The sequence below is a fragment of the Benincasa hispida genome, chromosome 6, assembly GCF_027475165.1.
Source record: "Benincasa hispida cultivar pf3 chromosome 6, pf3_genome.v1.1, whole genome shotgun sequence".
NCBI lineage: Eukaryota > Viridiplantae > Streptophyta > Magnoliopsida > Cucurbitales > Cucurbitaceae > Benincasa > Benincasa hispida.
In genome coordinates this window covers 55,674,680-55,736,914 of record NC_143483.1, presented here as the reverse complement: position 1 = coordinate 55,736,914, position 62,235 = coordinate 55,674,680, and the positions used below count along the sequence as shown (strand labels likewise).

Below are 62,235 nucleotides of genomic sequence, written 5' to 3'. Positions count from 1 at the left end.
CTAGTAGTTGCTATTTTTCTTAGTTGAGGAGCCGCGTCTAATTGGTGGGGTGAAATCATAATTTCTCCTCTAATTCCAGCGGAATACATACTCCTCCCTCAGGCCCCTAACTAACAATATTCCCCTGGGCCCCACACAATCTCTCAATTCTCTCATACGTGTTATATACCTTGCTCTCTCTTATCTCTCACACGCTTACATACATACACCTTAGTGACCTGAGGCCTATCAGAACCAAAGGACCACTCTCGACAGTGACCTGAGGCCTATCAGAACTAAAGGACCACTCTCGACTAGGAAAGAGGCCGGAGAAATGAAAACAATGTATTTCAACCTTGTAAAAATTAGATGAGGAGCGAGATCGAGAACCGAAGAGTGAGTAAGAATCGAGGAGTGAAGTCCATCACATGTACATTTTTGTTCGATTTAGTAATTTCATCAAACAATGATAAGTAAAAGATTAAAAAAAAAAGATGTTTAAAAGTTTGGTCAAATATAATTTGGGCCACTAAAAATAGGTCATCAGCCGTAATTTATCTTAAAAGATGTTTAAGTATCTTCTTCTTCTTCTTCTTCTTCCTTTTTTCTTCTTCTTCTTCTTCTTCTTCTTCTTTTTTTTATTTTTTTTTATTTTTTTTTATTTTTTTTTTTTGCGGTGCTGTTAAAGAAGTATGCTGGGGAAAATGGACAAAAGTTGGACCTTCAGATGTTCCTTGGCTTTGTTGGATTGTTTGTTTTCTCTGGCTCATGATGGTTAGGTGAGCAAACTTCAAATGGTTTTCGAGTACTTTCTTAGTGGCTTTTTCATTGATTAGTGGAATCGTTTTTAGAGATTATATGTTTTAAAATACATATTACTGATCATGGTCGAGTTTGAATCCTCAATCTACATATTACCGGACTCATAAAAAAGTATATATTTGTTTTCAAATTTATGAGATAAATCCTTAAATTTGTATTTGATAAATTGGTTTATGAAAAATATTATAAATTGTATTTGAATTCTCAGTATTACTCACATGTTACACAATCACAAATACACGATGAAATCCATGAGTTTTTTGTTTTTTGTTTTGGGCCACCAACTATTCGCACCTGTGTATTTCTACCGTTCAATCAACACGATCCGAATGGCATCGATTTTGTCTTATGCATTTTATGACGCCTATCTTTTGTGCATTAGCAGTATGGCCCTTGGCAGCAATAGGCATTGAACCCAAGTTTGCATTTCCTAAATCAGCCAAAGTGTGGAAATCATTGTAGCCAATTGCTTCCTTGGAAATTTCATTGCTGATTACTTCTGGTATGTTATAGAGAGAGACAGAGAGATTAGCAATCTTTAAGAAGTGAAGCTTTAAATTGAATAATATTTGGTTGCAGTTTTATAGGCCATTGGGAACCATTTGGACAAGCCCTTTGGTGGCTGCACTAGGTTCCTCATTAACCATTCCACTAGCCATGTTGACTGATATTGTCACACCATTATTATCCACTTTACATTCTAGGATCAATTCAGTTAAAGACATCAACTTACTTTTAAGAACAAATTGAAGTTGCTTCCCTATTGAATAGATTTGCAAACAAAAACAGTATCACTTCCTAATCCGGTCTACCAAAAAAACGAAACATGGGCACCGTCATTTTCAGATCACATAAAAAAGGGTTCAGATTTTTTCCAACTTGATCGCACCATTTGATTTCAAATGTAGTAATATTCTCTCTGTTTTCTCTCAGGTTTTTGTAGGGTTCATAGCTGCCAACCTCTCAGATTGGCTGACACAAAAGTTGAGATCGATATTCAGCATAGCAAAGCTCAGAAGTAATTTTAAAGGGTGGTCCAACAAGAATTTTGAATGTTACACAAAAGTTTATAGAGAAGCTGCTGCTCAGAAAGTCTTTCTTCAGCCAACAGCAAATTTTGATTTTTAACAACTTTTTTAGAACATTTTTGCAACCCATGTCAACAGAGTCGGACTAAAATTGCCATAAACTTTCATATATTCATGTCAGAAAATGGATTAATCAGGAGAAAGTGGGTCAAAGGAGACTTAAATTCAGTATTAATCACGTGTAATAAAAAGGGCTGAAGCAGCCTGTCATTCTACTGTTACTGCACCAGATCCAAAAGGAGCAGCAGCCCATATGTTGCAGTCTCAAGTTTGAATCAATAGGTGGTTCTCCACCAAAAAAAAATTGATGGATAAATTTCATAATCAGAAACCTTCCCGAAGAACCAGGAATACTTAGTTATCTAGAGAGAGAGAGAGAGAGAGCTCTATAATTAGATTTTTCATACCTCTTTTTCATGGTATGTGAAGAGAAATCAGTAATCTGCTGAGCCACAACTTAGTACTGAAACTCCAGGGCAAGCCCCCAATATTATTTGAATTGTGAATAGGAGTTCAAAAAAAGTACCAAAGAAGTTCCCTTCAAACAGGGATCTGAGTCTCCTCTCTGAAAAGTTACGTGACGCCTGTATCTCCTACTAGAATGTGTAGGCATCCACTCAGAGCTCAGCTTGTCACTGAGAAATATATCGATTACTGGCTTTCATGGAAAACAAACATATTGATGAAATCGATTGAACTTCAACCGATCTCACCTCATGATCAAGTTTTCCTTCTAACCGAAATGTTATGAAGCACTCTGCTTCTCACTTGCCTTGTAATAGAGCATCTTCTGCACATAAAACATCATGTATCCTTGTGCAGCCCTGACAATGTTTTCATTGACTTGGGTAATCCAAGCATCATCGCACTTATACCATTGATTACTTAACCGCAAGTAAGTGACATAATGACCAGCGTCCAATTTTCCTTTGTGAGTAATAACAGCAAACAACTCAAACTCTGACGACGTCTCGTTACAACCATCTTGTTCATCTCCATCAAAAGGAAAAATCCTATTCCCAAATCGACTTCTCAAGATTGAAGATGAGAGGTAGGGTGCCATGTCTAAAGAAAATGGAAACTGCAAATAACGATCCACCTTCCTTGACATTTTCCGAACCGAAGAATGCTCAAATCTTTTAATGTGGAAACAAGAAACTAATGGAAGCTTTCTTATGGACATTTGTTTGAGAGATTCCTGCCGCACCTGACACTGTTGGCAGAAGAATTTCTGGTCAGACCCAAGTTTTTCGGGTCTAGTGAATTGGTCCAAACAACCCACCAGGGAAGATAATCTCTGGTTTTGGCTTGAGTTCATGCAATCTGCCTCCCCATTGCAAGAAAGATTTGACCTTGCGGCTGCCATCTTTGAAGATCCCCCTAGATTTGGTTCCAGATCCAAAGAGATATCTACACATGGATCATAGGTTGTTGATGTGAAACCGCAAGCCATACACATGACATCAGATCGCAATATGCCAGAAAATACTCTATGAGCAATACAACAATCTCCATTGCCTGCACTGGAAAAGAGACGGGGATAAGTTATTCAATACTAAAATGAAGTTATCTTATAAAATAAGAATTATTCTCACACACAAAAATGAGAACTTATTAGTTAAATGCTGAGGCAAAACAAAATCTAAAAAACAGTCCCATAAAAATTCAATTCAAGTAACTTTAACAACATATACAACATTCATCTTTTATATTTTCCCTAAGCAAGGAATGAAATGTTGGGGCCTTAATTTTATCTTTCTTTATTTGTATTGGAAAATCATTGAGAATTAGAAATTTTGACAATGGTGGGGAGATTTGTTATGGAAATTTTCTAGGACTCAGTGATTATGCATTATCAAGAAAGATGAGAAATGGTAGAAGGCGACTGTCATCACCCTATGACTAAAAGGTTAGCAAGATTTTTCACCAACTGATAATGGAATGGCCACTCCTTGTTCTGACCTTTCCTCATGAATGGGTTCATAATTGTCAATGTGTTCAACAATGCATCTTGGACTCAAACAAAGGGATTGCATGATAAACATGTGAGGTGGATGATCCTACTCATAACTAATAACCAAGATGGTTGAAAAAAGTTCGACTTACAAGTGAGAGGTAGAAAATACCATCAAGCCAGCAGGTTGAGTTTGGAAATTAGCCCTAAATCTTTGAGCACTTGTCAACTCCTAGAGCAATAGCAAGATTCCTAGACTCAAGTCCTGCAGTTAAATTTTATGGTTACTTCCCAACTTTATTAACACATCACTAAGAATTATCTTGGCTAGGGAAAAAACACACGCTAATACAAATAAAAAAAGGTGCTTGTTAAAAATCAGTCTAAGCTGATCATCTTTCGTATATGCAATGCAGCAGATTTCATTCACATAATATGCCTTGGGGTTATCCATCGACTGTTGACTGGGCTTTTTAAGTGAAAATTTAAATGCCCACTTAAGCAGCAGCTAAAGATTTAACCCCCCACTCAAATGAGACATCTTATCCAAGTAGTCAATTGGGGATGTACCAAGCTATTTAATGATGCAGAGTGACTGACCAGCCTTATCATGGAGAGCCTATACAATTAGTAACTTTTCCAGCCTCCATTCATCTATCTAAATGCCTGGAAACCAAGATTCTAAAATTGGACCAATTACAGAAAGATGGTCAAATGGGAGAACTGGCTAACCCAGGAAGGTTCAACTGCTGGAGTTTATTTCTTTGGTCAGATGTAGGTTTCAAAACAAGTGTTGCAGCACCAAAATCAGTTGAATTTCATTAAACTCGAAATTATGGGGCTCACAACTCAGTAACAGAGAATCAAACTTCTAGATAGTATTAGAAAAGACAAATACATTGCACTTAAACTCCATGAGGAGCACTTCCTGCAATAAAAATGTGTTCGAGAAGTGCCTAAATCACTAAAGGAAATGTGACATTGAAAAATACATAAATTCCACACACAGAAGACCAGTAGTGGACCATGATATAACCTGTCATGTTTAGAAGATTCCGCATACAATTTGGTATTGACAAGAATAGGCTATCATAAGAAATGCTACCATCTACAGAAAAAATAGCATATTTTGCAACAAAACTAAACCTGAATATGATTGATTCTGCTGTTTGACTTCCAAGAAACCAGTGCAAAAAAGGAAAACAGGAAAGAACAAAAGAGGAGAGAGAGGGCAGATTTGAAAAAGTAAATACCACATGTACATTATTTGAAAAAGGATCTGAAACCAAACAGGAATATTGGAAAGCAAGAATTTACCTTGACTGTAAGGTTTGCGCCGATCTTTGTCCACTTTTTCGTGGATGCCTTCAAGAATAGAGATGAAAAATTCGTGTGCATCTTGTTGTTCATAACTTGCGAGGTTTGCAGCATGTTGCCACCAACTGCAATAAGACATAGATTGGGTGGGTCGGGAAAAAAAAACCCATCTTTACAACGATAATAAAGAAAACTAATCAAACATTCTACAAAAGAGAGAATCAAGAGCTCGAAATGCATCAAAATGAAACCTGAATAAAAATTTTGCTGGACTGTAAGGGGTCCGATCGCCGGAGAAGACAGCAGAAAACATAGCATCCAGATCACAAGCTAAACAGATGCGCGAATTTTTACTGCCATTCCCATCATTAGCATTCGAATTTATATTGCCCCCATTGACATTTCTCTGACAAAAATAGCGATTATGGCGATCGCTCAAGAAAAAATTCCTCAACGGCGGAGTATGCAGTAATGCTTGCAACACCGAGTTCATAAAACACGTATTCCCCAAATTATTCAATCCCCGCAACCCCCAAGGCAACTCGGATTCAGAACCCAGATTGGAATTCGCACAATCAAGTGGACTCGAGTTAGCACCTACTAAAACCCTCTCCCTCAGATCCGGTATCCAGGGCTGATAATCAACCCTCCGCCGCTTCCTCAGATTCTCCGGTGGAAGCAGAGGCTGCGACGGCGACACTCCACTGGAAGACACAGCATTCCCACCAAGAGTAGACGCCGTCGTTTGCGCCAACACCACCGCAGCGTCAAAGTCACGGTCGTAAACCTGGTCACGGCAAGCACAGCAGAAAAGCTCTGCACGATCGACATCGACAGCGATCTCGTGACCAGGCGGCATTGATTCGGCGTGGGCAGCAGCGTGGGAATGGGAAGGCGGAGCGTGACAGGACACGGCAGCGCAGGTTACACAAGCGTAAAGCCTAGGACGAGCGGAATCGCCGCAGGAACCGCATCGGGGGACCTCGTTAGGGTCTCGGCGTATGGCGGCGCGGCCACCGGGGGGCTTGACGCGAAGACAGTCCTGGAGAAGACGGAAGGATTTGGAGCCATTGCGAGAACGGAAGTCGGCGAGATGGGGACAAGAAGGAGGGGAGATCTGAGAGTTGAAAGGAAGATTTGGGTGGTGGCGATGGTGGTGGTGGAAATTGGAAGACATGGAAGGGAAGGTGAAAGCGATGGGGAAAGATGGGGTAAGAAATTGAGAAGAAGAAGAAGAAGAAGAAGATGATGATGATGATGGTGTCAGCCCTAGATTTCATAGACATAAGCTTCATGAATTCCGCCTATCAACGGCTGAGATTGCAGAATGGGGAGTGACACAGCATGGTGGGCAATGAGGATGAGCCATTCTTTATGTTTTTATGTTTTTATGTTTTTATGTTTTTTTTCCATTTCATTTCACCATCTTAATTCTTCCACTCTTGTTTCTTGTTGTGTGTGTGTGTGTTTTTCCCTCCCATTGCAAATTTTTGTATGGAACACTTCACCCCAATATTCATAACACAATTGAGCGTAAGAAAAATTAATCATTGCATTAGAATTATGATAATGGTCATCCTTAACGTGATAGTGTATAAAATGTAGTAGTACACTTTGATATAAGCAGATGATTAGATTTTTTTTATTTGTACAAAAAAAAAACCTAAAGCGTGATATAAATTATAATTATACCTCAAACTTTGAAGGGTAAAAAGTGAACCTCAAAATTAATTAAAATTTAATTCTCAAACTTACTTAATTGTAAAAATTATAATAATTATACAAATTATGAGTTCAATTTTTATTATTTGGGAGTTTAATTTTTACTAAGTTTGAGAGTTCAATTTGTTTAATGACCCAATTGGGTGTAATTACAACTGTCACCATAATTTAAGATTAATTTTTATAATTTATCTTTTTCTTTTTCAACAATATATATATTAACTAGTTAAACTAAAATGTCAGCATGTAGGAATTATATCTTAAATATTTTTAAATCATATTGTAACAAAATGTCAGCTTTATTTAAATGTTGGAATTGTATATGATTCATCCATTCACGGACGTAACTTTAAGTATGAGTTTCTTTATTTCGTTAAAATTATAAGTAAGTTTCCATTTAAAGGAAATTTTAACTGTGAGGACTTCTTATTGTTACCTTTTTTCCAAATAGAAATATTATGTATTTAAATAGCCAAAATGTTACATAAACATAATTTAGAATATAAGACACTTGATACAAATCTCAAAGATCAATGATCAATCTTTCATCTCCATAAGATAAAAGCTAATGTTTCAAATATTGATAGTTTAGCTTCACAAACATATAATCTTAAAGTCATTTAAGTTAAAAATATATATATATATATATATATCATTTTTGTTTCTAACATTAAATTTAAATTTTGTTTTCAATTCATTTATTTATTTTTGTATTTTCAAGTCAATGTAATTTAAATAAATATTAAAACTAGTCCCTCACAACTATTTCTAATAAGATTGTTTAACTACACTTTCAAAAAAAATTTAAAAGACCAAAAATAAAGAAAATGACAGTAGTGGAGGAGAAAAAGGACAGTCTTCCCAAATAGATTATTTTGATTAAATCATGTAATCAATGCATTAAATTAGTATAATGTAAACCTTATATTAAAGTCGAAAACGAAAAGATGTACCTATGAAATATTTACATGTCAAAATCAACATAGCTCAAACTAAATTGTTACTTCAATTAAACTTACTTAATTGAAGTGTTTTTTTTTTAATTACTGGCCCTATAGATATCTACATATAAATACAGAAAGAAAAAGATCAATCATAGAGAGGTTGGAAGCATCGACCATGATTCTGGCCCAATGGTTCATGATTTTGTACTTGCTGTCTGCTTCTGTGGACGACAATAAATCAAATGTTTAATGACTTTATCAGTCAATACAGAAACATACTCATAATAGAAGCAAACCTGAATGAACTTTGAATATGCCTTTCTTCCTTCCTTCCCTCCCTAAGCTATAGCTACTTGAAACTAGAAACTTAAAGGTCCCTGCACCATGTGAACCTTCAAATACAAGAAACCAAAAGAAAAGAAAAACAAAGGACAAGAGAAAAGGCAGGATCAACATGTGTTAACTGTAAGATAAATCTGTTTAATACATCAATCACAGATCCATAATATAGGCGTTGCAGAAGGATTGGCCTGAGAAGAACTTAGAGAGTCAATCTCATTTTCCTTCCTGTGTATGCACGTAGAGATGAACAATAATTGTAACAAATTAGAAAGTATTAGAAACAAAAAGTAGATTTTGGATCTAGAATGAGTTTCTAAATGCTTAAAAACATCTTTTTAAAGGTAAAAAATAAGTTCAGGTCGATACGATACGTAAAGATAGTTGGACCGTGTGCATGTGATACAACAACTATGGACATGTATGAGATTAGATGAAGTCAATTTGAAGAGTACAAATCACCTTAATTTTTTTTGGATATCCGTGAGTGTTCGGACCAGTTTATAAACACCTCAACTAACTTGATCTTACAATATTTGGATGTGAAGAAAACTTGTAAGATATTAAATCTTAAGTAGATGGTCATCATGAATTAAATCTATGACCTTTTAACCCTTAACCACTTGATAAAAGGCCAAGTGAGAAACATGTATTTAAATCAACAAGAAACATGGAGTGATGGACATTAACTATTCCTTCTGATTAAGATTAATCCAATGTACAAAAGTTGTGAAGTGACGGCACATTACATTTAAGATCATTATTAAAAAGAAAAAGAATATGACCAAGCTTCTGATGAATTTGATATGCATTAGCATAAACTGGTATAACATTCAGATTCTGTTAATACAAACTAACTCCTCAAGTGCTAGTAGAAACCACAAAAAGCCCATGTGATTAAGGAATGATGATGTTCCTAACTTTCGCATTAACAGTCTTGGAAGCAACTTGATCAAGGAATGATGATGTTCATGAACTTCCTCTTTGCAAATGCTAGCCACCATTTATTTGGAGTCCCATTGGATCTATAGGCAACACTCAAGAGTCTCCCACTTGTTTCTTCTCTTATCTGCTTCAAATAATTCCTGAATAGCTCTGCATATAAAATTGGACATATTTGAAGCCTGTGACAATTGTCAATCTTAAGACAAGAAACAGGAGGCTATTGGCACACAAGATTAACTCATAATATCTGCATTAACTGAATTGGAAAAAAACATCTTCATCTGGGAAAAGAAAGTAGTACTGACATAAATTGTGTGTATTGCTGAAAAAGGAACAAAGTGTCTAATCTGTATGCAGTAAATAAAGCCAATAGCAAATGAAAAAGTTGATCATTGGGCAGTGGAGCATCTATATATGTATGTAAGCATTTCTAGTTAACAAATGCTAGCAGTACAGATACAGAGAAGACTAAGATCAAGCTTGACCTGCTTCCTCATTAGATTGGGGAATAGGGAACAGTCCAGGAAAGGGAAAGCCCGATTCTCCGGGCACGGGAACATTCTCCAAACCCAAGTTAATTATTGCCTTGGTTCCTACAGCCAAAGTTCTGCAACCTTCAAGCCTCTTCAAAGCCACATTGATGTAGAATGTCAAATAGATAAGAAGCTTATCAGCAGGACTCTTAATGTCAAAATTTCTAAAGAAGACATTGGCACGAAAGAATGTAATCGCTTCATCTACAATATCAGTCTTATCTGTGAATTTCCAAACAACATAAATTTCAGCAGGAAACATATAGAGAGATGGGATGTTCTACAAACAAAATAATCAAATTGAAGTTGAGCTAAACCTTGATCTGAAACTGGAGCAGGACCCTTTATATGACTTTTCAAAGGAAGTAAAGGACAACCACAAGCCTTGCTTATTCCTTCCTCATCCACAAAGCTAGAATGGTGAACCTAGAAGAAAACCACCCGCTCAATTCTAATTCAACCCATGAAGAGAAAAATACCCATTTGAAATACGATAAAATTAATCCATTAAAATTGATCAAAGCGATAAAAAATATAAACAAGTTTCCTCTAACCATTTCAATGCTATATATACATCGAGAAAAAACGTTAAAGCTTACGGAAACTTTAAACTCACCATTATTTTTCTCAATAATCAACGTCTTAAACTTCTGTACAAGCTTCGAATTCTTTCCAACTGCAAAGATTGAAGGAGAAAACCTGAGAGCAAGCGAACCGATCTCTTTAAGCAATAATCCAATCTCCAATTGGTACTTTAGAAATGAATCCTTTAATTATCAACCCAATCTAACGAACACCGATTCTTTCGAATCCTGAGGATCGACTTTTCCAATAAACTTCGAAATCCGGAGTTCGATCGACTCTCGCTTTGCAGTAAGCAGAATGAGTAATTATGATTCGATGATACTTACCGGAGAGCTTTATGTTCCGATGAGCGGATCGGAGTCGGAATAGCTACCGGAAATTGCAAGGGGAAACACCGAAGCTAATGGTGGGGAATCGGAGAAAAGGGTTTCTTCGTTTCTGGTATATCCGTCTCACCGTCTTCTTCTTGCCATTTTTACTCTGTCAATATCAGCGAGTCGGGGGTGAAAAGGGAATAATGTTAAAGTTTGGGGAACGTTTAGTAGAAAATACGAAAATTAAGGGCTTTTTTGGAAAATTATGAATATAGAGCCACTATTGAAGCAAGTATAAATGGGAAAATGACTGATTTGCAAATATCAATTTGCAATAAATTGCTTTGCTTGGAAGGAATTATCTTTTTTTTTTCTCAATTAATGATTTTGTTTGTCATTCGTTTTTGAAATATTTGTCCACAAAATAATAGTTTCCAATTATTAGTCATGTTTTAATTTAGTTTCATGATTTTGAAAATACTAACTGCAGTTCTTAAACTTCTAGTTCTTTTATATTTAAGTTTTAAAATTTTGAAATAAAAAATACACTTTCCGTCCGTAAGTTTTGAATCTAGTTTATATTGGTTCTTAAACTCCAAAATGTTAAACTTTTAATTCTTAAACTTTAAATTTAGCTTCAATTTAATTCATATGTTTCAAAACGTTGCAGTTTGTTCTTGAGATTTGAGTTTTGTTTCATTTTGGTCCCAAAGTTCTAAGATTTACATTTCTAACCTTAATTTTTCATTGTCCCTAAACCACGAGATCACGAAATTGTTAGTATGAATCCTTCTACCCTTAGTTGTACTACAAGAATTTAAAAGAATTATAATTAATTAAATTTAATTACTGTTCATAATTATTAAAATTAAATTTTAAATTTTACTTCATAGCTATTTTAAATTAATTAACACGCATTGACGTCAATGACTAAAAGTGGGTATTTAATTAAAAAAATAATGTTAAAAGTATAAATCTTTAAACTTAAGGATCATATTGAAACAAAATTCAAATATAAAATTTTGAAATTCAAAGATTAAATTAAAACTAAACTCAAAATTTAAGAAAACGTTTTAAAATCTATGGACCAAAAATATTTTTTTCTTGAACAACGTGTCCAATTATTTTACCATATTTTTTCTTAAAAATTAAATTTACCATATTACTATAAATTTAGAGATTTTTTTCTAATTTTTTTTTCATTAAATGCTACATTTTCTAAAACAACGAGTGATGTAAGAGAATTTAAATTTTCAACCTTAGAAAGAATATACGTGAATTAATCCAAAGTTAATATTTACTTTGACCTTAAATTTTACATTTATTCTCTATTGTACAATCGTACAAGTCTAGTACAAGTGAAGATTTAGAGATGTAAAATATAAAAGTTTCACAAAAATTTTCTTATGTCACTGAAAATATTCCATAGATTCAATATAAATTTACATCAGATAGCCAAAATTTTCCACAAGATTTATTTCTTCCACATTACATCTCTTTCAGATTTGACAAGTTGAGTATTAAAACATCCAACTAACATCTCCTAGTCCTAATAAGTATAAAAGTTATATAATAACTTATATATAAATATCCCACAAATTTATTTTATTATTTTTTTATGAGGTCACATTCATTGAGTATTGAGGTTAGTAATATGACTTAGAAGCAACTCATGACTTTGGTCATCAAAATTTCTCATTAGCAGTCCAACAAAAAATGTTGGACAATCAAAATAAATAGAAAGAGATAGAGAAGGAAAGAAAAAAAAAAATTACAACATGAACATCATTCACATTACCTACACAACCTTTCTTTCACTCTTTACAAGATGGAAATCATGGTAGCATCCCTTGAACAAATTGGTAAAATATATTAGGAGGCTAACTGTACATGGCAGTTCTAGGAGAATAAGTTTTGGCAATGGTGAGTATGTCGTCGACGAAACCATTTAAATTAAGGCTGTAAATGACGAGGTCAACATGTATGGGATGTGCGCCATGGGACCGCGTTGGCAGGCGAGGTCGTGGATGTCCCGGACAATGTCAAAGACAGCTTCGGGCTGTGCTAGTTTGAGAGCATTTTGAGACATTGTGTGGAGTTGTTCTGTTTTTGTGCTGAACCATTCTGCAACAATTTTGGCTGTTTCTTTGGGACTTCTTGTGAACACTCCAGCTCCATTGTCTACCACATATGGAACATTTCCTTTTTCCTAAGGAAAAATGGTTTAGCATGGTTAAAAGTGTTGATATAATTAAATTTACTGTAACTTATTAGCTTAAATTTTTGGGTTGAGCAGTGATTTAACATAGTATCAAAGTAAGTTGTTCGATGTTTCAACATCTATAATGTCATGTCTTTTCCAAATATTGATTATCACTTGTAGGGTCTTGTACAATTTTTTTAAGCTCACGAGGGAGAGCATTGAAAGTGTTGATATAATTAAATTTATCGACCATCAACTTAGCTTTTGGGTTGAGTGGTGATTTGACATGCAATGTGTTTGCCACTGAAACTCTGACTTAAAGCTTGATGCAAATGTCGAGTTTAGTCACTTACTTGTCCCGGAATGTAATCGTTTAGAATAATCGGAAGCCCTCGAATCAAAGCTTCTGCAATTGTACCAGGACCGGCCTATGAACAAAAATCCAACATGATTCATTAAACCATAAGTATTTATCAATCAAATTCATTTCTTATACAGTATGATATATAATTCTATAAGAAAACTTGGATAATGTATAAACCTTAACTAGGGCAGTAAAATGACAAGGTACATTATCTTCTCGAGTTGGTTTTAGCTCAAGGGTCAATACATTTGATCATAAAGAATAGGTTTTTAGAAGCATATCAAGAAATGAAGCAAAGACATACTTTTGTTATTATACAGTCACAAGCACCCATCCATTTCTCCATCTGTTTTTCAAAACCTCTCACCTGCAAATGAGGAAGAAAAGAAGATGTAATGGATGTCCAAAGCCAATGAAAATTTTGTCAATCACCAAGTTCTTGAAGGAAAAGAGCTCCCTAAGAATAACTTTAAACTGACCTTAACTGGGATCTTCCATTCAAAGGCTTCAAGAGAAGAGGCTAATCCTTTGTTTCTTCCACAAATAATAACAAGTTGCCCAATAGGCTTCTCATTTTCCTTATCAAAAAGGGACTCTGCAAGAGCTTTTGCTGTTTTCTTTACAGGACCCATCCCTTCACCTCCTCCCATGAGAAGCACTGCTGGTAAGTCTGGATCCATCTCAAGTTCTTCTCTAAGTTGATCCTATGACGGCAAATAATCAAACCAAGCAACCACGGACAGCATAATATCAGACCTCCATCAAACAAAATTACATGTTTTTGCTGTATTGAAATGTAAAGATCTACCTTCTGGAGTACTGCCCGAGCGAAGGACGGTCTGATGGGTAGGCCATAGACACGAACTTGGGACTCTTCAATGCCGTCAAGCAAGGCTCTCTTGGCTACTGCCTCTGATGGGCAGTAGCATCTGTTTACACCAGGATGAAACCTGGATTTTTAGTGTTCAGATGTTAGGTAAGAAGAAGTTAAAAGATCAGCAAGCATTAGTTGAAAATGGGGAATCAAATTGTAAATTGGAAACTAACCATGTCGGATGGCAGGTGTTTAAGTCTGTTATGACTGTAACAAACACCACTTTTTTCTGAAGGCCTTGCCATTTGAGAACCCATAAAGGAATATGTTGCATCAGTGGATGAACACTGATGATAATATCTGGCTTGTACTCCATCAAACCAGCTTCCACTTCCCTTCAAACAAGAAAAACAGCAAGAAGTTAGAAACCCCATTTAATGAACAACATAAGTAGCCTCATAAGATCAAATTTTCATAGTCAAGATTTCCAGCAAGATTTCTTCTAATTTTTAGTGATTTCAGTATCGTATACCCTCACTCTTTGCATTACGCTCATGGCTCACCCCACTAATTTTTCACACAGAAAGTTGGTAAGACTAAATGTTAATTTTCTACATCCTCTACTCGGTTACTTGATTATTATCAAGTGTGTACAAAATAATTAGAAATGAGTTTGAGATAAACGAATCAATCTGAAATGAAGATAAAAAATCGAAACTAATGCAATCAATTTTGGTCAATCGAAAATGAAGATTAAAAATAAAAACTAATGCAATCATGAGCTGAACCGTGGCTCACTTGCGCATTCAAATATGTTAATAACTAGAGTACTATCAAATGAGAGAGAAAATCACCACAGCATGTATGAAAATATATTGAAAAGATTACACAATCGTTTGAGTTTTTGGTTTTAAGGATGGTTGTCTTCCTTTCAACGTTTCACAATGTTATTTCTTTCTCATTTTGTACTAACAATTCACAAGTTAAGGATGAGAGGTATCGAGTTCGAGAATATATTGGAAAGATTAACCGAACGAGAAAGTGCGTAAGAGAATGTTATATGTACTTTGCATAGTAGGCGGCGATCGCAGCAAGATAGACTGAGTGAATCCACCGAGGAGAGGTACTATGAAATGCAACCTTCCATAGCTGAACATGCTTTACCATGAACTTGTAAGATCTCTCCATGTCATTCAAAGGCCAACCCGTGTACTCTTTCCAAACATCCTTCACAAATATCTGAAGAAGAAGAAGAAGAATGAGCCAAAACTCATCTCTTCACATGGATTTTTTGTACAAAATGAAAAGCATTCTCTCACAATGAGATTCACAAAACAAAATTTGGCAGATGGAAGAAAATTCCCACGAGAAAAAAACAGAACACGCGTATCTTTTTGATTGATCAACACCAACCGTATAAGCAATTGTCAAAACTTGGCTAAAACAGAGTAACCAAGAATCCAGATAGAGTAAATTGCAAGATCTTCACGTATACACAAAGATCTATTGAGAACAAACATATATGGCACGTTTGCAAGACTTCCACGTAAAACATAGGCCAAAAAATAACAGAGGTAAATTACAAGCCAAAACTGACCATGCTCAGCAACATTTTCAGCAAATAATCAACCAATCTCACGATTAAACAAAGTTGAAGAGAACAAACGAACATGAAGCAAAATGTAAGTAAGACAAAACTCAAAACCCAGAAGAGAAAAATTCCAAAAGAGGAAAAAAAAATCCCAAAGCTAAAGAAAACAAACGAAGATGAATTAAATGTAAGTAAGAAAAAATTCAAAACCCAGAATATGATTATTCAAGTTACCTGATACACGAAAAAAAAAATTCCAAAAACTCAAAGCTAAAGAGAACCAAAGAAAAAATAACTCAAAACCCAGAAGAGGAAAATCTTTGAATTCACCTGGTACTCGTCTCCAAATTCAATATGAAACGCATCACGAATGGCTTCCGCAGAGGCTCTATGGCCACCCCCTGTATCACTCATCAAAATAAGTACATTCTTCGTCCTCTCAGCTCCAATCTGAACCATTTCCAAAGTCCCATCATCATCATCATAATCCTCTTCTCTAAAATCATTCCCACAAATTTTATTACTACTACTCCATTGATAATGCCCTCCCACCCTCTGAAACACTTTCTCTGTAATAGACCTCGGCGTAGCGACAGACATAACCAATAAACCAACAAAACGACAATTTCAGGAAATCAAACCGAGACCCACTTAGCTCCGGCCGCCGTCAATGGCGGAGGAGGCTGGGGAAAGGGAAGAGAAAGAATGGAGAAGAGGGTATTGAGGGGAAGACCCTGAAATTGAACGCTGAAAATTGTGGGGTGAAAGGGAGAGAAAAAAAGGGATTGGTGGAAAGTGAGTTGTGATGAGGAAATGAAGATGTGTGAGTTGGCAGAGAGTGGCGCCATTGAAATATGCAAAACGGGAATTCATGGAAGGTGTGTTAATGGCCGTCAGATTCGCATTTTGCTTTGAGAGAATAAGAATGTTCGTTGAGGAAGATTCGAATCTTCTTCAGCTTCACGAACAAATAATTTAAATCTAACGACCCTTTTAATTCTTCGTATTTGGTATCATACCCTTTGAGTTTTGGATATTCTCTTCTCTTCCTCTCTTTTCTTCATTATTATATTTTTTGTTGGGGTTAATGAAGAATTGCTGTTTGCTTTTGAAACACATTTATGGGAGTTTCTTTAATCATTTTCAAAAAATTATTATTTTAAAACTTTTTAGTTTAAAAAAAAAAACCCAAAAACAAAACTTGCCTCATGATCTCAAGCTCACTATATGACTAAGCAATTTCTCAATTAATACAAACAAAAACCATTTCTTTTTATTTTTCTGATGCGTGAATCTCGTCAGAAAAATCTTCGCTTGATTATGACTTAATTGAGCTAACCTATACAAGATATTGCATTGAACGATGTCGATACACACTTTGATGCTTCGATAAAATTAAGTGTTACATAAGGCTAAAGCACCAACTATTAGCTTATTGATACAAGTGTTGGGAGTTTATTATTTATATGGCTTTCTGGTTGTCATTTGCTTGAGATTTGTGACCGTATCAAAGGTGGGCATGTCGAGGTAGTTAGACAACGAGGGCAATTAGCTCGATACGATGATTAAGGAGTTCCAAGCTCGATATATTCAACTCACTGTTGAAGGACTTCTTTTCACTTTATGTCAACATGGACTTCAAAGGTCTTCTTGGGTCCAACTGTTTTTATGAGATTGAACTTTTATCGAAGTCTCACCTACAACATATTCTATACTACATACTTTATCTCTTTAAATGACAAAAATGCTTCAATATATATATTTTGTTTTCATCTCTTGAAGATGCAAAATTTGAGAGATTAAAATATATATATATATATATATATATGTTCAAGCTCAAAACAAATAGTATTTTTATAAAGTACAATTGATGTACTAATTTTTTAATAACCTAATCATTTTTATTATTAAAAAAAGGATGAATAAGAAGGACGTGGGGGATAAGTTATATTTACATTTCATGTATTTTAAGCACACCAACTAGAAGCATGTGCGTCTTCTATTAAAAGGTAATTAAATAATATATATATATATATATAGGAAAAAAAAACTACAATCATGTGGTAAAGAGAGAAAGATTATACATAACATTAAACTATAATTTTTTTGTGAACTCAAACTGTATTTTAACCTAGTTAAAAGAAGAGTAACAATTGTTTTTAAAACCTTTTTTCGATATTTATATATTTTTAATTATATAAAACATTTATATTATAACATATTTTTTTTCATCTACAAAAACATCAACCTCTTTGTTTAGATACATTATAAAGAAGGGTGCTTAAGTTGAGAAGGGTCAAGAAGAAATATGACAATAATACGAGGGCTCAAGAGCAAAAATTACAAATGATTGATATGGTTTGGGCCCCAGTGACCTTACATAAGGCTGATAAAGAAGGTTGTTTAAGTTGGCAAATTGGACATGTTAGTAACTATGAAAGTCACATTATTGTGGACCAACATGATAGCTCATTCCATTAATTTATGTCTCTTAAATTACTTTATGATTAAGTGGTTTGCATATAACATAATTTTATATGTATATAGTTTTCGATTTTGATTGAATTGAAATTTTAGATAAGAGTTTATTTAGATGGAAGTTGTGTAATAATTTTGAATCTATGATATTCATCGATGTGAAATGCTTATCATCTATAATTAAAGTGTGAAACATCGATGTCAATAGAAATATCGAAGTCTTAATTTTATAGAAATATTGATGGAAATTTAAAAAAACTTTATGAAAATTGATGGAAATTATTATTATTAGCTAATGAGACTTTGATTGGGGCTTAATTATACTATAATTAACCATTTTTAATCACTATTTCTATAAAGTAAGATAACCTTTAGATGTATATTATAAATATATGTGTAAATGTTGATGCGAGATCATAGATTTAAAAAAGAAATAGAAAAATAGTTAAAAATAATATAAAATATTGGTAATTCATTACAAAATTAAAATATATGAAATATTTAGGTATAGAATAACTGTAAATTGTTTATTATAAAATGAAGTGGATAGAAAATTATATCATTTTTTTAATTAAACAAAAATTATATCATTAAACTTACCAACATAACATAATTGTAAGGACATAAAAAAATCATAACATTAAACATAAGAGACATATAAAAAGCATAACATTAAACATAATACAACACAAATAAAAAAAAAAAAAAGAAAAAGAAAAAGAAAACTCTACAAGTTAGATAGAGCTTTAGAGAAATATTAAGAAACTTGAGACTTGAAAGTGGTGTAGAAGAAGTGATTTGATGGAGGTATTTATTGGATAAATTATGGATTCTTTCAACTCAATTTTGATTTCTTAAAAATGAAAAAATCGAATAAATAGATAAATAGGATCTAGAACAAAGTATATAAAATATTATTAAAATTAAAGAGAATAAAAGATTGTTTTTCAAGAGGTTAGTGCAAACCATTTCCTATAAATTTCAAGTTCTCCCCACCTTCTTCATTCAATAACGGGCCTGCAAACATCGATCTGGGCCTTGTTTTTCATGGGCTTGTACGTGAACGATTTTGATTTTATCGATATTTGTCGAAATATTCTTGATATTTTGAAATGTCGAGATTTTGACTATATATCGTCGATAAGGGGAGAACATCAAATTTCTCTCTAGGATGTATCGAAATTCTCTCCAGTATGTCTACAATAAGGAACTGATTATTTAGGCTCCGTTTAGTAATCATTTTGTTTTTTGTTTATGTTTTTGAAAAATTAAGTCTATATCATATACATTTCTTACCATGATTTGCATTTTTCTTTAGTACAATGGTTCAATTCTGAGCCAAATTCAAAAAACAAAAACAATTTTTTAAAAGCTACTTTTTCTAGTTCTCAAAATTTGGCATGGTTTTTTAAACCATTAATGAAAAGTAGATAACAAATAAAGAAATTTGGAGGTGAAAGTAGTGTCCATAGGCTTAATTTTAAAAAACAAAAACAAAAAACAAAATAGTTATAAAAAAGGCCCTTAGTAATTGATTATTTATTAATAAATTTGACAAATCACTATTAACGATGAATCTTAAATCTGCATCACTAAAAGAATTTGCAACGTAGATTGAATATTGATAGCTCTCAAAAAGAGTTATTATTCCTAGCTTAATTCGGACTCGTTGTTGGATTTTATGTGATTATTGTTTTATTTTGTAGGTACCGAGCAATCAAGAGGTAGAATTAATAATTTAGTGAAGAATGAGGTTAACTTGAAGCAATTTGGAGGTGATTTGAGTATCTAGGCTTCAAATGAGAGAAAATTAAGAAAATATTACTGCCACAGAGTTGCAACGCTCGCCTGATGCTTGCCTAACGCTATGCAGCGTTGCAACGCTCGCCTGACGCTTGCGCAACGCTATAAGGCAGAATGTGCAGCATTTCGACACTATGGATTTTAATGTAAAAATGTTGAATTCACGCGTGAGCCTCAAATTTGCACCAGCGTTGCAATGCTCTTCCTAGTGTTGCAACGCTACGATGAATTTTATAAATATCCCTCTTCGTCTTTAGGTCAAAATATGTTGAATTTGGATGCTGAATGGATGGAAACCGAGGTTAATCTTCATTCTTCTTCTTTTCCCTTCAGATTTCAGTATCTTTAGGTTAATTTTTCTTTTTATTTTGGGTTGTAATCGATGGATCAAATGTTTATCTCTGGTTTGTCTATGAATTAAGAGGTGGCTTCTATCTAATTTCTTTGAGCAAGGTCCCTATGTTTAATTTCTTGAGATTTCTGTGATTAAATGTGATGCTTTTCAATTATATGCTTTCTTTGAATCTTGATGTAATTTAGATTTGCATTTGTGTGTTGGACTGACGATCCTATCATAATTGCATGTCTCCAATAGTTAATTTCGAGCTCGTATGTTTCTTTGTGTTCGTCTATGCTTGAACTTACCTCGGTAGCAAAAGATTGGATGTGAATGCTTAGATTTATAGACTGATTTTGAATCTTGACAATGAATCTTGAATCTTGAAAAATACGTTGGTTAATTGAGTATGGCTTTTCCTAACATTTAATCGATGCGATTGAATCCTCATTCTTAATGCATATGATTTTTAATTCTACATGATCGCCAAGAACCCAATAGAATTAAGAGCATATAGTTTAATTAGGGTATGGTCTTTCCCACCTTAATTAATAATTAAGATGTTTGATTGATTTCGATTTAATTGATTGTCGGCTTTTGTAGAGATTAGTTAAATCGAATCGATTTGGTAGTCGTGCATGCATATAATGGAATATTTGTTTAATTATTAATTTCCATGATAGAAATTACATAAGATACTCTCTCTTGCTCTAGAAATTAGATAGACCCTCTATCCTAGATTCCATTTACCCTTTTATTTCAATTTTACGCATTCATCTCATTCACACCAAAACCCCTCATTTAGCGCTCTAGTTAGGAAATTAGCTTAACGAACAAATCGCACTCCCTGCGGATCAACTCGTACTTACCACTAAAGCTCTTGAAGTTAAGAATACATTAGGTAAAACAATCAAGACACTTCAAACTGATCGAGGTAGAAAGTGTTGGGTTTTATGTCCTAAAACTCGTACGTAGTGAATGTAATTAAATGACCGTCATTAATAAATAATTATTAATGTTTTTATCAATAAGTGTTATTGATGTTTTATTTAATTTTGTCTTATTAACCCTAAAATCCAATAAACTAACATCCTAGGCTATCTTATGAGTCTTGTACTGTATGTAGAGACATATAGAGATAAATGTTCAAATTACAACCTAAAGGATCTATAGTATAAGGATAAGGTTGGGTACCTAGGGATACAACCCACTTTAAATTTAATACAAACCCAGTGATCCAACGCGTTCGTATAGGAAACAAGTGGGGGTATCCTGTGCAATGAGTTTGCACAAGACCGGATCATGAAATAGTAACCACTAGATGTAACTCCGTTGACTAGTTAGGTTTCTATTTCAATAGGATGACCTAGGCAAATTAGTCTAACTCCTGAGTATATTATGAACTTCTATTCACGAGGGATTGTCCTTTTATTTGTATGGGTGAGAGTGGCCAGTTCGCTGACTCAATATGCTTACCATTTTGGGGATAAGACCGAGGGGTAGCTGGAAACATAATTATACAAGATGGATTTCACTCCTTCTTGACTTCAAGGTAAATAGATGAGTATTCACTTAAGTGGTATCTTGGAGACTTGAACAAAAGGCCCTACCCTCTCATCAACCTGAGAGAAGTTTCTATTTAATGGTTTGACCATAAACAGGTTGTTCATTAGAGGAGCACTAGTACCTAAGGATGTAGAGGTAACCTAGGGGTAAAACGGTAATTTGGTCCAGCTGGTGTTACAAACACTCATGAAGGACTAACTTACTGTTATTGGTCTATATCCATGGACACAGAAACATATTTGTAATGAGAAGAGTGCAACTATGGGTCTTTAATGGAATCGACCACAATTAACAAATACTTTATCTAAGAATGTAGCATATATTTTTTTTAAGAATGTAGCATTTGTCGAATAAAATACTTTATCTTCCTGGGGATCATAAAATAGACCACCTTTTGTTTCTTTGGAGTATCCTACAAATAGGCATATTTTTTTTTAACGTCGTTTCAACTTCTTAGAGTTTTGCACCAACATATGTGTCGGGCATCCCCAAATTCTAAGTGACGTAACTACCTTTACGTCCTCTCCACAATTCATAGGGTTTTTTTGAAACACTTTTTGAGGGAACCATGTTTAGTATATGTACAACAGCTTGTACTGCATACTCCCAAAAGGACTGAGGTAAATTGGCATAACTCATCATTGAATGAACCACGTCTAACAAGGTTCGATTTCTTCTTTCTGCTACATCATTCTGTTATGGTGTACCAGGTGCTGTGAGTTGGGATTGAATTCCATGTTCTACTAAATAGTTTTGGAATTGTAAATCCATATACTCCCACCCAATCTAATTGAAATGTTTTAATCCTTTTACCTCATAGGTTCTCAACCTCAGTCTTATACTCTTTGAACTTTTCAAGAGTCCCAGACTTATTATGCATAAGGTAAACATAGCCATATCTGGAATAATCATCAATAAAACTAACGTAATATTCAGATCCTCCCTGAGCTTTAACATTCATCGAACCACAAAGCATTCATCGAACCACAAAGGTCTGAATGTATAAGTTCTAGAGGTTTTTTGGCTCTAAGACCTTTTTCTGAAAAAGAACTTTTAGACATTTTTCCAAGAAATGATTCACATGGAGGTAAAGATCTATCTTCTAACTGATTTAGATGGTCATTTTTTTTACCAATCTCTCAATCCTATTCAGATTTATGTGACCAAGTCTTAAGTGCCAAAGATAGGCGTTAGGGGAAATATTTCTTTTCTTATTTTGAGTTTCTGCTGTTTTAAACATCTTTATATTTAAAATGACTTTTGTCTCAGATGGTTTTAACACAGAAAAGTTATTTTCAAGTTTATTTGTACACATTTTAACACTTTTTGAACTAATGAACACTTCATTTACATTAAAAGTGGCTTTATACATATGTTCTAGCAAACAAGATACATAGATTAACTTCCTTTTCATTTTAGGTACATAATATACATTTTCTAGTAAAATGTAGGAATCTCCAAAACATAACTTGATGTCTTCCACTACTTCTGCTGAAATGACTTCACCTATTCCCAACTTGAAAGTCATTTAATTTTCTGATGTTGCTTCCAGGAACTAGTTTCCTGAAAGAAAGTGCAAATATGATTAGCAGCTCCCGAATCTAGGGTTAAGTGAAAATTTTCCACTAAACACATTTATATTACAAATAAATCGAATTTACCTTGATTTGCCTTTTCAGCTTTCTTCTTTGCAAGATACTTAGGGCAATTGTATTTCCAATGCCCATCGACGTTACAATGGAAACATTTTCCTTTTGCAACTTTTGTCTTGCTCTTAGTAGCAGGAATTTGTTTCTTCCCTTTTTCCTTTTTCTTCATTTGGATACTTTTATCTTTTGAAGATCCAAACTTCTTTTTAGAGGGTTTTGAACTAGATGAAGTACCTTTTTGAAAGTTCATCTAGGAAACAACATTTGCTTCCTTTTCTTTATTTTTCATTAAGGATTGATAAGTTTGGGGTTCATTCAAGAGAGTCATCAAGTTGTAATCAATCTTGTTCATTACAGCGTTTGTACGAAAGGTTAGAAAACTCTTCAAAAGAGATTTCATTATCATACTAACTTGACTTTTCTCGTCTATGACAACCCTGTTTGCTTCCGCTATATTAAAATGAACCATCATGTCTAGGACATGTTCTTTAACAAAGGTCCCCTTCTTCTATGTGAATTGTAAACGTATTTGATAGCATCATATCGTGCTGATGAGGACGACTGTCCAAACATCCCTTGCAATGGCCCTATGATCTGTCTAGCAGTGACTATGGTTTCATGCTTTTTGGTAAGCACATCAAATATACTTGCCAAAATATAGTCTCTAGCTTTTTCATTAGCCCAAACCTATCTATCATAGATATCCCGAACATTTCAGGTTGCATTAGGATTGGGAAAAGGAGGATGTCCGTTAAAATGAATCTCAGATCATCAACTACTAGTATTATGTTTATGTTTGACTTTCAATTTGAATAACCCTCTCCATTAAACTTATCGGAGGCTAAGAATTGTATAATCAAGTTTGACATGCTGAAACATAAACAAATTCTATGAGTAAATTGCATCTGAATCCAATTTTAGCAAAAGTAATAAAGTACTCATATTTCTTTATTTATTTGCAATTATGCTTTAGTGAGTCGAAATAGATACTACCGAGGGGCAGTCAAATACTCATTCACTAAAGCAAGACATTCTTGACCAAATACTATATCCAAAATAACTCTTATTCCTATAGTCATTTAGTTATCGTTTATGGTCAAGAACTTACTAACACTTAATAACTCTTGTAAGTTTGACCCTCCATTTTCAGATTGCATAGAACATTATGAATATTCCCCCGAATTGGGAGATAATGTTCAAATCAAAACCAAGAAACCCTATTCATTTCTGAAGTTTGGGTTGCTCCGAATCCTATGTTACAACCCTTCGAGGCGCCGTAAAAACGACTAGCTAGTGCTGCCTAAAAACAACAATAGTCGCAACATAAGAATCTTACGGTTCAAATTAATGGAAGAGACCATAGGATATCCTAGCACATTTCTTGCACCCACTTACTATGAACTACTTTCCATATTCACCTTGATATCGACTCATGGAAACACTTTTCGAATGGAGCAATCGCGGTAAAAGCGACACGAAGCCGAGCATGGATCTCACGGTGTGAACTCTTAGGGACGTGAGAGCTAAAAATAATATATCGTATATATTATTAAACCCCCACTAAAGTGTTCTAATTATTTGGCTATCTCTTGTACTTAGGTATATTTCGACTACGAAACATCCTAAGTCTATGTGGTTTACCTATATAACATTTATATTTGGATTTAACCTACGATTTCTAAGTGATAACCCATTTTATTACCTTACACCGCTCACACATGCTCAAAAAATCGGTTAACAATGCTCAACAATCGGCTAAAGTCCCCAGGTTGGGAGGTGTTACGTAAATTGTCAACTTAAGTACCTTTAGTCTTAGACAAGATTATAGATCGACCGAGCTTGTAACCGTGTTTTTTAAGATAACGACCTATTTAAACTATTAAAACAAGTTGTTATAGACCTAAGTGAGCATGCATCTTATCTTTGTTATAGATTTTAAATGTCTAATTCATTTTATAACTCTTATAAAATTATAGACGTACTATAACATATACTTAAGCATTCCATACATTAATATAACAATTATATTAATCTTATGAAACCCTATTCATGCATACTATATATATTATAACCAATTTATAACATATATTAATGCATGACACATGCTTTCCTATGGTGGGATTTTAGATCTACATGGCATACAATATGCATATACATGTTTAATTTAAATATAACATACATTACATGCATAAAATGTTTAAACAACATTGATATGGGCCAACTTTGACATCATAAGCAAGCAAAAACTAATTTATTACAAAAAAAAAACAAAAAAACAAAAACAGCTTGAGGAAGCCTCTAGACCGCTCGAACTGACATGAACCAGACCCGAACCACCCAAACTGGCCCTCCAAAGCTCCAAAAGAGGCTTAATCGAACCAAAGCAGGTTGAACCGGACCCCATGCCATCGAACCAGTCAAACCAAACCGCTTTCGCGAACCAATTCACGTGCGTGCGCGTTTCTGGGCTGGGCTGAGCAGCGTTGCAACGCTCCATCCCAGTGTTGCAATGCCTTGGGCTTCAGGAAGAACAACATTGTAACACTGTATGAGTAGCGTTGCGATGCTGACTGGCAGTGGCTTCTTCTGCAATTTTTCCAGCTGAGTTTGCTTGCGTCAATCTTCAATTACAACCTAGTTTCAACTCTATTGACTTTAATAAAATTACAGACCCTTAATCATATATTAAGACTCATCAATCAAGAGCCAATTACAAATTTAACAACATAATCAAAGAGAATACTGATGCCAAAATTGAATTAAAACCATATCAGTCAACCAAACATACATATCTAGAATTTCACCCATCAAACTCATATTAACGTTAATTGAGTGCTTAAATCATGCTCTGATACCAATTATTAGAGTAAAGATGCATAAAACAGAAGCTACAGAATCATTGAGCACTCTAATTGCATTTAATTTGAGTCAAAAGCCTGTTAAAACATAAGTTTCAAATAAATAGGGTTTTAGATGTACAACCTTTGTAGATTTCCATTTGTTCCTTGCTAAATCTGCAAAATTGACCTTCAATTTCTTCAGTAGACCACCAAGAGTATCTTCTCTACTATTCTCAGCCTTGGAATGAGTGGTGAAAACTCAAAATTGAGAGGGAATTTGATATAGATTGGAGAGAGTTTGGTAGCTCAAGAATTCTTCAGCAATTTCTTAAAATTCCAGAATTATCCCTCTTCAATTTATGAATTTGAAGTATTTATTTAACAAACTCATGTAAGCACTCGACATTCAACAATTTGACATTTCAAATTACACTTAGAAAGTGGGCTAGGTGTTAAAATTTGGAATAATCCACTTAAGGATGAAGCAATGGGAAAATTCCAATAAAAAACCAATTTTCAAATTTAATTTAGTTTTAATTTTCAATTTAATTAAAATAAATAAAAATTCAATTTCTGAAATTGAATTTCTTAATTTGAAATTGATTTAATTTAAATAATTAATTAAACAAATTTAATTAATTAAATAATAATAATTTAATATCAAATATTAAAATAATAAAACACCTTATTCAAACAGGAATTCTAATCATGTAATCAATATTTAAATCAACATTTAAATATCTTAAACTTCCATTTATATTTAATTTCAACAAATTTAAATGTTATTTATATCAAATATAATTATCCAAACTCTAAACTGAAATTGAACATTTCAAATTCAAACCCTGAATTGAAATTTGAACATTTCAGTTTCACTCAATCTTCTAATCCAAGGTTTAATCTTTTACGAACTAGTAGAAGGACCTTATGAACCTACAGATCATGAACTCCAAATTAATCAATATTCTTTAATCATTGAGGCACACCACTATAGCTTGATGGTTGCACTCGCCTCACTATAAATATATTTCTATCCACTTGATTTAACCATAATCAGTAAGTCGATCCTTCACAGGTTGTTCGTATTTAAGCTAGGTCAAAATTACCATTTTACCACTGTAAATACATCTTCCTCCTTAAGTCACCATTGATCCTTTGTTAAACAATTGATTTATAGTCCAATAATAAACCTTGTCCCTCTCTACCATGAGAGGGACAAGGTTTATTATTGGACATGAGAGGGCGAGGCCCCTTTGTTCAAGATCAAGAATCAGTACTTAAGAAAACAACCTATCTACTAACCCTAAATTGGGAGGAGTAAATTCATCTTGCAGGACCATGTCCCCAACTATCTATTTGGTCTTATTGATAACAGGCAGAAATACACGTTATTACAGCACAAAGATGTAAAACAATGTGGGAATGCGACGATAAAAAGATACAAAATCATGTCCAAAAGCGATAAACTGAGAATATTGCAATCACATGCGCCCATCGCATAAAAGCAGCTAATGTACTTATTTTGTGTAGGAAAAATGCGTAGGTGCAAGTTAAATTGCGATCCATAGAATTCTCGTCCGCACGCATTGAAAGATTACAATCGCAAAGTCATGCGTCGTATGCGTTCGCGAGGAGTTGCTCAAGAAGGTGGCCGAATAAAGATAGCGCAACAAGGTGAAAGCATAATAAATCATGATGGAACAGAAAGCTGATGACAGTCGAATCCGAATTTAGTTGACAAGCTGTTAACGACACACTGTAGCAAGTACATTCAACTTTTCGGTGACCATTAATCGGCGCATCAGACAGAAGATTGAATGACCTCTCATCATTGCAATCATTAGAGAGAAAATTTCTTCATCTTGAGATCTATAAATACCGAAGACCACATTGATAAAGAAGATCGCCATATACAGAAGATAGATCATATACAAATTAGATAGTCGTTAGTCTGTAATAGTCATTCTTATACTTAGAAGGCGGAGGCGAGCAAAGAGAAGAAGACGCTGAGAGGACATTCCTGGACAGCTTAAAAGACTTCCGGGAAGCGCTAGAGAAGGACAGAGGGCTGACACTTGTGAAAGCAAGGATATTCTTCTGGGCAGAGTAGAGTAAAAAGACAGTTTAAAAGCCACGGGAATCAAACATTTCTACCTGGCTTCTTATCCCTACTTTCTATTATTGTTTTGTATTCTACACTTTTATTTATAGAAAATGAATTCTCATCTCAACATTTTTTCAATCTCTTCACATTTTGCATGAGTAGCTGAATTCTCGAATGGGTTGAGAAGTACTTAGCGAGCATGGCCTAAGATCTTCACTTTATGCAATCATCTTGTCTTAGGTATGCGTCATTCACCCTTTAGAGATACTTGAGAGAGTAGTCTAAAGAAAGAATCTAGGCTTGAGAGAGTTAGATTAGAATCTAGGCTTGAGAAAGTCAGATTAGAACCACATAAGCAAGAGATAGAAACTTAGACATAAGTTATGTTTGCTATTATGCATCGCATGCACCCTAGAAATAGGATATGATAGTATGCGGTCACCTTGTATATGTGTGCATCATTCATCATCGCATAGACAAGAATAGAGGCTTAGACATAAGTCCTATCGACATTATCGTATACATCGTATGCGCCCTAGAAATAGGAACTATGGCATTTGCATTGCGAGATGACATGCTGTTGTGTATGTATAGTATGATCGCATAACTTGAATGCAATCTTAGGAAGTGTTAGCTAAATCCCTTCTCAACTCGTTCATCGCATACTCATTGTAATTCTTGATTTCATTAACTCTTTACTCGAACCCGTCGCATAGGATTTATACTTAAACAAAATACCAACCAACTTATTTGTTTTTGCCACCGCAAAGGAATCAAAATTTACTGTCGTATAGTAACTCAGTAGTCCCTACATTCGACTTTGGACTTACTAGGAAACCTAGTGAGATTTATACTTGGGTTTTACTAGGAAAACTTGCATGTGCAATGCATAAATCATCATCACAATTATACACCATAATCACATCACATTTACAACATATCAAGTTTTTGGCGTCGTTGCCAGGGACTACGGCAGTATATATTGCGCTAACGATAACATTTTGATTTTCTTTGCAGCTTTCGATCTCTATGCACTGACTCTCCTTTGGTAAGGGAAGAAGCGGGTGTTTTATGAGCGAAGGACACGTTCTTGAGCCCAACTACGACCCAGAGATTGAAAGAACGTTTAGAGGAAGACAGAGAGACAACCGCCGATAACAGCAAGCGAGAAATCCTAGAACGCCAGAACAATCAAAAGATAGAGCAATAGATGCAAACAACATCATGGAAAACCCCATTCTCCTAGTTAAGGACCGCAATAGATCCATCCGGGACTATACGTCGCCCAACCTCTATGATTTCTCCCCAGGAATCATGAGGCCAGCTTTGGACGGATCAAGATTTGAGATGAAGTCGGCTATGTTGCAGATGATTCAGACGACCGGACAATTTGGTGGAAGGCGTGGCGAGGATCCGTACACCTATCTCCAAAGTTTCATCGAAATCTGCAATACTTTTGTGTTCCCAAGCATCTCAGCTGAAGAAGTTCGACTAGCGTTGTTCCCATTTTCACTATGCGACCAAGCAAGGAAATGGGCCTATTCTCTCGAACCAAGGGAGATAACGTCTTGGGAACAAGTAGTAGAGAAGTTCATAAAGAAATACTTCCCCCTATCAAGAATGCAAGAAGGAGGAAGTTGATTACAAATTTTGAATAGGAAATTGACAAATCGCTCAGCGATGCTTGGGCGAGGTTTAAGAGGCTGGTGCGAGATTGTCCGCACAATGACTTACCTGGCTGTCTCCAAATGAAAATCTTTTATCATGGTTTGAACCCTGCATCGCAGATGACTGCAATGCGGCAGCAGCTGGAGGTTTGCTTGACAAAATGTATGATGAGGCTAAAAATATCCTTGATCGCATTTTGAAGAATCACGAAGATTGGAGGGAAAGCGATCAACGATTAAAAATTCGAGAAGGTGATGCAAACAATGGGGCCATCGCATCCCTACAAAATCAAATGAATGTGATGATGAATCTAATACAAGGCATCGCAATCAATAGCCCGGGAACGCAAAGAGGGCAGGTCAACACAATCGAGCAGACAAGCACAAGTTGTGCTACTTATGGAGATTCGCATCCAATGGAAGAATGTCCGAGGAACCCGCAATCTGTATACTTCGTAAGAACAATCCTTTCTCTAACACATACAATCCAGGGTGGAAAAACCACCCCAACTTCGCATGGAAAAATCAACAATAACGTTATCAACCTATGGCGTAAAAGGAAAGGTCGTCAGGATTTTTCCGAATGAATGGTCAAACGCAAAATCAAGCCAATAGCTCATAAGTGCCACCATATTCCTCTCTGAAGAACCTATTAAATAAGTATATTGAGAAGAATGAAATAGTACTCCAGAATTAGGCGACTTCTATTCACAATCTTGATATTCAAATAGGGCAGATTGTGGGTGAGCTTAAAAGTAGACTACAAGGGGCGTTGCCGAGTTCATCTGAGCTCCCTCGCAACCCAGGGAATACGGGAAAGGAGCAATGTCAAGTCGTGACCTTACGAAGTGGAAAGACAATAGCGGAAGAGAAGATGAAGTCAAGAAGGACTACTCCAGTTGCGATGGAATCCAAGACCCCGTTGACACAAGATGAACCAGAAGAAAATAAGACGATGGAACTAGAAGTTGTGTCCACCTCCAAGCCTATAGAACAGGGAATCGTGAAGGTACAGCTGCCACCATTCCCTTAGAGACTTAAGAAGAAGCAAAATGATGAAGTGCAGTACCATCACTTCATGGAAATGTTTGAAACAACTACATATCCACATCTCTTTCACTGAAGCGATTGAACAAATGCAAAAATATGCTAAGTTTTTGAAGGACATGGTGACAAAGAAAAGGAGCACAGGGAAGTTCGCAACGGTGGCATTAACGCAAAAGTCAAACACCATAATTCTGCTGAAAATGCGCGACCCCAGAAGTTTCACGATACCCTGCTCAATTGGCGGGATATATATAGGTCAAACGCTTTGCGATCTTGGGGCTAGTATCAACTTAATGCCCCTGTCAATTTTCAAACAGTTAAACATGGGGCAGTTGACGCCCACAACGGTGACTCTCTAGTTGGCGGAAAGGTCCTTAGTTCATATAGAGGGGAAGGTGAAGGATGTCCTGGTCTTAATTGATAAATTTATTTTACCGGCAGACTTCATCATTCTCGACTATGAAGCGGACAAGGATGTACCCATCATATTGGGATGATGGAAGTCGAATCCGAATTAAGTTGACAGCCGATAAAGATCACAAGTATATTCAGCTTTTTGGTGACAATTATTCGGCGCATCAGTTAGAAATTAAAGCAGTCCTATCTGTACAATCATGAGAGAGAAGCCTTCTTATCACCCTGGATGCTCTATAAATACCAAGGGCATCCTTTAGAAAAGGGGTTCAGCAGTTAGAGATTTCATACTTCAGTTCGTACGTCTTTGTTCATAGTTTTCTTTCATTTTAAGGTGGAGCAAGGGAAGAGTGGTGACGCCGGAGATCACTCAGGGCAACTCAAGAGAGAACCTTGAGGCGAAGAAGCAGAGAGCGGGTCGACTCTTGCGAGAGCGAGATTATATTTTGAGCACGAGTAGAAAAATAGTGTAAAAGCCTGATAGCAAGAGATTGCTACCAGGCCCTTTATTCTATACTTGCATTGTTATTTTGTACTTCATCTTTATATTTATACAATGGAAGTTCTATTTCTACATCTGTTCACTCTCTTAGCACGCATGAGTAGCTAAACTAGTTGAATGGGTTGAGAAGAACTAAGCTAACATGACCTAGGAAGTTCATTTCTTTCAATTGTCTTGTTTTATGCTGTGCAAAATACCCTTTAGAGCTATTCGAGAGAGAGTCTAAAGAAAGAACCTAATGACTCGAGAGAGCTAGGTTAGAATCTGGACTCGAGAGAGCAAGATTAGAGCTGCATGAACAAGAGATGGGGACTTAGAGATAAGCTCTGTTTGTCAACCTGTATCGCATGCATCATAGAGATGTGAATGATATATATGGTCGCCTTATTTGTGTGTGTCATTCTGTCATCGCATAAATAAGAATAGAGGCTTACGTATAGATCCTATAGACTTTTCACATATATTCCATACGTTCTAGTTTTAGAAGCCGTGGCATTCGCACCGAGAGGTGGTTTACTGTTGTATGCATTTTGCATGATCGCATAGCATGAACGCATCTAGGAAGTGTTAGCCAAAACTTTTCTCAACCCGTTCACCGCATACTCATTGCATTTCCCGTTTATCAACTCTTTTCAAACTCCACTGCATTTATTTATTTTTCATTAACGCAAACAAAAAACCCAATAATTTATTTATTTATCCGATTACCGCAAAGTTCTTCATAAAAATTACCAACGCAACCTATTTTCACAAGTCCTTGAGTTCAACCCTGGACTTACCAGGAAACTCAGTGGAATTTACACTTGGATTCTGCTGAGGAAAGTTGAGTGCACAACGCAATTTCATCAATGCATATCACCCACATTTCCACTTCATAAAATTGAGCATCACCAACCTGCATCGTATGCACCCTAGAGATAGGTTATGATATTATGTGGTCGCCTTATTTGTGTGTGTGTCATTTTGTCATCGCATAAATAGGAATAGAGGCTTATATGTAGGTCCTATAGACTCATTGCATATATCGCATGCATTCTAGTATTAGAAGCCGTAGCATCTGCATCGAAAGATGGTTTGCTATTGTATCTGTGTTGCATGATTGCATAACATGAACGCATCCTAGGAAATGCTAGCCGAACCCCTTCTCAACCCGTTCACCGCATACTCATCGAATCTTCTGTATTATCAACTCTTTTCGAAACTCTGCCACATTCGTTTATTTTATTATCGTAAACAACAACACCAAACAACTATTTGAATTACCGATTACCGCAAAGTCTTTTGGAAAATTATCACCGCATACCGATTTCCTTAGTCCCTGAGTTCGACCCTAGACTTACTAGGAAACTTCGTGGGGTTTATACTTGGATTCCACTGAGAAAATTTGGTTCTCAACGCATTTTCATCACCGCATTTCATTCCATGATTTTACCTCATAAAATAACGCATCAAGTTTTTGGCACCGTTGCCGGGGACTTTGGCACATCAGTGTGCTAACGTTAATTTTTCTGATTTCTTTACAGCTCTCAATCTCTGGCGAATTACGACCCGGAGATTAAGAGGACGTTCAGAAGGAGATTAAGAGACAACCGCCAACAACAACTGGATAAAGACGATAGAAGTTATTTAGATATTGCGGTTAAAAGAAAGAAAAGTTGCGTCGATAGTATACAAATTGGCTAAGAAATGCGAAAATTATGAAATGTCGTAAATACACCCACTAACACCATTGCGATGGTAGAATAGAATGTTTCGGTTTCTGTTTTGCAGAAAATCAGTCTCCACATGCATTCATGGCTCAAAAGAAAAATAAACAACGCATCTACGTCGCATTGTGCCCATCAATCGGGAACGAAGAGATGATCAACGCAATGACGGCGCATTTGACAATTGATCAAGAGCTCTAGCGATCAACACAATTTCAATCGCATGCGGTAATAAAAAAACAATACTGCATGCGACGATAGATCGAAGATGTAAAGAGCAATGCATTTGCGAAAGATTCTGACAAGTGTACAGCTTTCAATTGTGCATATCTGACCGGTTGATTGCGTAATAGAAGGAATTTCTCATTCCGCCATTTCAGGAACTACCATAACTATACAGTGGGGACCACACATTCAAAGAGCCAAACCTTGCCTATAAATAGCTTCTTCAAATTCCCTGAAAAATATACATGTATACATAGAGACGTGCATATACTGATTCTGAGAGAGAGGCTGGTCTGAAGCAACTTATAGAGTAGATCCGGGAGAACCACGAGACAAGGCCGAGAGGTGAGTCTCCGAGAAGAGAATTCTTCCAATTCCCGTAGTTGAAGCTCTATGCGAAGGTCAATTCTACCAGGAAAGCAAGCCTGAGAGGGAAGCGTTCCTCTCCACCACTTCCACACGCTGGCAAGCACAATCTCCATTCGGGATCTGTGTCAAGATGTTGACACTCTTTCCGTATTTGTTTCTAATCTCTATTTCATCATTTGTATTCATCTTCTCTAATCTTTCATCACAACATGTATCAAACGCTTAATTTTAGAATTAAATGTTATGATAGTCACCATTGTCATCTCTCTGTCTCTTTCCGTACATCCATAATCCATTTTCTCCATGATGTGTTCTTAATCCCAAGGGTAAATAGCAAGAATTAAGCGAGTGAGTTAATTTGTGTTAAGGAAATAATTAAGTTTAGCTAAAGCATGCTCGATGACATCTTCACCTGTGAGAGCAGAAGTGAAGATGTTATTCTGCCTATCGAGAGAAGGTTGGAAGAATGCGTTAACTAAAGCAAGAAGTATTTCCAGAGATATAAACAACCTTGCGTTCATTATGTTCATCCCTGTTTCACCATAGAAATATGGGAATACGGCTGATCATCGAGAGGTGTACGCTAAGGAAAAGGGGAACCTTAGTTGCATCTTTAACGCAATTGACAAACTTGTGATGTTTTTACTATTTCCTCTCTCCCCTTCTGATTCATTCATAAAGACTTGCCATCGCATACATTGATTCTTTGTACAACTTCACAGTCAGTTCTCGACCTCAGTATCATGTATTATGTATCTTGTATTATGTATCATATTAGTTTAGGATTTATTTTATTAACGCATTTTTATTGTCACCGCAATTTACATTTCTGTATAAATCAACATTCTTTATTCATTATTAAAAACCGGTCGCATGTATCACATAAGTAACGCATTAACGAAAACAATCCTTGTGTTCGACCTCGGATCATTCTGAAAAACCGATCGCATATATCACATAAGTAACGCACTACTTCATCGCATACTATGAGTAACTCATTAACAACGCATATAACTAGAATGTAGTATCATATAGAAATGTCTTTATCGCAAGCACTTGAACGTATATAGCACTTCATATTCATATTTGTCCACATGCTTAGAGTTAAAGATATAAAAACATGGTTACAAGTTTATGGCGCCGTTGTCGGGGATTGGTAACGGTTAGTGTTGAATACTTTTGTGGTATTTTGCAGGACAGATCTCTTTGTACTGTCTGTTTAACGCGAAGAACAGGTTGACGGTTTATGAGTACTAGAACCGATCTAGAATTTGAAGCTGACCTAGAGATCGGGCGTATTTTTCGCGCAAGGGCACGCCAGAACAGAGCTAGGCAAAGAAGAGTCAATATGGCAGACAATAACGAAGGGCCCGAAGGAAATCAAGGGGCAAATCGGCCAGTGCAAGACCCTGTATTTCTTGCTGCTAACCGCAACATCCCCATGAGGAATTATGCGGCGCCTAATCTCTACGACTTCTCGCCTGGAATTTCACGACCAATGGTTGAGGAGAACGCACGCTTTGAGATAAAGCCGGTCATGCTCCAAATGATACAAAACACGGGGCAATTTGGAGGTCTACAAAGTGAAGACCCGCATGCCCATCTTACCAGCTTTGTGAAGATGTGCAGTACTTTCTCCATCCCTGGCATCACTGTAGAAGGAATCAGACTTTACCTCTTCCCATACACACTGAGGGATGAGGCTAAGAGGTGGGCTCATTCGTTGGAGTCAAATGAAATCACATCATGGGACCAGTTGGTGGAACGGTTCGTGAAGAAATTCTTCCCTCCAGCAGTCAATGCTAGAAGATGAAAGGATGTGTCTAATTTTGACCAAATTGAGAATGAAACCCTGAGCACCGCTTGGGTGCATTTCTGAAGGTTGGTGAAAAATTGTCCGCATAACAGGATTCCTGATTGCATTCCGATGGAAACATTTTATAACGGCCTGAATAGATCAATGCAAGCCGTTGCTGATGCCTCCGCAGTGGGAAGATTCATGGATAATACCTACACAGAAGCCAATGTCATCCCTGATCGCATTTCTCGAAACACGGATGACTAGGTGGATGACAGGTACAGGGGAAGAGGCTCCGAGAGAAGAAGAAACGATAACGCCATTGTACCAGCAGATACAATGACAACTTTGGCCACATAAATGGCCGCAATGACCTCTCTTCTACAAACGATGGCACTTAATCAAGGTGCCCTCTCTCAAAGTTCATTGTAATCCAATGTGCCGACACAAGTGGCCACAATAAGTTGCATCCAATGTGGAGGGGGCCATGCTGTAGAGATATGCCCATCAAACCCGCAACAAGTGTTTGCTATCCAAAATAATCCATACAGCAACACTTACAATCCCAGTTGGCGAAATTACCCTAACTTCGGATGAGGAGGAAATCACGACCAAGGGGGCCGAGTAACCATCAGAACAGCAACTCTAGAAATCGAGGAAATCCTCCATCTTTTCATCAGAATCAAAATTAGAGTCATTAAAGGCCTTCGCAACCAACCATCTTTCTCAAATATCTCTGGAAATTCATCGTCATTGGAGTCCCTGCTGAAGTAGTATATTGAGAAAAATGATGCTATCATGCAGTTGCAGGCGTCTTCAATCAGGAACTTGGAGATCCAAGTTGGGCAGCTGGCAGCCGAGCTTCGTAGAAGAACACTGGGAACACTGCTAAGTAATTCCGAAGCCCCGAGATCTCATGGGAAGGAACAATGTCCTTGAAGACATGGTACAGGCAAGCTTGACCACCTGCAGAGGTGTAGATTGCGGTAATCATGAAAAAAATTGTCTCTTAATCCACATTTCTAAAATCTATGTTTAATTGCTTTCTTAATTGCTTCCTTTATTGCTTTATGAATTTCGTTATTTATTGTTTTCTTAAACTAGCTTTTATTGCTTTATGAAATTACTTTTCATTTCTTACCAAAGGGTTTAGTCTCAGATGAAAATCCCTTCTGGAGTTTTCCAGGGGTTACAATATTTGTTTCCCCTTCCTGTCCTTTATTTTTCATCAGGGATTGATAAGTCTAAAACTCATTCAGAAGAGTAGTCAAATTATATTCTATTTTATTCATCACTGCATTTGTCCAAAATTGCAGGAAATTCTCCGGAAGAGATTCCATAATGAAGCCGACTTGGCTCTTCCCATCTATGACACCCCCATTTGCCTCGATGATATTGAAGTGGACCATCATGTCTAGGACATATTCTTTAACAGAGGCCCCCTCCTTCATACGGGAATTGTAAATGTATTTGAGAGCATCATGTCAAATGGATGAGGATGGTTGTCTGAACATCACTTACAATGATTCCATAATCGCGTTAGTGATGACCATGCTCTTATGCTTCTTAGTCAACACATCAGATATGCTGGCTAAGATATAGGCTCAACTTTTTCATTTTCCCTAACCCATTTTTCATATACATCCCGAACATTTTGGTTTGCGTTGAGCTCGGAACTGGAGTACATTCCTCTGTTAAAACAAACCTTAAATTATTTATAACCATGCTGTATTGATATTCGATTTCCAGTTTTAATAACCTTCGCCATTAAACTTATCGGAAGCTAAAAGTTGGATGATAGAATTCGACATGTTGAAAATATAAAAAAATTAGTAAACTGCTTTTAAATCCAATTTTATTTTAGCAAAAGTAATAATGTACCCATATTTTATTATTAATTACAACAATACTTTGTTGAGTCAGAATAGATGCTATCGAGGGGCATTCAAATACTCTGCTAAAGCAAAACATTCTTGACTAAATACTAATACCAAAATAACTCTTTATTCCTATAATCATTTAGTTTTTTTTTTTTTTAAGAACTTACTAACACTTAGTAACTCTTGTAAGTGTGACCCTCCATTTTCAGATTTTAGAGAACGATATCAACAAGCTCCTGAATTGGAAGACAATGCTAAAGATGGAACTAAGAAACCCTATTCATTTATGAAGTTTGCGGTGTTTCGATCCCTATGTCACATCCCTCCAAATGGGTGGTCGCCTAAAAACGACACGCAAGTGGAACATAGAAATCTCACGGTGTAACCTAATGGAATAGACCGCAGGATACGTTGACACATTTTCTTCACCTACTTACTATGAACTACTTCCTCTATTCACCTTGTTATTGACCTATACAAACACTTTTCGAATGAAGCAGTCGCAGTAAAAGTAACATGAAGCTAAGCATGGATCTCACAGTGTGAACTCTTAGGGACGTGAGAGCTAAAAACAATCTATCGAATATATTATTAATCTCCCACTAAAGTGTGCTATTTTTTTTGGGTAAAAGTTTAATTAGGTATAATCCGACTAAAAATAACCTAAGTCTAGGTGATTTATCCAAGTATAATATTTATATTTCGATTTAACCTACGATGTCTAAGTGATAAACCAATTTCATTACCTCATATTGCTCATGCATGCTCATAAAACAGAGTTAACAACACTCAAGAACCGGCTAAAATCCCCAAGTAGTAGGTGTTCTGTAAACTGTCAACTTAAATACCTCAAGCCTTAAACATGATTTAGCTCAAGTGAGTTTGTAACCATAGTTTACAAGATAACGACCTATTTTAACTAATTAAAATAAGTTGTTATTTATCAACCCTAGGTGAGCCTGCATCTTATATTTGTTGTAGATTTTAAATCTCTAATTCATTTTATAACACTTTATAAAACTATAGACATGCTAAACAACCCATAACATTGGTCAAACATTTCATAATTTAATATAACAAATTATATTAAACACATGAAACCCTAAATCATGCATACTATATATTATAACAAATTATAACCTACTTTCAATGCATGACACATGCTTTCTATGGTTGGGATTTTAAATCTACACGGCAAACATTATGCACATACAAAATTTATTTAATTATAACATAGATCAAATGCATAAATAATTAAAAATACACTAATATGGACCAATTTTGGCATCCTAAGAAAGCAAACAAGCTATTATTACAAGAATAATAAAAAAAAACAAGTCTTGAACCGACAAAGAACCATTCGAACCAACCCGAATCAGCTCCAAACTGCTTGAATCGGACCTCCAATGCACCAAATAAGGCTAAACCAGACTTTAAGCAGTTGAATCAGACCTAAATGAACTGAACCGATTGAACCAAAGCCACCCGGACCAAAATCAACCTACACATGTGTGTTCTGGGCTTGATGAAGAACAACATTGCAACTCTCTATGAGCAGCGTTGCAACGCTGTGAGGATAAAAGCCAAAAACTGGTTTTCTGCAGTTGAGTTTGCTTTAAATCTTCTTCAATTACAACCTAATTGCAACTCTATTGACTCTAATAAATTTATAGACCCTTAGTCACACATTAAGGCCCATAAACAAAGAGTCAATTACAATAATTGCAACATAATTGAAGAGAAATCTAATGCCAAAACTGTAATATATCCATATCAGCACCCATTTCATATACTTTATGAAAAACACCCACCAAACTAAAATGAACGTAAATTGAGTACTTAAATCATGCTCCGGTACCAATTGATGGAGTTAACAATTAACATGCGGAACCATTTAGGATTTTAAGCACTATAACTACATTAATTTTAGAGATTAAGCATGCATGTTCTTCAAAACCCGATTTTAGGGTTTCAAAAAATACTACCTTTAAAGACTTCTTCAATTGCTCCAATCCACAACAAATCTTTGATCAAGAACACCTTGTAGGCCACCACAAGTGTCTTCCCTACTATCCTCTAGCCTTGGATTGGATTGTGAGATCCAAATTGATAGAATTTGAAGAGAAATTTTAGGTTGGAGAGTTTTAGTGTGCTGAAATTGTTAAGATTATTAAGAACAAAATGTTCGTCAAAATTTCAAATTGCATGAAGAATTTAATCAATTTAAATCTCTCTCTTTCATAGATTATTTACATGCAAGTGGTTTTAACCACAAAATGACACTAAATAATCCACTAATAAATTTGATTAGGTGTAAGAAAATGGAAAATGTGGGAAAACCCCACTTTCTATTTTTTTTATCTTTTTTTTCTAATTTAATTTAAATTTTCATAAAATCAAATTAAATTAAAAGAAAATTAATTTTAAATTTGAATTTCTCAAATTCAAAATTTAATTTAAATAAATAAACAATTAAATAGTTTAATTAATTAATTTAATATCAAATATTAAATTAACAAAATACTTAATCCAAATATGAATCACTATTCATACATATAATTGTTGGGATTGGTGTCCTAATTCTCAAGGAGTCTCGTTGTTTTGTAAAGATACACATTCTTCAATGAATAAAATAAATGTTATTTAATTCTGATATTTACTCATATCCAATAAACAAAGCTCCTTGGTTATCTTATGTGAACTTAAGCATGTATATGTGGTATACAAGTGGATCATGCCTTAAGTGATAACCTAAATAGGTCTGTAGTATAAGGATTAAGGTGGGATACTTGATCCTTGTGACACTACAGATAGGACCCACTTTGTAGAGGTTTGCAAGTGTTGTAAACTACTACAGATGGTAGATCTTGACCATTCATGTAGAGACGTGGAGCGGGGGTGTCCTATACAAAGAGTTTGTATAAGACCTGGACCACAAGATGACTAGATTTTGTATATAACACTGTTGATACTAGAGATTTACATCTCATCTAAACGACCATAGGTAACATGACCTCAATTCTGAGTGTTTTGGGAACTCCTGCCTTTGAGGGTGGTCCTTTGATTAGTATAGGTGAGAGTGGCCAGATTGCCAACTCAACGTGCCTACCTTTTTGGGGACTTGTCTGATCTAGGAGCTGGGAACTTTATCCACTAGATGGAATTCACTCCTTTCCCGAAGCATGGATAAGTAGAGAGATTGCTCCCTTAAGGGCTGATTCCGGGGCTTGAACATAGTGGCCACAGCTTCTCTTTGGAAGAGAAGACTTAGTCATAGTAGGACTATGACTTATGTTCATTAGAGGGATCGGTGGTACTTAAAGAGACAGATGTAACTACAGAGGCATAACGGTTATTGGCCCAATTGTACTTACGAGCGATCTGTGAAGGGTTGTTGTACTGCTCATTGGTTAAGATGGACACGTAATATATCTGTGTTAAGGAGAGTTCAGCTGTCGGTCTTTAGTGGAGTGCCTGGTAGTTAATGGATGGTGGATCCTGTGACTAAAGAGTTTAGTCAGTTATTCACGTACCATTGGAGCATCGAGCTACAGGTACATAAGGTCCCCTTGGTAGCTCAATAGATTCAATTGAGGATCAGTTCTTGGTGATGATTTGAAATGCTTAAATTGACAAGAGGTATTTTGATTATATATGATATAATCGGTATGATGTATGAGATACATCTAGTGGAGGATTGATGTAAATGAGATTTACATTAAGTACCATGGAATAGAAAAAGAAATATGGTTTATATGTTTCATGAGATGAAATATTAAAACTATAGGTTATAAATATAGTATGATAAGTTGGTTATCATTTATATTTATAATAATATTAATTATTGGATAATTAATTTTTTTCTTTAATAACCATAGTAGTGGATGATTATTGGATTCATGGTAACCGTGAGTTTAAAAGGAAAATGGTTTTTCTATTTTGAAAGAGATTGGAAAAACAATTGAAAAAGTTTTTGAAATTTTTCTCTCGGCGAAAAGAATCTCACGGTGGTCGTCAAGTAAATACAAATTTACTAAACGATGGCTGGACGAGCTAAACGATCACATAGTTTTGCTAGATGATCGCTGGCTCAAAGTAAACGATTGTGTAGAGTCTGTAGGTGACAGACCGAGCTAAATGATCGCATATCTTTTGCTAGACGATCGCTTAGCTTTATTTAAATGGTTGGGCATCGACGTATACGATAGGTCTCCGTCATCTCCCACTTGCCTAGTCATGTACACGATCTGTATTTTCTCCTTCGTCTACCTCATACCAAGTTCAAATAGAGCTCACCCTCTGGATTCTCACACCGAGAATACCAAGGTAGCCTTGTTGGTGGTGTCATACTCAACTCGACACCGTCGAGGTTTTCTAGAGGCCGTTCGTGGTGCTATGGAGGCCATTCGTGTTGCGAAGGAGTTCGTGCCGAGGCGATCGTTGAGGAAGAGTGCGAAGTGTTCATACTGTATTTGCTGTGTTGCGGTCATGTAGATTGGGCATTCGAGGTTGCTGTTGTTCGAGCATTCGTGAGCAAGGAGGTGGAGACGAGGCGAAAAATGTTCGTAGAGGTCTTCCACTTTCATTTGTTGTTTATACTATAATTTATGCATTTGAATTGTATAACCGCTTGTTTGGAAGTTGACTGTAAATGTAATGTTCATTTATGATTGTGATTTGGAATAATCTTGTTCTGCTACTAATGGAAATCGCAAATCCGATTTCCTTCAATTGGTATTAGAGCGGAACCTTTTGCTAGTAAGATCTGATATTCCAAATTACATATCTGAATTGAACACATTTTTCAGTCGTGGTGGGTTTTTGCATTTGTGGTTAACCATTTTCTACATTTATGGATGAATATGATGAACGTTTCAGGTTTAAATTGTCTTTTTGTTAAAGCTTTCAGTATTACAAAGTGTTAATATTAAGGGCCTCTGTGTTTTTGGGTGAAATTAACATCGCAATCGAGTTTATAATTCAAAAGGTTTGAGTTCGTCGAGTCGTTCGTGATGAAGCTTTGGCACATGGCAATGTAGTTCTCAACGAAGAAGAAGACCAAGCGTTGGTTGGATTGTGTAGCCTCAGGTAAACGATCGTTGGGATTTAACTAAGTGATCGTTTAGATATTTTTAGACGATCGTGTAATATTTTCTAACCGATCATTTAGCTAATGCTAAGTGATGGGGTAAATTTTTTACCATATCACGTGGTGTTGGTTGTGCGATCGCGTAGGCACTGGAGGTAGACGATCGTAGTGGGAGCATGCGATGCTCGTCGTTTAGTAGAAGGTGCGCACTAGACGATCGTGTAGTTAGCAAGCTTCATCGCTTCGTTACTATCTATGTCTGAACCGGAGACTCCTTGTCTTTGTAATAGTTGGCTTTATTTTTGTGTTTTTAAGGCAATTTTACCCGGTTCATCAACTTTTATTGCTTATACATGTGATGTATGGTACTTATATGCAAAAATGTTTGTCATATAGTTAAAAACCCACCTTAGGTTGTGTAATTATTCATGCATCATGTATTATAAATATTATAATATAGCATGAAGAAATTACTTGAAAGCATGCGCATGTAGAATTGTATCAACAGCAGTAGAAGCACAAGGATCATCTAAGCACTCAAATTTACTAATTTTGACATAATATAAAGCATGCTTCTGCAGAAAAATGGGTTTCAAGATATACCTCTTGTAGAACTTCTTCAAAGCTCCTTCTCCAGCTGCAATCTTCTCCATATCTTATTGTAGACCACCTCAAGATCTTCCCCACTATTTGATTTTAAAATGAAAAAATAATTAATTTCATAAATTAATTATTAAATAAAACTTAATTAATTTAATATCAAATATTAAATTAATTTTAACACATATCCATCTTTATATATTTAAATCATATTTAAATATATAAATTCTCTTATTTGTTTAATTCTAAAATTAAACATAATTATATCTCATATAATTACTAATTCCCTTAATTCTAATTTGAACGTTTCAAATTAACTTATCACGCTATTCTAGAGCTAGTCCGTTACGAGCTAGTAGGGGGACCTCGCGGACCTATAGATCATGGACTCCAACGATCCGAGATTAATTGGCTAAACTCATTAGACCAAATTAATCTCCATTCGTTAACTAATGGGTCACTCCACTAAAGCCCATAGTTGCACTCACCTCACTGTAGATATATTATGTCCACATGATTTAACCATAATCAGCAAGTCAACCCTTCACAGGTTGTTCGTAATAACGGCTAGGTCAAATATCTGTTTTGCTCTCAAGATTACGTCTTATTCCTCTAGTCTCTACTGATCCTCTAATGAACAACTGGTTTGTGATCCAATCACCAAACCAAACTCTCTCAGCCCAGTGAGAGGGTGGGGCCCCTTATTCAAGACCTGGATTCAGTACTTGAGAGAATAACCTTTCTCTTATCCCTAAACCGGGTAGGTGTGAACTCCTTCTTGCACCTTATGTCCCCAGCTATCTATCCGTTCTTACCCCTAAAATGGGAGTCTTATTGAGCTGGCGCTATTGAGCCAACCCTCAACTATACAAATCTAAGGGCAATCTCGAATAAACAGAAGTTCATAGTTAGCTCAGGATTAAGATCGAGTTACCTAGGTTATCTAGGTGAAATAATCAGTCTTAAACAGTAAACAACGTTATAAAGTAAGAGTAACTTATTTCTTGGTCCTGATCTTATGCAAACTCATTGTATAGGACGCCTTCACTCCTAATATCGTAACATGTACGAATTAGGATCACATCGTATGTAGCACTTTACAACTCTTTGTAACAACTATAGAGTAGGCCGCATCCAATGGTGTTACCAGAATAAGGTACCCAACCTCATTCATGTACCATAGATCATTTTGACTATTTACTCGAACCCGATCCACTCTTATGTCTCCACATAAAGTTCAAGTATACATATAATAGTCATGGGTCTTAGTTTATTGGATTTAGACTTTCATACAATTTATGAGATCAATAACAAGTATATTGATAATAGAAAATGTTTATCATTTTACAAACTGCGAGTTTTTAGGACATAAAACCCAACATTACTCCCACTTGGACTAAAACTCCAATGGATCAATATATACAAATATATACAATGTTGAGTTTACATGGAGAAAATAAAATGTACAAATACAATAAACTAGGGCATCACAATACCCATCAATTCTCCCACTTGCCCTAGTGATACAAAACTCATAGACCTAGTTTTACTAGGTGACCCTCGAACACTTTAGCCGAGAGGTCCTTTGTAAATGGATCAGCTATGTTTTTTTTTTTTGCTTATTCGCTGACAACAACATACTTAGCTTCCATTGTGGAGTCTGCAATACAACTCTACTTGATGCTTCTCCACACAACTGCTCTTCTGTTAAGAGTGAATACTGACCCCAAAGTTGATTTCCTCGAATAAATATCAGTCTGAAAGTCATAATCAGTGTATCCAGTAAGGATCAGATCCTTAGGACCATACACAAGCATATAATCTCTCATTCTTCGAAGATACTTGAGAATGTTTTTAATAACAATCCAATGGTTATGACCAGGATTGGACTGAAATCTACTGACAATTCCTACGGCATAACATATATCGGGACGAGTACACAACATTGCATACATCAAACTCCCAATTACAGATGCATATGGAATTCGATTCATCTCCTCAACTTCTTGAGGTGTCTTAGGACTCTGCTCCTTAGACAAGTGAATTCCATGCCTGAAAGGTAAAGATCCTTTCTTAGAATTTTGCATTTTATACCTAGACAACATCTTGTCTATATAAGATGCTTGAGATAATGCCAATGTGCTGTTCTTGCGATTCCAAACTATTTGGATTCCAAGAACATAGTGTGCTTCTCCCAAATCTTTAATTTGGAATTGTGAAGCCAGCCATCTCTTAACGTCAGCTATATATTCTACCTCATTCCCAATGAGTAAAATATCATCAACATACAACACCAGAAAAGCGACAGTTTCATTGACTATTTTCTTGTAGACACAGGGTTTGTCAAAATTTTGTTTAAAGCCATAAGATTGATCGTAGCGTCAAATCTCATATTCTAGGATCTAGAAGCTTATTTTAATCCATAAATGGATCAATTAAGCTTGCAGAATTTTTGCTCTTGACCCTGCTGTATAAACTCTTCTGGCTGAGACATATAGATACTCTCTTCAAGATAGCCATTCAGAAAAGCTATCTTGACATCCATTTTCCATATTTCATAAAATGTGGCTATGGACAAGAGTATTCTAATAGACTTTATCATGGAAACTGGAGAGAAGGTTTCTTCAAAATCTAACCCCTGTCTTTGGGTAAACCCTTTTGCCATTAGTCTAGCTTTGTAGGTCTGTACCTTACCAGCCTGGTCTCGTTTTCTCTTGTAGATTCGTTTGCAACCAATGGGTTTTACCCCTTCCGGTTGATCTACAAGATCCCAGACAAAATTGAAATACAGAGATTCCATTTCAAGGTCCATGACTTTAATCCATTGTTCTTTGTCCACATCATTAATTGCTTAATTAAAAGACAATGGATCCTCTAAACCATCATCTGGTATGATGACTTGAGTTTCAGTTAAACCCATGTACCGGTCAGGCTGTTGCACAACCCTCCCACTACGACGAGGCATTCTCAACTCTTGAGAAGGATGTGAAGTATCAATTTCATCAACAACTCTTGTTGATGGACCTGCTCTATCAATAACTCTTGTTGAAGGACCTTCTCGATCAACAACTCTTGTTGATACATTTGTCGTTTCTCTGAACATTTCTTTTATTACTAGCTTACTGTGAGGTTGATGGTTCTTTATATAATCTTCCTCTAGGAAGGTTGCATTTGTCGATACAAACACTTTATCTTCCTGAGGATCATAAAAGAGACCACCTTTAGTTTCTTTTGGGTAGCCTACAAATAGGCATACTTTTGAACAATGTTCCAGCTTTTTAGGATTCTGCACCAACAGATGTGCTGGAAAACCCCAAATCTTGAAGTGACGTAAATTTCCTTTACGTCCCATCCAGAGCTCATAAAGTGTTTCAGAAATGCTTTTTTGAGGGAATTATGTTCAAAATATACACCGTAGTCCCAATTGTGTGTCCCCAAAAAAATTTGGTAACTGAGTGTAACTCATCATGGAACGAACCATGTCCAACAAGGTTCTGTTTCTTCTATCTGCCACACCGTTCTGCTGAGGTGTGCCAAGGGCTGTGAGTTAAGACTGAATTCCATGTTCTATCAAATAGTTCTGGAATTCTATGTCCAAATACTCACCACTCGATCCGATCGAAGTGTTTTAATCTTTTTACCTAATTGGTTTTCAACCTCAGCCTTATACTCTTTGAACTTTTCAAAATTTTTAGACTTTTAGTGTATTAGGTAAACATGCCCATACCTTGAATAATCATCTATAAAAGTAATGAAATATTCATACCTTCCTCTTACTCTAACATTTAGAGGCCCACAAAGGTTTGAATGATTTAGCTCTAGGGGTTCTTTGGCTCTAAGACCTTTTCCATAAAAAGATCTTTTTGTCATTTTACCCTCAAGACAGGACTCACGTGGTGGTAATGAACTATCTTCCAATTTGTTTAAAAGACCGTTCTTAACCAATCTCTCAATCCTGTTGAGATTTATGTGATTTAGTCTCAATTGCCAAAGATAGGCATTTGGAGAAATCTTCCTTTTCTTATGAGTCCCAGTAGTTTTAAACATCTCTATATTCAAAAAAGCTTTGACCTTAGTTGGTTTTAACATGTACAAGTTATTTTCTAATTTTGTAGAGCAAATTTGTTTATTACCCATTTTGATAAACACTTCACCATTTTCAAAATAAACTTTATAATTTTATTCTAGCAAACAGGACAGAGAAATTAGATTCCTTTTCATAGAAGGAATATAATATACATTTTTCAAATAAATGTACTTATCTCCTATAAATAACTTCATATCTCCCACTACTTTGGTTGAAACAATCTCCTGGTAACTACCTTAAAGATTGTTTTACCTTCTGATAACTGTCTCCAGGAACTTGTTTCCTATGAGATAGTACATACATGATTAGCGGCACCTGAATCAATTATCCAGATTTTATCGTTTTCCACTAAACATGCTTTAATAACAAGTAAATCATATTTATCTTGTTGTTCGAATTCAACATCCTCATCTACATAATTCATTCAGATGAGTTGGGAGATAGAGGACAATCGTCTGTTAAAACTCTTTTGGTATAATCAACTGCTAGTAATTTGTTTGTTGATTTGATTTTACTATTATGTACATCGTAAGCGAGTATTCTAGAATTCGACATGCTGATAAAATTAAAAAAAAAATTCTAATTAGCAAATTGTAACTAAATCCAAAGACAAGTTTTAGCAAAAAATAATAATGTACCCATAACCATTATTGATTTGCAACGATATTTTAGTGAGTCAGAATATGTGCTACCGAGGGGCAGTCATATACTCCTTCACTAAAACAAACAATTTTGACGAAACACTATCCCCGGAATAACTCTTATTCCTATAGTTGTTTAGTTATCGTTTTCGGTCAAGATCTTTTTTAACAACTTAGTAATTCTTGTATGTGTGACCCGCCATTTTCAGATCCTATAGGACGGTATGAATTTGCCTCCGAAATAGAAGACAACATCCAAAGTGGAACTATAAGACCCTATTCATTTTACTGAAGCCTGTGTTGTTCCGAATTCTATGCTACAACCCTCCGAGGGGATAGCCATCGCTAAACGACTAGCAAAGGGCTGCCTAAAGCAAACCAGCAGGTGCAACATAGGAATCTCATGGTTCAGACTAATAGAGGAGACCGTAGGATATATTGACACATATCCTTCACCCACTTACTATGAACTACTTCCTCCGTTTACCTTGATATTGACTCATACAAAACACTTTCCAAATGGAGGCCACTTCCAAGGTGACACGAAGCGTCATATGAATCTCACGGTGTAAACTATGTGGAGACGTGGCAGTTGAAATCTACATATCGTATAATAGACTTATATTTGAACAACTTTCTCTTATTCACCAAAATCTAGATTTAAGCTAAAAAATACTTTCCGAATGGAGGTCACTTCCAGGGTGACACAGAGTACCGCTTAAATTTCGATTGTGAACTCTTAGAGACGTGAGAGCTAAAAATAACGTATCATATATGTTATTAATCTCCCACTGAAGTTTTCTAATAACTCTATCATATAGAAGTTATTAAACTGCCGCTGAAGTGTTCTATTTGGGTATATTTATACTTAGGTTCTTTTCGGCTAATAAAACAACCCTAAGTCTATGTGGTTTATCCAAGTATAACTCTTATAATTGGATTTTAACCTACGATATCTAGGTGATAAACCATTTTATTACCTCACATACTGACGTATGCTCATAAAACCAGTTACCAACGCTCAATAATTCGGCCATAATCCTTAGGTAGGAGGTGTTCCGTAACCCATCAACTTAAGTAACCCCAACCATAGACAGGATTATATACCGGTTGACTTTGTAACCTTGGTTTTATAAGTTTTAACAACTAAAACAGGTGGTCAACCTACGTGAGCATGCAGCTGTTGTTTATGGATTTTAAATGTTTAACCCAATTTTACAACAACTTATAGAAATTTAAACATGCTAAACATCCAAACATACATGAGACATTCAAATTTAATATAACATTTATATTAAATACAAGAAACCTTAACATGCATACTATATATTATAACAATTATAACATACTTTCAATGCATGTTACATGCTTCCTATGGTGGGATTTTAAATCTAAATGGCACACTCTATGCACATACAAGATTTATTTAATTATAACATACATCAAATGCATAAATAATTAAACACAGATTGATATGGTTTTAGTTTTGGAAAAAACAAGCAAACAGAAGCCTAACTATTACAAAATAGCTTCCGAAACCCCCCTGGACCTCTCGAACCGCTCCAAAACGAACTCAATTAGCTTGAACCAGACCCAAACTAACCAAGTCTGAACTGAACGAGCCAAGAACCATTCGAAGCTGAACCGAACTAGACCACAAGAGAACCGATCGAACCGACATCCTTTGTACATGTTCAACATTTCGCTGAGTCTCATCGTTTAGCAATGACGACCATCGTCTTGCATTTTGCTAGATCGTTTAGTAAATGCTTGATTGTTTAGCGCGCGAAAAGGTAATCGATCGTTTAATGCCATCACATAGCATTCAATGCATCCCCCAACTGCTGCACAAAGGTATGCGATCGCGTAGTGCTATCGCATAGAAACTCAACGCATCACTTAGCTGCTACATAGAGGTAAACAATCGTGTAGTGCTATCACATAGCAACTCGACGCATTGCCTAGCTTCCACATAGAGGTAAACGATCGTATAGTGCTATCGCATAGTAACTTGATGCATCGTTTAGCTCCCGATCAAAGATAAACGATCGAAGTAAGCGATCGCTCAAGGCTATCGTATAGCTCTTCATCACTATCACTTAGTTCTATCGTAGAGAACCAAACGATCGCTTAACACCTTCGTCTAGCACTGCATGTCATCGTTTAGTATCCATCGTAGCTTAAACGATCGCTTAGCTCCATCGTATAGAACATCATTGCATCGTTCAACATTGTAGGTAAGCAATTTGTTTAGTTCCATCGTATAGAAACTTCAACGCATCGCTTAGCACTATGTCTACATGATCGCTTAGCTCCGCATCTAAACGATCGCTCAACGCTATCGCCTAACACTTCATCGCATCGCTTAGAGCGCATCATTACTAAACGATCGCATAGTACCATCGTATAGTAAATTCAACATATCGTTTAGTTCCCACGCCAAAGCTAAACGATCGCTTAATGCTATCGTATAGCAAATTGATCGCATTGTTTAGCTCCCGCAGGTACACGATCGTCTAGCGTTTAAGATCACAACGATCAGCGCCCATTGCTATACGATCGTCTAGCTTTTCTTCACATCATGTAGCGTCCAGAGCTAGATGATCGTTTAGCAACTGGAACCACAGTGACGATAAGAACAAGACTGATTTTCTCTGGAACTGCAACTCGACCTCTTCACTTGTTTCTTCGATTTACAGCTTAATTTCAACTCTAATGACTCCAAATAAATTACAGACTCTTGGGAACACATTATAGCTCATCAAGCAAGAGTAAATTACAAATTTAAATGAGAAATTAAAGAAAATTAAATAGCCAAAACTCAGAAAACCATATCAGTGCATCAGTTTCATATTTCTCATATAAAAAACCCACCAAACCAAAATTAAACCGAATTGAATGCTTATTTGATGCTCTGATACCAATTGTAGGATTGTATCATGAATATTAACAAAGTATACAAATATTACAAATTAACGCAATACAAAATTGTGTGCTTGTACAAGAATCAAAGAATGTGATTAACTAATAAAAGAATAAATTTGATTCAGATGGGTGCACGCTAAAAAGTGGCACCGCGCTCCTAATTACGCAAAACATTTTTGCTGAGGACGAGCAATAACGCATGCACCCCCGCAACACACCCCTTAACTAACACATTTTTGGAGGATACCTTAACATAGTGCATTTAGCTAAGGACGGGCAAAGGGCACATACGCGCGCAACACACCCCTCAACGCAATGTATTTAGGTGTAATGGACACAAAGTGTCTCTTGTTAACTCACAATGTACCCATCATCGCATTTCATATCAGTATTTATTGTTCTTTTCAATTCATTTAAAACGCAAGTCGAAAAGGACTTTGCGGTGTTTAATGCTTCATCCAATCATTCACAAAAATTTACGAATGACGCTACTAAATCTAAGGAATAGAAATGCATACGAAAGTATATTGAAAGGAAACGCAGAAAGCATTAAAGACTAATTCTAATGAGCAGTAAATAGCGGTATCTAGATAAGGTAGTACAAATAACTTGTATTTCTACAAGTTATCAGATTGTATGCCATATTTCACTCCAATCTCTTCATTATATTGCAAATCAACATGCAAAAAGAAGAGTTGCATGAGTTGCAACTCATGCTAGGAGAAGACAAGGCCAAAATGTTGCTTCATGTGTGAGCTACTTCAAAGATGGATAATGGAAAAATCCATTTTTCCATTTTGTGTTTTAGTGTTCCAATTTTTCAATTTTATCTAAAAATCAAAATTTGATTTTTTTAAAAAAATCTATTTGATTTTAAAATGAAAAAAATAATTAATTTCATAAATTAATTATTAAATAAAACTTAATTAATTTAATATCAAATATTAAATTTATTTTAATACATATCCATCTTTATATTTTTAAATCATATTTAAATATATAAATTCTCCTATTTCGTTTAATTCTAAAATTAAACATATAATTACTAATTCCCTTAATTCTAATTTGAACGTTTCAAATTAACTTATCATGCTATTCTAGAGCTAGTCCGTTACGAGCTAGTAGGGGGACCTCGCGGACCTACAGATCATGGGCTCCAACAATCCGAGATTAATTGGCTAAACTCATTAGACCAAATTAATCTCCATTCGTTAACTAATGGGTCATTCCACTAAAGGCCATAGTTGCACTCACCTCACTGTAGATATATTATGTCCACATGATTTAACCATAATTAGCAAGTCGACCATTCACAGGTTGTTCGTAATAAAGGCTAGGTCAAATATCTGTTTTACACCTAAGATTACGTCTTATTCCTCAAGTCCCTACTGATCCTCTAATGAACAACTAGTTTGTGATCTAATCACCAAACCAAACTCTCTCAGCCCAGTGAGAGGGTGAGGCCCGTTGTTCAAGACCTGGATTCAGTACTTGAGAAAACAACCTTTCTCCTATCTCTAAACTGGGTAGGTGTGTACTCCTTCTTGCACCCTATGTCCTCAGCTATCTATCCGATCTTACCCCTAAAATGGGAGTCTTATTGAGCCAGCGCTATTGAGCCAACCCTCAACTATAAAAATCTAAGGGCAATCCCGAATAAACAGGAGTTCATAGTTAGCTCAGGATTAAGATCGAGTTACCTAGGTCATCTAGGTGAAATAGTCAGTCTTAAACAATAAACAACTCAAGTTCCGCAACTTGAATACTCAGGATTAAGATTGAGTTTGCAAGTTTGTCAATCTTGTTGAGGACGCAACTCATGTTTTGCTTTCCCTTGGCTTACACCTTTCAGTGATCGACCGTGTTCCCACATATCTATGGTGAAACAGGGATGAACGTGATGAATATAAGGTTGTTTCCATCTCTAAAAATACTTCTCGCTTTAGTTAATGCATTTTTCCAACCTTTTTTCGATAGGGGGAATAACATCTTCACTTCTGCTCTCATAGGTGAAGATGTCGTCGAGCGTGCTTTAGCTAAACTCAGCCGATTTCCTTAACAAGGATTAACTCACTCGCTTAATCCTTCCCCTTTACCCAGGGGATTAGTTATACATGATGAAGAAAATGGATGATGAATGTATGGAAAAGAACAGAGAGATGATGATGAATACGATAATGATATTTAAACTAGAGATCATCGTTTGTTACAGATAGTGAATGAAAGATTAAATATTGATGAACACAGTAGATGAATGGAAAATAAGAACAAATACAGAAAGAGTGTCAATGTATTGACACAGATCCCGATCGGAGACGATGTGCTTTCCGGCATGTGGTAGAAATGGAGTGGAAAGCTTCCCTTTCAGACTTGAATTCTAGGTAGAAGTGACCTTTCGCACAGAGCTTCTTCTTCGAGAATGGAAATGATTTCTTGCTCAGAGACTTACCTCTCGGTCTTGTCTCGTCTTTCTCCCAGATTTTCTTTGGATTGTCTCTTCAGACCAGCCTCCTTTTCATTGAATTTGAGGAAACTATTTATAGACCTTGGCTTCTTCTATATTAATGATCCCGCTTTGAAAATTTGATAATTCCTGCCATGGCTTACTGGAAACGTCCGCTCTGCTCCACGATTGATTTGTTAGAATCGTACAACAGAAAAGCTGTACAATGTCAGAAGTCCTTGCGAATGCGTTGTCTTCACATCTTCGATCGATCGTCGCATGCGGTGTAATTGTTTTGATCTCTTATCGATTACTGCATGCGGTGGAAATGTGTTGATCGCTTAAATCCATGATCGATCGTCGCATGCGCTGCAATTGCGTTGTTCTTTCTTTGTTCTTGAATGATTGCCGCATGCTGTGATAATGCATTATTCTTTTTGTCCTCGAGCGATTGTCGCATCCGGTGACCTATTTCTTACAAAACATAGATTTGGACATTCCATTTTGCCATCGCAATGGGGTCAGCAGGTGTGCTCATGACACTTTACAATTTTCATATTTCTAAGCCAATTTCTATATGGTCGACACAACTTTTCCTTCTTTTTACCGCATAATCTAAATAAAACGGTATAAATAACTTGTATTTCTACAAGTTATTAGTCATCTAGGTGAAATAGTCAGTCATAAATAGTAAACAACGTTATAAAGTAAGAGTGACTTATTTCTTGGTCCTAATCTTATGCAAACTCATTGCACAAGACGCCCTTACTGCTCATATCATAACATGTATGAATTAGGATCACATCGTATGTAGCACTTTACAACTCTTTGTAACAACTACAGAGTAGGCCACATCCAATGGTGTTACCAGAATAAGGTACCCAACCTTATTCATGTACCATAGATCATTTTGACTATTTACTCGAACCCGATCCACTCTTATGTCTCCACATAAAGTTCAAGTACTCATACAATAGTCATGGGTCTTAGTTTATTGGATTTAGATTTTCATACAATTTATGAGATCAATAACAAGTATATTGATAATAGAAAATGTTTGTCATTTTACAAACTGCGAGTTTTTAGGACATAAAATCCAACAGCGCATGCATAATGAAATGTATGAGTTATATTTTGCATGCAGTGAGCATTATCATGCATCATCCTTTTATTATAAATGTTATAGTCTAAGGGTGAATGGAAGCATGTTTTGCTTGTGTCATTGTTGTTTTGTATAAGTATTATATAAAAGAAGTAGCAATGAATAGACAATGCATTGAGCATGACACTGAGGCCATTTATAATCATTATGAATGCCTTGCATGTGTTAGCTTCACATTATGGTTGTTTCCATTTATAAGTGTTATAAAGGAAATTAGACTTAAAATCAATAATTCAGAGTTGCATGCGGACTTATAGTGAACTCAAGTTTTTTAAAAGGGTTTTAAAATTGGATTGAGATAGACCTAAGTTCAAATGGTTCTAAAGAGTTTAGTAACCTAGATTAATCTTTTAAAATCGGTTTAATAAGATTAAATTGGTTGAATAAAAGATTAAATTTGTTGTAAACCTATCTATAAGGGACCTTTTGTCTGGGACTTTTTGTCTAAGGCGGGTTCTGGCTAGGCTGGGGTTCTTAAGTTGATGGAAACGTAGCACCCCTACCTGGGAACCTACCTGGAAAGGTGAATTAGATAGATTTTCAACAAGCATGCGACGTTTTGGTCAAAGACTCCATTAAAGAGTTAATGGATGATGATCAAAAGTTGTTTAACTATCCAAGGTAAATGTTACTCTTGGGAAAACCTAAAAGTCACTTAGTTAAAATCCTTATCCGTGTTTTTCTAAGTAAGCTAAACCCTAGGTTATAAAATACTCAATGGGAGGAAGAGGCGTATCATATATGTCTATGATTCCACTCACGTTTCTCCCTGTATGTTCACACTGTGAGATTCATGCTTGACCTCGTGGTGCCCAGGATGCATTTTCCTTCGGATGGTGTTTGTATGAGTCAATATCAAGGTGAACGGAGAGAGTGTTTATAGTAAAGTGGGTGAAGGGTGTCTGTCAACACGTCCTATGGTCTTTGTCATTGGTTCACACTGTGAGATCATTCTGTATGCCCTCGTGCCGCCTTCGGAGCGTCCCCCTTCGGATGGGTTTTGTGCAATTGGTCAATATCAAGGTGAACCCCAGAAATGGATAGGGTCGCTTTAGGTTTTTCTCCAATTGGATTTTTCCCCTTCGGATTGGCCTTTTGGGACGGACCTCTAGGGCTTAAAATGGTGGGTCACACTTATGGGAGATTGTTAAGTAAGTTAATGATCTCTTGGCCAAATCAATGATGGCTTGTCATTATAGGAGCAAGAGTTGTCCTCAATTCAGAGGAGGGATAACTGACCTCCCTTCGGCGGCTTTTGTCCGAAACCTTTGAAGCGTTATTGCGAAACTAGATGTCACACGGGGTTCATGTTAGTTTTGCTAAAACCTTATTGGATGTTGTTTTGTTTTACAATGGGTATTTGCTTAAAACCTAACGTAGGTCAATGTGTTTTTCTTTTCAGCAACTTGTTAGTATTTCCGTTTAAAGCTTTTAAAAATGACCGAGTATTTACAGTGGAAAGAATCATGTGAAACGAATTTTGTGGCAGAAAACCTTGATCCCACTACTCTTTAAAAGAGGAGACAAGACATTAAATATGATTTATTGGTCTTGGAGACATGTTTGGTAGAGAATGATGATTCTGCTTGGATCCTTGATTTAGGTGCTACTAATCATGTCAGTTTCTCTTACCAAGGATTCAGTTTCTGGAAAACGTTGCCATAGGGAGAGATGACTCTTCAAGTTGGTACTGGTAAGGTTATTTCAGCTATTGCTGTATACAGGCTGAAGTTATTTGTTGACAAGAAACGTTATCTATTACTGGATAATGTTTTTGTAGTTCCTCATATTAAGAGGAACTTAACCTCGGTTTCTTGTCTCATTGAACAAGGCTACACCATCACCTTTTTTGAGAATAAAGTGTTTATTTTCAAGAATGGAATGGAGATTGGTTATGGTTCAATGGAAAATAACTTATATGTACTAAGGCCATTAGTCATAAAAGCCTTGTTTAACACTGAAATGTTTAGTACAGCAACAACAACTAAAAGACCAAACGTTTCTCCAAAGGAAAACACCCATCTTTGTCATCTTAGGTTAGGTCACATCAATCTCAATAGGATTGAAAAGTTGGTGAAAAGTGAACTTCTAAAGAGTTTAGAAGAAAACTCCTTTCTGGTATGTGAATCATGCCTCAAAGGCAAGATGAACAAATGACCTTTTACTGGAAAAGGTTACATAGCCAAGGAAGCCTTGGAACTTGTACATTCAGACCTCTGTGGTCCGATAAATGTTAGAGCTTGAGGTGGGTATGAATACTTCTTCTCTTTCATAGATGATTATTCAAGGTTTAGGTATCTCTTCCTAATGCAATGTAAGTCTGAAGTCCTTGACAAGTTCAAGGAGTATAAGGATGTAGTTGAAAACTTGTTAGGTAAGAAGATAAAAACACTACGATCTAATCGTGGTGGAGAGTATATGGACCTCCAATTCTATAACTATATGATAGAACATGGGATTGCGTCCCAACTCTCGACCCCTGGTATACCTTAGCAGAATGATGTATCAGAAAGGAGAAATAGGACCTTGTTGGACATGGTTCGGTCTATGATGAGTTATGCTCATCTTCCTGACTCGTTTTGGGGTTATGCAGTGTAGACTGCATGTTATATCCTAAACAACGTTCCCTTGAAAGTGTTTCTGAAACACCTTTTGAGTTATGAAGAGGCCGTAAAAGTAGTTTACACCACTTCAGAATTTGGGGCTATCTGGCATATGTGTTAGCGACTTACCCAAAGAAGTTAGAACCACGTTCGAAGGTTTGCCTATTTGTAGGTTACCCCAAGTAAACGAGAGGAGGATATTTTTATGATCCATGTGAGAACAAAGTGTTTCTTTCCACTAATGCTATCTTCTTGGAAGAAGATCACATGAGGGATCATAAGCCACGAAGTAAGCTTGTTTTACGTGAGATCTCTAATGAGACTGAGACTACTGAGGGTTCAACAAGAGTTGTTGAACAGGCTGACAGATCAACAAGAGTTGTTAAGGTCGGAACGTCTAGTCAACCAGCTCAAGAGTTGAGACTGCCTCGACGTAGTGGGATGGTTATGAACCCACCGGATCGCTACATGGGTTTGACTAAAGCCCAAAACGTTATTACGAATGATAGGGTTGAGGATCCCTTGTCTTTTAAGAAAGCAATGGAGGATGTTAACAAAGATGAATGGGTTAAGGCCATGAACCAGGAAATGGAGTCTATGTACTTCAATAATGTCTGGGAGCTTGTTGATCCACCTTATGGGGTAAGACCTATTAGGTGTAAGTGGGTCTATAAGTGAAAGAGAGGTGTAGAGGGAAAGGTGCAAACCTTTAAGGCTAGACTCGTGGCAAAGGGTTATACCCAGGTTGAGGGAGTTGACTATAAGGAAACTTTCTCACTTGTTGTCATGCTAAAGTCTATTAGGATTCTCCTATCTATAGCCACATTTTATGATTATGAAATATAGCAAATGGACTCAAGATTGCCCTTCTTAATGGTAATCTTTTAGGAGCCCATCTATATGACTCAATAGAGGGGTTCGTAGTTCCAAATCAAGAGCAAAGAGTTTGCAAGCTTAATAGGTCCATTTATGGGCTGAGCATCTAGATCTTAGAACGTTAGATTTGACACTGTTGTCAAGTCGTTTGGCTTTGACCAGATCATTGATGAGCCTTGTGTTTATAAGAAGATCATCAACAGCTCAGTAGCTTTCCTGGTATTGTATGTGGATTATATCCTACTCATTGGGAATGATGTAGGGTATCTGACTGACATTAAGGTGTGGCTAGCTACCCAGTTCCAAATGAAAGATTTGGGTGAGGCACAGTATGTTCTTGAGATCCAGATTATTCGGGATCGAAAGAACAAACGGTTAGCCCTGTCTCAGGCATCGTACATTGATCAAATGTTGATCAGGTACAGGATGTAAGATTCTAAGAGGGGTTTGTTACCCTTCAGGCATGAAACCGTTCTGTCTAAGGATCAATGTTCTAAGACACCTCAAGAGGTTGAGGAGATGAGACGGATTCCCTATGCTTCTGCCGTAGGAAGTTTGATGTATGAAATGTTGTGTACCAGACCCAACATTTGCTATGCAGTAGGGATTATCAGTCGATATTAGTCTAATCCAGGATTTGATCACTGAAAGCAGTCAAGATGATCCTCAAGTATCTTCAGAGAACGAGGGACTACATGCTTGTATATGGAGATAAGGATCTAATCCTTATAGGATACAACGTTTCTGATCCCTTTACAAAGGCCCTCACGGCTAAAGTGTTCGAGGGTCACCTGGAAAGTCTGGGTCTGCGGGACATACGACATCTTGTCTAGGGCAAGTGGGAGATGATATTGGGCCTATTTTATTGTATATTGTACATTTTTATATTGTATTGTACACTAGTCTCTGATAATGGGCAGAAATGCACGTTATTAAAGTGCTAAGTTATTAAACAATGCAGGTTTTCGTTGACAAAATATATAAGATTGAGTCCAAAAAGCATTAAGTTTGTAACATTGCAGTCATATGCATTCATCGCATAAAAACAGTTAACTATTGTATTTTTTGTGCAGAATATGCATTGACGCAAAGCGTAAAATGCGATCACAAGAAAGCAACAGTCGAGCGCAGCGTTACCGCAAGGCTTTGCGGTGATTTGTGCTTGCAAACATCTACTCAAGAAGGATTTTCGTATAGAGCCGTTGCAACTTGGTGTGTGCATCTGGGTGAAAAGAATAATAAATCACGATGGGACAGAAAACTGATGACAATCGAGTCCGAATTAAGTTGACAAGCCACTAACGAACTACTGTAGCAAGTACACTCAACTTTTCGGTGACAAATATTCGGCGCATCAGACAGAGAATTAATGCTAGCCCATCAGTGCAATCATAAGAAAGAAGACGCCTTTCACCTCAAAGCTCTATAAATACCGAGAGCAACCTTCAGTAAAGGAGTTCGGATAGTTAGATAATTTTCCCATAGGTAGAATAACCTTGTTCTTAGTTTTTCTTTTGTTTAAGGCGGAAGCGAGAGAAGCAAGATTGTGTTGATAGATCGTTCCAGTGAACTTGGAAGAGTGCTGGAAGCGTCGAGATCAGAGAGAGGGCCAACTTCTACGGAAGCAGAAATATCTTTTGAACAGAATAGAGTTAACAGTGTAAAAGCCCTAGGAAGTAAAGGATTGCTACCAGGCTCTCTATCCTTATCTTCCATTGTTATTTTGTACTTAAACTTATCTATAGAAATGGAATTTACTTCTTTATATATGTTCACTCTTTGTTTATTACGCATAAGTAGCTAAATCTGTCGAATGGGTTGAGGAGCACATAGCTAGCATAACTGGGGATCTTCATTCTATGCGATTATCTTGTATTATGTATGCATCATTCGTCCATTAGAGATACTCGGGAGGGTAGTTTAAAGGTAGAATCTAGGCTTGAAAAAGTCAGGTTAGAATCTAGGCTCGAGAGAGTCAAATTAGAACGCATAATCGAGAGATAGAAGCTTAAGAATAGGCACTGTTTGCTATGAACGCATCACATGCATCCTAGAGATAGGATATGATTGTGTGCGGTCACCTTGTCTCTGTGTCCATCTTGCATCATCGCATAGGAAATAAGTAGAGACTTAGGAATAAGTTCTATGGACATTATGGCATTCAACACATGTGTCCTAGAACTAGGAGCACTGCATTTGCATTGGAAAATGATTTTTTGTCGCATGAGTGTAGCATGATCGCATAGTTTGACGCATTCCCGGGAAACGTTAGCTAAAGACCTTCTCAACCCGTTCTTCCGCATACTCAGCGCATCTACCGCATAATCGATCTTTTCTCAAATCTACCGCATACATTTATTTTACCGCAAAGTCTTCTTGAAAATTATCACCGCATACCATTTTCCCTAGTCCCTGAGTTCGACCCTGGACTTACCAGGAAACTCAGTGGAATTTATACTTGGATTCTGCTGAAAAAACTTGTTGCTCAACGCATTCCCATCACCGCAATTCATTCCATTATTTCATCACATAAAACAATGCATCAGTCTCCCGAGTCATTAGGACAAGTGGGAGATTGTTGGGATTGGTGTCCTAATTCTCTCGAAGTCTCGTTTTATAAAGATACACATTGTTCAATGAATAAAATAAGTATTATTTAATTTTGTCATTTACTCATATCCAATAAAGAAAACTCCTTGGTTATCTTATGTGAACTTAAGCATGTATATGTGATATACAAGTGGATCATTCCTTAAGTGATAACCTAAATAGGTATGTAGTATAAGGATTAAGGTTGGATACTTGATCCTGGTAACACTACGGATACGACCCGCTTTGTAGAGATTTGCAAGTGTTGTAAACTACTACAAATAGTAGATCCTGACCATTCATGTGGAAACGTGGAGCAAGGCTGTCTTATACAAAGAGTTTGTATAGGACCTGAACCATGAGATAACTAGACTCTGTATATAACGTCGTTGATACTAGAGACTTACATCTCACCTAAACGACCATAGGTGACATGACCTCAATCCTGAGTATTGTGGGAACTTCTGCCTTTAAGGGCGTCCTTTTATTAGTATGGGTGAGAGTGGCCAGATTGCCAACTCAACATGCCTACCTTTTTGGGGACTTGTCTGATCTGGGAGCTGGAAACTCAATCCACAAAATGGAATTCACTCCTTTCCCGAAGTAGGGATAAGTAGAGAGATTGCTCCCTTAAGGGCTGATTCTGGGGCTTGAACATAGTGGCCATAGCTTCTCTTTGGAAGAGAAGACTCGGTCATAGTAGGTGATAACTGGTAAAAATACAAGTTATTACAGCTCAAATAAGTAAAACAATGAGAGAATTCGATGGTAAAATAAGAAATATCATGTCCAAAAGTGCTAAACTGAAAGGAATTGTGATCGCGAGCACTTAACGCATAAAAGTAGTTAATTTACCTATTTTTTGCTGGAACAATGCGATGGCGCATATGAAATTGTGATCCAAAGGCACAATGTGTCAGCACACTTGAAGATTGCGATCGCAAGTCATACATTCGTGAGAAGATTCTTAAAAAGGTGGCCACATAAAGACCTCACATCAAGGCGACAACATAATAAATCATGATAGGATGGAAAGTTGATAACGGTCAATTCCAAATTTAGTTGACAAGCCATTAAAAGCCACACTATAGCAAGTACACTCAACTTTCGATGACCATTAATTGACGTATCAGTCATTGTAATCATTAGTAAGAAAGGCTGCTTCAGCTTGAAATCTATAAAAAACCGAAGGCCACCAGTGTAAAAGGGAGGTTTTTTAGCGAGTTAAAGAATCAATTAGTCTATTCATGCACATACTCATACATATACTTAAAGAATGGAGAAGAGGAAGGAAACGAGGAAGCCGAGAGATCATTCCCGG

The 62,235-nt window shown here is 36.2% G+C and overlaps 3 protein-coding genes across 5 annotated transcripts; all 3 read right to left on the bottom strand.

Moving 5' to 3' along the window:
• Positions 1 to 1,972: 1,972 nt before the first annotated feature.
• LOC120079661 (ubiquitin C-terminal hydrolase 22-like) lies at positions 1,973 to 6,560 on the bottom strand. The gene is made up of 3 exons (XM_039033950.2): positions 5,412 to 6,560; positions 5,161 to 5,285; positions 1,973 to 3,407 (listed from the first exon to the last, which is right to left on the bottom strand). The coding sequence occupies exons 1-3, from the start codon at positions 6,335 to 6,337 to the stop codon at positions 2,635 to 2,637; spliced, it is 1,824 nt and encodes a 607-aa protein (XP_038889878.1). The 5' UTR covers positions 6,338 to 6,560; the 3' UTR covers positions 1,973 to 2,634.
• Positions 6,561 to 8,844: 2,284 nt separating this feature from the next.
• On the bottom strand, positions 8,845 to 10,780 carry ARPC3 (actin-related protein C3). Of its 3 annotated transcripts, none has more exons than XM_039033951.2 (5): positions 10,555 to 10,780; positions 10,260 to 10,342; positions 9,961 to 10,069; positions 9,596 to 9,865; positions 8,845 to 9,260 (listed from the first exon to the last, which is right to left on the bottom strand). In XM_039033951.2, exons 2-5 carry the CDS (start codon positions 10,260 to 10,262, stop codon positions 9,118 to 9,120), a joined length of 525 nt encoding a protein of 174 aa, XP_038889879.1. In that variant the 5' UTR covers positions 10,263 to 10,342; positions 10,555 to 10,780; the 3' UTR covers positions 8,845 to 9,117. The 3 variants fall into 3 exon arrangements, with proteins under 3 accessions (XP_038889879.1, XP_038889880.1, XP_090170750.1); XM_039033952.2 differs by having other exon boundaries at positions 10,260 to 10,319; XM_090314624.1 differs by having other exon boundaries at positions 10,260 to 10,747.
• A 1,439-nt stretch (positions 10,781 to 12,219) lies between these two features.
• Positions 12,220 to 16,482, bottom strand: MGD2 (monogalactosyldiacylglycerol synthase 2). The gene is made up of 8 exons (XM_039033463.2): positions 15,845 to 16,482; positions 14,990 to 15,162; positions 14,157 to 14,318; positions 13,918 to 14,059; positions 13,589 to 13,813; positions 13,414 to 13,476; positions 13,099 to 13,173; positions 12,220 to 12,751 (listed from the first exon to the last, which is right to left on the bottom strand). The coding sequence occupies exons 1-8, from the start codon at positions 16,112 to 16,114 to the stop codon at positions 12,491 to 12,493; spliced, it is 1,371 nt and encodes a 456-aa protein (XP_038889391.1). The 5' UTR covers positions 16,115 to 16,482; the 3' UTR covers positions 12,220 to 12,490.
• Positions 16,483 to 62,235: the final 45,753 nt, after the last annotated feature.

Excerpts from the sequence above, each read along its gene's own strand:
- LOC120079661 (XM_039033950.2), bottom strand. The coding sequence starts at position 6,337 with ATGTCTTCCAATTTCCACCACCACCATCGCCACCACCCAAATCTTCCT. Across the intron at positions 5,286-5,411 it reads CCAGCAAAATTTTTATTCAG|TTGGTGGCAACATGCTGCAA; the intron begins GTTTCATTTTGA and ends GTCTTATTGCAG. Across the intron at positions 3,408-5,160 it reads GCGCAAACCTTACAGTCAAG|GCAATGGAGATTGTTGTATT; the intron begins GTAAATTCTTGC and ends TTTCCAGTGCAG.
- ARPC3 (XM_039033951.2), bottom strand. Across the intron at positions 9,866-9,960 it reads TGCTCCAGTTTCAGATCAAG|ATAAGACTGATATTGTAGAT; the intron begins GTTTAGCTCAAC and ends GGAAATTCACAG. Across the intron at positions 9,261-9,595 it reads CCAATCTAATGAGGAAGCAG|AGCTATTCAGGAATTATTTG; the intron begins GTCAAGCTTGAT and ends TTTTATATGCAG.
- MGD2 (XM_039033463.2), bottom strand. The coding sequence starts at position 16,114 with ATGTCTGTCGCTACGCCGAGGTCTATTACAGAGAAAGTGTTTCAGAGG. Across the intron at positions 14,319-14,989 it reads ATCGCCGCCTACTATGCAAA|GGAAGTGGAAGCTGGTTTGA; the intron begins GTACATATAACA and ends TCTTGTTTGAAG. Across the intron at positions 12,752-13,098 it reads ACGATTACATTCCGGGACAA|GAAAAAGGAAATGTTCCATA; the intron begins GTAAGTGACTAA and ends ATTTTTCCTTAG.